Source organism: Phragmites australis, chromosome 7 (assembly GCF_958298935.1).
Source record: "Phragmites australis chromosome 7, lpPhrAust1.1, whole genome shotgun sequence".
NCBI classification, from domain to species: Eukaryota; Viridiplantae; Streptophyta; class Magnoliopsida; order Poales; family Poaceae; genus Phragmites; species Phragmites australis.
Genome location: NC_084927.1, coordinates 750,658 through 822,746, shown reverse-complemented (window position 1 = coordinate 822,746; position 72,089 = coordinate 750,658). Strand labels below are relative to the sequence as shown.

The 72,089-nt window shown below is 42.6% G+C and overlaps 3 protein-coding genes and 1 non-coding gene across 4 annotated transcripts; 1 reads left to right on the top strand and 3 right to left on the bottom strand.

The window, feature by feature from the left end:
• Nucleotides 1–7,301: 7,301 nt before the first annotated feature.
• Nucleotides 7,302–9,437, bottom strand: LOC133923389 (transcription factor GHD7-like). Its single transcript, XM_062368701.1, has 2 exons — nucleotides 8,876–9,437; nucleotides 7,302–7,666 (listed from the first exon to the last, which is right to left on the bottom strand). The coding sequence occupies exons 1-2, from the start codon at nucleotides 9,290–9,292 to the stop codon at nucleotides 7,397–7,399; spliced, it is 687 nt and encodes a 228-aa protein (XP_062224685.1). The 5' UTR covers nucleotides 9,293–9,437; the 3' UTR covers nucleotides 7,302–7,396.
• A 19,380-nt stretch (nucleotides 9,438–28,817) lies between these two features.
• Nucleotides 28,818–29,560, top strand: LOC133923388 (21 kDa protein-like). The gene has a single exon (XM_062368700.1). The coding sequence runs from the start codon at nucleotides 28,867–28,869 to the stop codon at nucleotides 29,467–29,469; it is 603 nt and encodes a 200-aa protein (XP_062224684.1). The 5' UTR covers nucleotides 28,818–28,866; the 3' UTR covers nucleotides 29,470–29,560.
• A 14,121-nt stretch (nucleotides 29,561–43,681) lies between these two features.
• LOC133925664 (small nucleolar RNA Z247) lies at nucleotides 43,682–43,820 on the bottom strand. Its single transcript, XR_009910941.1, has one exon. It is a non-coding gene; the product is annotated as a small nucleolar RNA Z247 (small nucleolar RNA).
• A 21,366-nt stretch (nucleotides 43,821–65,186) lies between these two features.
• On the bottom strand, nucleotides 65,187–66,458 carry LOC133923742 (UPF0481 protein At3g47200-like). The gene has a single exon (XM_062369015.1). It carries the CDS (start codon nucleotides 66,456–66,458, stop codon nucleotides 65,187–65,189), a length of 1,272 nt encoding a protein of 423 aa, XP_062224999.1.
• Nucleotides 66,459–72,089: the final 5,631 nt, after the last annotated feature.

Sequence of the window (72,089 nt, the reverse complement as noted above, 5' to 3'; positions counted from 1 at the left end):
GAAGCCCATTTGTCATAGTTAGGGTTCTTCAGCTCCAACGTCACGGGAACGTGGGACTTGATGGCAATCGTGGCGAAGGGGTTGAGGCGACTAGTTCAGAGAACACCGCCGAAGCAGTGCCAGCCGAAGTAGCTGAGGACGTCGTGGAGTCAGTCGACATGGTTGCGGCGTCGGGAAGGCACACGTTGTACGTTGCACGTCAGGGTGGCGTTGGGTTAGGGAGGGGCAGAGAGAGAGAGCGTAGGGAGGGAGCACCGTGAGGGATGGCGTTGGGAGAGAGACAGACTTGGAAAGAGAGTAGCAAAAGGAAGATGATCAAACTGATACCATATAGAGAATATTGGGATTAGACAATCACCACACCACAATCAAGAGGTGATCATATGTATTTATATAGCCGGTTAAGTTAGGATTAGGATGGTACAACCGTCGTCAAATGGAGGAACTAATCTAGATATATACAGCTACACAGAATATCTAATAGTGGAGTAGGGAGAAAGGACAAGGCGAACTCACCTATGCGGTTCTCGTTCGTCACGGCGGCCTCCGGTGGCGTGGCGACGGCGCTTGAAGACTAGGACCCGCAGCCGGCGTCGGGGATGACGCTCCGGCAACGAATGGACGACGAGATCTCCTCTAGAAGCTTCTCTGTGCTCGCGCGACTACACGGGGCCACTTGGCGGCTTCGCTTGAGCTCTGGCAGCGCAGATCGAGTGCGGGGGCGCTCGTCGCCGGAGTTGAAGGAGAGGGGCTCTCGGGTGGCAATTTCGTTGGCGCAAAAACCTAAGGAAGAAGGGCCGCGTGCTCTGGGTAGGCCTGGGGTGCCCATATGTAGATCGGGGGCGCGGGTGAGGCCACAGCGGACTCGGCTAGAGTTTGGGATAAATGGCGGCGGTGAGATTTTATCCCGATTCGGTTGCACATTCGAACTCAATTCGGTTGGGGATTTGGGTGCAGAGATAGGTCCGACTCCGTTTGAACGCTCCTGAGTGGAGAGGAGGTGGAAGACGATACTGAGGGCACGGGCCAGTCTGTCAGTGGGACAGCGAGGAGAGTGAGGGGCTGCGAATGGCGTAAGGGAGGTGGGCGGGGTGAGCGAAGAAGGCCGGGCGTGGGGAAGAATGGGCCGAAATCGCCGGGCGGAGGAAGAATGGGCTGAGCCCGTGGGTGAGAAAGGCAGGAGGTCGGGATAGAAAATGGCTCCGGCCCAAGAGGGAAATAGAATTGTTTTCTCTCTTTTCCAATCCTTTTTTTTTATTTCTACTCCTTTACTCTTACATATATGTATGCCCATGCACACGTACAATATACATACATATATTACCATAAACATACAACCAAGCAAGTCAAGCAAATATGGTTCAGACACATTAGCAAGCAAAAATTTAAAACTTTTGTATATACATATGTATATATATGTGTGTGTGTGTGTGTGTGTGTACTCATTAGGTTTCATTTATTCTTTTCTTTTTTTCTCTTGTATAAAAAATACTTTCCTAGCACCATTAAATTTAGAGAGTTTACTCATTCATCATTTTATGTGATTAGATTAAAGATCACTCGAAGGAACTCAAACATAACTACAGAGTAGCACAAGCAGTAAACGGGAAACATGCACCAAAATTTTAAAACTAAGCAAAATTTATTAGTTTTATCGTAATTAATTTACTTGTGTTATAAATTTTTGAAAAAAGAATTTTTGGGCTGTTACAATGAATGAGCAGGTTGTGTCATCTCCGAGCTGTGGAGGAGGCCAGCGTTGGGATGGATGAGGATCCGAGGCATCAATATGGTGGCTCCAAAGTGGCTAAGTGTCGAAGAAGTACAGAGAAGGAAAGTTATATAGATCAGAGATATTATCACTGCCAGATAAAGGAAACAACCAACAATAATATACTATCACTGCCGACTCACAATTACAATTGACTATAATAGTATAAATGTGCGGGGCATGGGAACCAAGGCATTATGTTACTACAGGATAGCAAAGGTAGAATGCACTGATAGTATCAATGCTGGTTGTTAATTACTAGAAGCAACAGTGATACTATCTTCATAAAATACAACTAAAAAATGAGAAGATAAGTAACTTAATGTAAAAAATTACGAAGATAAAAAACCAGAATGTATGTAACATAATATTAATTATTACATACAAGTTCATTACATATAATTTAATATATAATACATACATAAAAGTTCCTTACAACAGTTTTAAAAAACCCTACTAATGTTTAAATTGGTTGTCAAATCATCTTCCTCCTCCACCAGGCTAATGTGACTCACACTGGTGAAGTTGACACTATCGTCATCAATAGTGCAAATATGAGTTTGTAGAAACAACACAGTTCCACGTAATGGGCAGAGAACATAGCAATAATTGTTGTGGGGATCAAAGGCAATCCGAGAGGTGTCGTTTGGTCCCATAGTGTACTGAAGAATAGCATAAACGGTCATGCAACGGCTTTGGGTTGAATGAACCTGGCTTCCCCAACTAGAAGCAAACATTCCTAGGGGCCTAGAACAAGACCTAGGTGACGACTGACAAGCTGGTAGACCCTAACCCTCTGAGGATTCAAATGAGTCATCATGGTGAAAGAAGAAGTAGATCTGCACAAACATAAAACAATGAACTAGAACTTAAGACAAGAAGAATAAAGATCTAATTAAGGAATAACAAAACACTAGATGATGATGAAAAGAAACCATACTTTTCTTCACAAACCTCTCATGATCAAAGAACAAAGATCTAAGTCATAAGATTAAGGAAGAACAAAGAACTTTGCTCTCATTAGTGTCAGAGGGAATTCTCACTTGTGGCGTCGAGAAAATGACAAAGGCAGGAGGATTAAATAGAGCTTGTACTTGTGCTTGTTCAACTTTGCAACAAACAGTGATAGACCGACGTGTCGATTCTAGCCCCCCACGCAATGATATCACTGCCGGTTGTAGTTGTGAACCACAGGTGATAGACCGATGCCACGGCTCCCATGCCGCCGATAATTACTATTATAGTCTATCATTGTTAGTTGGTAACTCCAACCGATAGTGATAGCTTAAATGTCCCCATCACAACTCTCATGCACCACTTCATTTTTTGCGCCATTAAAACTGCTTGGCATCCCTTCATCTTCTGTGACTGGATATTACAATTGCTCACCTGCCCGACCTCCTTATTCCATCCACGAACCATCTTGCCTCCTTCTTCACCTCACACGGTTCCTAACTAGATACACCATAATCATCATGGACTCTCCTCCATGGCCACCACCCATCGTTCCTCCTCAACCGCCAACACCTCCAACCTCTCCTCTATCACCACCACCATGATCTCTAGAGGTGGAGGCAATGTCAACCTTCTTTGATGACCTATCATCCTCTCCACATGATGATGAGAACCAGTAGCACTTCATGGAGGGCACTCAACCCCAGTGCTGCCCAACGATGAACTAGGAGAATGAGGATGACACAGAGGATGGTGCATCCTCCTCTCCAAGGAGGAGGAAGATGCGGTCGGCTCCAAGGACTCCTCCACTGAGGAGATGGAGGAGGACATGATAACCCTTGAGGGCTTCACTGACGAGGAGGCTAGTGTCAAGGAGGAGGAGGAGGCCAGACCGGTGAAAAAGCGTAGATGTTGGTTTTTGTGTAATCCGGACTTGATTTGTAATCACAACCTTATATATTTACAATTGATTAGAATCATATTTTTTATGAAATCATATATTTCTTAGTGTAATTATATTTTCACAAACGGTTCTTTAAGTGATCTGTATATAAAAATTTATTTTTATAGGCGGTTCTTTAAATAAACTATCTGTGGTAATATATTTTCATATACAATCTCTTTTACGGTCTTCAAGCAGAGACAGATAGACTAAACACTTTTAAAAATAAATTATCATGTATCTTTAAAATTAGTTTTATAGTAGTGTGGCTGCTGGCTACAAACGGCGTCGAGTTTCCGAGCAGACCTCCGCGCTGGTCTCGTGGCGACAACTTCGCCAACCGCCTCGGGGCTGCGGTTCTGCGAGTTTCGCCATCGTTTTCGCGTTCGCGAGGTCGTGAGCCTCCGCGTCGATCTAAAGCCAACGAATTCGACGACACCCTCTCGCAGGTGGGGTTCCGCGAATTTTGATGCTGCTTGGGTTGGTCAGTGACAATTCCCTTTTCGTCTACAACGACCACCTCAAACACGCCACGGAGGTGATCAATCTCTCGGCACTGCGTAAGAATGGCTTTGCACTTGGACCTCTCGGCTAGCGCCTTTCCATGTGGACTGCATCCCTTATGTGAAAAAGTCTATATAAATGATGGATGGTAATCATTAGCTGTCCCTCTAAATATGTTACTAACAACTAGTTTTAAACGTCACCAATAAGATCATACTTTACGGGTTATAATTTTGACCCGTCACTTATAATTTGTCTTTGATGAATAATTTTTTTATATTTTTTAGATATGAAAAAAATCAAAAAAATTCACCTGAGCCATCAACACTCGTCACGTATCACTTGCTATTTTAATACTTTTTTTTATACTATGCATTCCATGAGGATCGAACCAGCAACCTACCCTCATACGTATAATCACCTTACCCTCGTACGTGTTCTAAAAGAAGTTGGATATTTTATCTTTTTAACCTTTTTTTACTAAGGATGATCAATGTCATGTCATAACTATGACCCATCATATATAACCCATCACTGATGACAGTTTTTGTCGAATTTTTTATTACTAAATTGTTTGATACTAAATTTAAAATTGTTGATTCCTGAATTGTTTGATACTGAATTCAGAATTATTGATTATTGAATTGCTGATTTACATATAAAAATTTTCTTCATCTAAATTTGTATAAATATTTTATAAATTTCAGAATTCGATTTGACGTTTTTTGACTCTACGAATATCAAAAAAGTTACATCTATTTTTCTCCTACTTTGTCGGGTTCAGCAAATTTTTTGAGGCTTAAAATCGCTTGGAAGATTAAGTTCTTGCCTCCTAAAATATCTACATCATTTTTGAAACACGCGTTTATGTCCATAGCTGTCACCATTTACATCAAACTTTAGCAGAAATGTACAATCCAACTAGTCCATCTATTTGTGAATGGCCTATTGCATTCCATCTATTTTTAAATGAAAGGCTATGTAAATCCAACTAGTCCAACCTTCTTTCTTCGGATGTAGGTAGTCTTCATTAATTCATAGTTGGTGATTTTCTGTTATTGGATAAAACCAGGAAAAAATATTGAAAAATCCTTAGAACAGAAGGAAAAAATCCTATTAATAACAGAACTAAGTTACAAATGACGCGTCATAACAATACCCATCGCTTAGGACTTATTATAAGTGACGGGTCGTAATATGACTTGTCACTTATGACTTGTCTAGAAAGACCTGTTACTAATATGCTATATATTAGTGACGGGTGTATTTATAATATATCATCAATGACAGGTAACTTTATATCTTATAACTGATGACGTGTCATAAGTGATAAGTCATGATTTGATTATAATCTGAGACTATAGATGACGAATTGTAATATAACTCGGCACTAAAAAGTTCTTTAACGACCAGTTCAAACGACTCGTGACTTGACATCTCCATTTTCACTAGTAGTGATCAAAGCACCCACCAAGCAAACTTCGCCGCGCTCCACCCACCACAGTTTTCACATCCACAGGCCTCCGTGCCCCTACACAGGGCCACACGAAGATGCGGTTTCCGGGCAGGCAGGCCGGAGTGGAAGCGTCCTTGCAAAGTTCACGTCTTCCACTACAACGGGCCACGCCCAACTTCGCCGACACCGGTCCTCATCACGACGGTGGCCTCGGCTCCAGTGGCGAACAACGCAGGCACACGGCTTTGTCGGCTCGTCGCAGAGCGGCATCCTCTGCTCCGTCATCGGATGCGACGTATCGCTTGAAGACTTGCTCCTCTCACGAAGACCGACGGAGAAGCTTGCTGCGAAACTGCACGGACTACGATCCCATCGATGGGGAGCATCCCGCGGACCAACCACCCCTATGGACAGAACACATAGTTACGTGTGGAATGATTAAGTGCATCACGCCTTTCTAAAGTTGAGCAATAGCTACAGCATGGGTGAATGGCATGCCTCGCGTACCAGTTAGACATGATGCTACGGAGTTTTTGTTCCTACTTCTCATATACATGCACTGGGTTAATCGTATCGAAACGTTTACTTGCTCATGCAGACGTTACATAAATATTTCGGAATATCTACTTTTGGCATGCACACGTTACATAAATGTTTCTCAACATCTACTTTTTGCCTGCATAGATTGCATAAATGCTTCGGAATATTTACTTTTCGTATACATATATTGTATAAGCGTTTCGAAATGTTTACCTTACACATGCATACATTGCATAAGCGCTTTGGAATACTTTTCGCATGCATATGTTGTATAAGCCCTTCGAAATATTCACCTGTCACATGCAAGCATAGCATAAACACACTGAAGTATTAATTTTTCCTGTGTGTGCATTACAACACGTCAAAGTGTTTATTTTCTACCCACATGCATGACATGAAGACGGCCGAAGCCTAAGGGCTCTCGGCCAAGAAGTCTAGGAACTCCCGAAGCCTGATATCTGAGGACTCGTCTATGATGACGCATGGGTGACGTACAGCTTCTCAGACACCTTGTGCACGCATATGTAGACTTGCATTTTGATAGTCCACATCGTGTAGTTGCTCCTCATGAGCATCCAGGTGCGGATTCAACGGTGCAGTATGGAGCTCGAGCTCCCTACTACCCGTTGCATCATGGAGCCCCTCCTTCAGCCCCCTCCATTTTTTTTACAAGAAAAGAAGGAAAAGAGGAAGGAGATGACATAGAGAAGAAAGAGGAGGAGGAAGGAGGCTAGAGGAGGAAGAAGGCGATGAGACCCTTGCGTTGCTTTGCTGGCTCCACCAATGTGAGCATCGGATACTGGATGGAAATCATCCCTCCTTTGCCGGCATCGTTCGTCATGATCTTGGACATACAAGACGAAACCATCTCTTATATATGCCAAATGATATACGCAAGATCACGCACACTCACACTATGTGGACACACGAACGCATAGGTTGAAGATGAACACAAGTACACACAGTTCCGTGGGGCAATTTTCTTCCCGGTTTTCTTGATGACTTGATGCAGTAGTATTCTAGCTGCTATATATACAGGATAAGATGCAGGAACTCTAACCCGCCGAGCCAGTAACAGACTCGATCCACTTTACATGACATGCTTCCTATACGTGCGCCACGCTTTGACTACGTACATGCAAATCCATGCACCACACTAGGACTACATCCTGACGTACGTATCTAATACGCCGTCGAACATCAAACAAACAAAGGCAATGTGCAAGGTTCAACCGACAACAAGTTTAACATTAACATCGGGTACCTTGGCGAAGCGGCCTTTCACTCGAGGCCTCATCTCCGCGTAGGCTTTCCTGGACGCGTACCGGATCTGTTTTTCATAGCGCCTCCTCTTCTTCTTCTCCTTGTACCTCATCACCTTTGCCTCCCTCTCTACCGCTGCTGGATCTACTGGCCTTTGCAGCAGACTATCGATCAGGATCGGCTCCTTTGGCCTCGAGCTCGCAGAGTCCGTGAATGTGCTCCCACAGAATGACATCTGCATGCAGCAAGGAAAAACGGTCGGGGATAAGATAAATCAATGTTACAAAAGAGTGGTACTGCTTAATGTCTTGCTGTGTGTATATGTGCATGTGATGTACTGTATAAATTTAGAAGAGGCGCTAACTAACTGCCTCCGTGCAGCTCGTCTCTAACTCTCTGTTTCATTATTTAGTAGCTTAGTAGTTAGTACAGCTGATACGCAGACAGATATGTGGCTTTTTTATTGACTCTTATTTGATCACCTGTATACAACTCGACGCCAGATATTGTCATGTGTTTTGATTTTTGACTCTTATTATTCGATCACTGTACAGAACATTACACATATAAGAATGCTTGATATGTTCCTAGTCTGAATTAATCTTTGGACATGCAACTGCATTTGGCTGTTCAATGGGCATCAGATATTGCCCATTCGATCTTAAGCCCATTGCGGTTATTAATCACCGTCGCTGCCTTTGAGTGATGCAAGTGATTAAGTTATTTCTATATGCCTACAGGGTGCATAAATTAATCAGCTATTAGCTTTCTAAAGCCAAGTGTAGCAAAAAGAGAAAAAACAAATAGCAAATCCGTTAATTTACCACATAAAATGAGACGACACATTTCATATTTCACCAACTTTGGCATCGATGTAGACGCCAGATGTATTTTGTTGGAGTTTTCAGTACTAGAACCAAACATACTGAACATGCATGCATATCGGTATGGTTGATTTGACGCATACAAACCTGCAGTACCCAAAAGAACTACATATATCCTGACGCTAGCAAAGCTTTTCAAGAAGAAAAATGAACCATAGAGTAGTGCAAAACATGGAAGAGGAAGGCCTTTGTTTTCTCCTTTTGAAAAAAAATTCCTGAGTGCCTAGAGACATATATAGAGATCTGATGACAAGACTAATCGATAAAATTGATAATCATTAATATTAGCCCTTTTCCATATTTCCCCTCGATCCACAAGGCAACATCTCTACAGGTGATTTACTTGGACTTCATTTCTGTCTCCGTCTTCACACGCACACTATATATTTTAGATTGGAAACATCAGATTGATTGAGAAGAAGGAACGAAGACTGAAAGAAAGAATTGTAATCAAGCACAGAGGCGAAGCAACAACTGCTATGCACATGCAAGGAAGGCAAAGAAAACTCCGGCCCGGCCAGGGGCCAAGTGATCCGGAGATTCTATGAACCAGTACTCACGATGGTGGCGCTTGCCGCCGTCACCATGTGCCGGGCACCGCTGCCGAGGCCCAGGCCAGCGTCCACCTCTCCTTGGCCAAGCGACACCTCGAAGGTGAGCCCGTTCCCAGGTTGGTATTGCGGCCTAAACGGGTCAAACGTCGATGGCCTCTGGTGACGGTGGTTCTCAACTGGGGACCGGTCATTACCACCGACGGCCAGCGGCGGGTCGTCGTCGAAGAGCCAGGCAACGCTTTCATGGTCCTCGTGGCCAAAGAACTCGAACTCGTGCAGGCTCCCCGGCGGCTGCATACCGGCCTGATCATGAACGACGATGGGGAAGATGGAGAAGGCTCGGCTGTTGAGGTCTGCGCCGGCGTGCAAGTGGTGCGGGCAGCAGGCAGCCGTGCCGCACACGCCGCACGTTGGCCCCGACATGGATGATCGCCTCAGCTTGTGAGATCAGCTGTGTGGAGGAGAGGCGATCGAAGGGACTTGTCAATTGGAATGGAGGAGGTGGAACAAGCTGCTAGCAGCTCTTGATTTGTTGCTTTGCTAGGGTTCGTTGTAATGTGGAGTAGTACGTATAGTACATGCCATGGGATGATGGGAATGGGATAGCTAAATAAGAGAAAAGCAAAATAAAGGCAAAGTAAAGCGACGAAAAAGCAGATAGTGATCGATGGAGGCCAATGCGCGGGGCGGAATATATATGATCGAGCGATCCCTGCATTTCTTACGAGGACGATTCCGGGATATCTTTTTCGTCTGTCGGGAGGGAGATAAGTTGGCGCCTCCCCATTTGTCCCCCTTGCTGCCACCAGCATCACATATTTCTTGTACTGCGTCTCACATGGTATAGCAGCTATTATCTCACAATAGACAATATCCCCAATAGACTAGCTTATATATATATATATATGTGTGTGTGTGTGTGTGTGTGAGAGAGAGAGAGAGAGGAGACTATCTACTCATTAGTAATCTATTTTTATCTCTCCTATATCCTCTCTCTGCAACGTAAGCTCAAATATATATAATGTAAACGACCTATATGGCTAGTTGATGTCGCGCTGTTGTGGATGTTTAGCATTATCAGAATAGAAGTTTATAGCAAGTTAATGTAAACGACCTATAGCCCTGTTCGTGTTCTCACATAATCTCACATATGCGCGATCCTACGAACCTAAACGAACCTATACTCAATATCATAACTCTATGAAAATTATGATACTAGCTATGCCGAGACAGTAGTACAATGTATCTAAGCTGGCTAGCTCCTTAATTTTGTGACCAGCTTGCCATCAACAAATCTAGCAGCAGGTCGTCGTCGGGATCATGTGAACCACATCAAAAGGAACTAAAGAAGAGTGGACCAAGGAAACAAAAGCATTGGAGCTAGCTCGCTAGCTTTAGCACATAAGACCGATGGATGTGACATTTCTTCAAGCTGCGACTCCATCTCCGAACCTTGAGTTGTGTGGATATGCTCTCATTGATATGCAAAAACGGCCAACAGGCACAACACGTATCCTAGCTAGTGTACGTACAGTGTTATATTTGATGGTGGATGCGGAGCCAGAATTTAGATTGTATTGGGGCAAAAGAAGCTATATAAAACCAATCTCTTTATTTTTTTAGAAGAAAATCAAAGTCATTATAGCGAGCATAATTAAGAGGATTAATTACGGATCACTCCACAACTTTTTCATAAATAACCTTTTATTTATTAGCTTTTAAGTTAAATTGTGTTGTCGTTTCTACTAGTTTGCCCCCACGATTACGTCGTAGTAAGTGTTGACTCTGCCAACGAGGAGGAAGAAGATGCAAGGATGGTGAATAAGAAGGGAAGTTTCCTTTTTGAGTTTCACCTCTGTGGGTTCCGGACCGAACTTTTTAACCATTCTAGGCTCAAGACACTGTTGATCGACAATACAGAAAGAGAATCATAACTTTGGGTAGCTGAGTCCCCTGGTGGCCATAGAGACAGGTGGTGGCACTCCACCGGATAGGCACACATATTCCAGGCCTTGATGGCTATATCGATGGTGACACAAAAGTGAGGCAAAGTGGAACATACAATGAGGAGAGGCCCGGCCGGAATCGATGGCCCTGCCCCGTGCCTACCTTTGAATTTTTGCTTTCCACAAAAGCTGTTGATATATCTATATATCTATCTCGATCCTCAGCTGAATATCTATATTTGATTGGATCAGGAAGGGAGGGGGGCACGCGCGCACACAAGATCAAGCAGAGCCTCACCAGGCGGTTCGACTCGATCAGATCGAGAATCCAAAGGATACAGGTGCACGTGGGGTGTATCAGTTACATGGCCCCTGTGATTCCACTCGTACCGCGGGGCATGGCCACATATCTTCTTTTGTTTTTTTTTCCTTTCCTGTGGCCCAAAGCCGCTCCATCCATCTGTCCACAATTATTCATTCATTCATCATACTGATATCGTATGATGACTGTATATATTTTTCTCTATCTACCAACTATATATCTTTCTGTATATATCTACTCCCTTCAGTCCAAAATAAGTGTTGGTTTCAAACTTTGACTACAAATTATTTTTTATGTATTGAGTTCAGATATTTAAAAATGATACGGGTATGTCTCGAAAAGTACTTTTATAATAGTATATTTGCTATGTTTTATTAATATATTACAACAAAAACTAATAGTCAAAGTTATATTCTATGGACTTGTTGATGTCTAAAATGACACTTATTTTAGACTGGAGAGAATATCTACTCAAGTTCTGGCTCCTACGGCGCATGTATCCCCTTTCTATCTTTGCACCCTTTCATGTTGCGCTCTTAATTAGGGAATACATCTCCCAACCTTTGTATCTCAAGTTGTATCCAAGAGGACGAGATGCAGTGCTAGCTCCACCATATCTACAGATACAATCATACAAGCACTCAAATAAATGCCTTTTTGTTAAGTTCGATCAAAGTGACAAGCATATTTCAATTATTCGCATGAAAATCTCAAACATCTAACACAACATGCATATTTAGACATTGTTGCTCGCTCAAATGCCGATTGACGAACTCATACTCGATGTTGGATGGCCGGCATGCATGCATGTTTAAATGTGTTAGGAAATTGGCCATCATCATAAGCAACGGATTGATCTATCGAGATGATGCACACGATCACAAACGACACCAGAGGCACGATATTGGTTAATGAGGTTCAGCTGAAGTCTATACCCCGTGGCATGACTACAGACGCTCCTCCCTAACTAGCAATACTAGCTGCTTCCTGGGGTACCCAGCAAACTCGCTGCCCCTCTGCGAACTATTGTTATATCGTCATGGTTATAAACAATGGTCCTCCTCTCATATTTATAAGGTGGCCTGGTTACAACAATCCTACTTGAATTCTACCTAGAGTCCTACTAGAATTCTACCATATACCGCTAATATAACTCAAAGTCCTATACGTAACCAACTCCGTACAATTATTTGACATATATCCAATAAACTCCACCTTGACGAATAATTTGCCACCATGAAGCTGTCATGCGTGAACCTCCATCTACACTGGACTTCAGTTGTCGCCTTTGCCGCACAACGAGAGCTACCAGATGAGTTTCACTCAAATCCACTGCCTTCCAGAGACACTATTATCCCTGCAACTTCAGACTCTATGACTCTACCTGCAACTGAGCACCTTTCTGTTCTATCAACATAGCATCTTTGAGCGAAATCAGATTCGTTCTTAGCTTCGACACATGCCTGACTCCCCGAAGCATACAATTCCATTATAGATCTTGATTTTGGTAGTACCTTACTCTAATAGCACGATAGCACGCGTCGTCATATAAGTAGATACAACCAGAATCACCAAACTTCATGAAGAAAAACTTCTCCATGTTGGGTGTCACATGAAAAAGCAAATTGCATGCTCCCAATTGACTACTTCTTGATACTGAGAATTTCATTGTTGCTTTCCGAGTCACACATAGAAATTGTTACACCAGCATTGCTCTTTCACCTGACTGTTTAGGTTACGATTCTCGGACGCCTTACACCATAGCCTCTTGTAGTTCCAAACCAACCAGATTACTCTAGTTGTATCCAAGAGGATGAGACGCAGTGCTAGCTCCACCTTAAGATACAATCATACAACCACTCAAATAAATGCCTTTTTCTTAAGTTCGATCCAAGTGACAAGCATATTTCAATTATTCGCATGATAATCTCAAACATCTGACACAACATGCATATTTAGATATTGTTGCTTGCTCAAATGCCGATTAACGAGCTCATACTTGATGTTGGACGGCCGGCATGCATGCATGTTTAAATGCAACAAATGCAAGCTTCACCATGCGGCAACAACGAAGAAACAAGACGATGGTACGGTGGTTCAAGACTCCAAAGGCGAAAGCAAGGGCCATGGCAACTGCCGTGGCCACAGCAACAGTGACGATAAGCTCATGAACATAGTGGTCCAAGACTCCGAGGGCGAGAACGATGGCCACTGGACAGCGATGACGACATGGTGGTTCATGACTCTAATTTGCATCTATATATATGTGGGGCCATGCATGGCGAGTGTTATTCTAATTTGCATGTCTACTCTTGTTGTACCCGGCTGACCGTTGGTGACTCTCTTCTCCCGGCCAGTTCATATCTGCTATTAGTCTTGTCCGACCAGCAATTAGTAGTAGTAAATTTTTGCCGTGCAGTGCATGAATTTATGAAAAAAAGAAGAAAACCCAGGATTGAAGGTTCTCCTCAGCTCTCTTTTATCCTTTTCTCTTTCTTTTTTGCGGGGAACGAAAGGCACGGTACCAAAGTTGTGATGTGACATGTACTACATCCTGTGCTTCACAAAAGTTGAGAGCTACAATTTTCGGCGTGCCCTTGAGCTCCAGGTCCTTATTACTGAATTAGTGCTGATTTTTAGCCAATACTGATAATGAGTATTAGTGATGGCTCTTTGTTATAAACCAGCACTGATAATTAGTATCAGTGTCGGTTTTTTTATATACATTACTACAGAAATGATCATTAGTGCCGGCTCAAAAACGTCATCAGTGGCAGTTTTTGAACCAACACTGATTATTGACGCTAATAATCACAGACTATCATTGCTGGTTTATTAACCAGCACTGATAATTAGTATTAGTAGCAGCTTATGAAAAAACCCAACACTAATACTGAGACTATCAGTGCCGGTTCATAACAAGTAACAGGCATTAATGATCAACAATCAGTGCCGATTTTTGGTACAAGCCGGCACTGATAATCTCAGTATCAGTGTCGGTTTTTTGTCATGAGCCGGCACTAATGGCCCCTTCCTCTGTACAGAATCTAGTCGTTGCTGACAACCGCACAAATAATGTTACAGATAGCACATATAATATCACACACATACACAATTCATTCATATCTCATCTCATTCATGCATATGTAACCATGTTATTTCACATATCATTGACTAGAGATCATAACTAATAAAAGTTTACAACAAAAGATCATAATTAACAGAAGTATGCAACAAAATGGTAAGAAATGATGTCATTCAATTGTTCTTGTTGACCGAAGACCCCTAAAGAACGCTTTTTGCCTTGAGAAAAATCAGGTAACGAACTCCACAGGCTAATTGAAGGGACGGTTTATGAACAACACCATTTGGAAACATAGTACCACACGGACTCTGGAATGACTTGGTCATTGATGAACCCGCAGAGTTGTTCCTGAATTGCATTGATTCTCTGCGGCATAAGGATACTTGTTTCTAGCTCAAGGTCCTGCAATTACCAGAATTGAAGAAATCAATCTATTTGAACACGAGTAGGAACTGAAAATTAATCATCAATATGTATACACTTACCTCAGCTTTGGTAATAGTATTATAATTGTCTTCGGTCCATTCATGCTTGGAATCACACACATAGTAGCCACATAAATTGTTGCCCTAGGCCTGAAGCCTACGAGGAAAGCCTGTTATGATTTTTCATTCCTTCCGGAATGGAAAGTGGCGTCCTTTCCTCTTGACGTAGTGCATGCACACCCTATATGTCTGTGATTATTGACCGTAACTAGACTTAGATTCAATCAATTCAAAGTTTACAAAGTGATAATGAAATGATTAGTTTACCTTTGTAGCAAGTCTATGACGGGTTGGTATTCGGCTACTAGATTTCTTTTCCCATCATGGACAATGATACCACTATAGTCAATCTGGATGGCAAAGAGGGCCCAGTGAAATCTGAATATATGTCACTGTAGGTAATTAGTCATAAGTCCTAACGTTGTGATGCTAAAAAAGAGGAGTACAAATATGGAGGGAAATACGTACCCAAAGTTATAAGGTAAAAATATGTATTTCTTTAATTGGTACGTTTGAATAAATTTTAGTGCATAATTCTCGGTTGCCTGTGGTAGGGTGGTGACCATCGTCTTGTTTATTTTTATTGGATCGAGAAATCCTACTTTAGTGATACCCTTTTGACCGCATGTATGTATCTCTATTCTACATACACAAGAAGTTAAGACATTCAATCTAATGATACAAGAATTTATACTGTGAATTATACATGTAAGACACCTACAGAGTCCACAAACTTATGAGTTGAACATCGAGGGCGTCTAGGTGGTAGAGTTGATACATTTCGTCGAAATGAATCGAGACTTCGCCATCCCCGTGGAGGAAATCGCAATGCCTGTATTGGAACGCGAATATCTCTCTACCGGCCTTCGACTGTTCCAAGTACCAAGCATAGAATCTCCGTATTTGGGTTGTTAGCTCCGACAAGGACTCGATCAGTGGTTCACCAAGCTTAAATTGTTATTTAGTTTATGCCTTTTTAACCTTGGACTCGTCATAAAGTGCTTCTTTTGTCATTTCGGCATCAATTAGAAAATTTCTTTCTAATTCTTCATGTTGTTCTAGCGCTCTTTATTTTTCTACCTTCTCGATTGACACCTTCCTCAATTGTTTCTTACCCATGATGCGCGCATAGTTAGATTTTAGCGGTGAGTCCACAGGTCTTATCAAAGTCTGAAGAAACTTGGCGGCCATTGCTAGATCAATAGCACTCTTTTCTGGCTCAGTACGTTTGAACTGTGTAGTGACATCAGCGCTCACTTTTCTTCTGGTTTCGTCATTAGTTAAATCATAAGGCAGAGGAGATGCTGGCTTCTTAGATGTTGACTGCCACTTCTTAGCTGCTGCTTGTTGCTGTGATGAAGTCGATTTCTAAAATGACATCGACTTCTGAGCTTGTGCAGGTGCTATTGGCTTCTACAGCAGGATAGGCAGTGGCGGTGAAAGGGTTGGAGATCTTTTTGGTGGCTATGGAGGTAGCGGTGGAGTTGGAGATCTTCTGGGTGGCTATGGAGGCGGCGACGAAGGAGGTGGAGAGCTTTTGGGTGGCTGTGGAGGCGCTGATGGAGGAGGCGGAGATCCTCTGGGTGCGTCCGATGACTCCTAACTAGAACCAGGCTCGTCTGTGTCTTCACCAAATAATATATCACGTTTGCGCCATAGGATGTAATGGCCTACGTTTTTTGAGAGCCTCATTTCCCCCTCCTCTCAAGGGTAAGCTAGCTTGCTTTTATGGTACTTATGTATTACACTGTCCACGTGTACCCTGGCGTATCCCTGTAGTATCGAACGACCATTGAAAAGGGTCTCTTCCATCCATTGCTCAGCCAGACCCCTAGCCACCATGGTGGGAACACCCAAGACTGGCACGACAAGCTTGCATGGTGTGCTTTCTATGATGTTGTCCACAGGGTGACGGATTAAGGCTTCCCCTGGAAGCCCCATGGACGCGCAGCTGCTTTGGGGACCACCAAGGCTTGGCACCAAAGCATTATCTATTACAGCTAACAGCTCCTGCCTTGCTTGCTATCTAGCTTACTCCATAGAGGCTTCTTAAAAATTTACCCTTAAAATTCTTAAATTCTGCCCATTATGACTAGGGCCTAATGTTTCTCTAGGGCCATGTTGCATCCTTCAGGGTACTCAAACTTCTGCGATAACTTGCAACACATGAAATCCTTGATGCTATCGGGAACCGTCACTTGTCACCTCGTTTGCCTCTCCATGTTCTGTAAGTGATTGTGATATGGTCCCTTATGAGACACCCGCATGTTGTGTTGAACGGCTCGAGTACGTGTAGAGGTTGTAAGGGCTCTCCGGCTGAATCAACCTTCATGATGACAAAACGTCCCTCAGGCATCTTGCTGGGACCTCGGCCGTGCCTCGATCCTTTGGACGACTAACCATCCGGCGCAGCATCAGTGGTAGGAGACGAGAGTGCATCATCAGTGATCGGACCTTACGGAGCATCAGTGTCAGGTTGATTCAGGTTGAGGTATGCACTCGGGCTTCACTCTTGAGCATCATTCGAGACTAGATCCTGGTCAGAGGGAGGGGACTTGTATCGGGGGACACGTCCGTGAGCGGCGACTTGATTTTGTACGTGCCATTCCTACATAAAAATTCCATCTATTCAAATTTGTTGCAACATCGATATTAGCATATATGACAGCTCATGGATACATCAAGAAATAGCAACTAGCAGAAGAGGTGATAGGTCCAAATCTTCTATAACATGTTCATCATGTCTCTAACTATATGTATTGTACCCATGATTCATGAATTAGGAACAAGTGATGTTCATCATAATGCTCATATCTTAAGTCTACATCACCTACTTTCAACAAAACATAGAAAAAATGATCCTCCACCCAAATAGATGAACCAAAACTAAAAGGTTATGCTTAATCACACTAAGGGATAACATAACTTTACTTCTGAAACAACAATGCAACAGATTCTTTTGTTGCTTAATTAATAGGCTTGAGAAAATGCTGCTGAATTAGCAATGAAAAGGGAAATGAACTGCAATTGATTGACATCTATGTCATGTAGCATGTTTACGATAGAAACATAGCAATGTCACAACCAATTCATATAAGGAACATAAATGAGAGCATGAAAGTAAAATATTTAATTAACTATATCCTAACAGAGTACAAAACACATATTGATCAGGTCCATACAAGCATTATACATTCAAATTACGCATCAGATTCACTTGGCCTCAAGGTGGCCAACATCTTGACAGTCCAGGAACTCGGCCAATTGAATGGCCAACTTCTGAAGACTGCTCTTTCTTAGGTCTACAACTACATCATCAATCTTTTCGATGGCAGTCATTATTCTACAACCATCCAAAAGAAGCATGTTTTGTCTGAATCTTATAGGAAAACAACAATTTTTTCAGTTAACAAGGAAAGGATAACAATTAACAAGTATTGACAATGCAAGAATCACACAATTCCATATATCTCTCTAATTTGAAAGACACATAAACATAATAGGTTGAGTATGCATAGATGATTGCCTTGATCACACAATTCGTCAATGACCAGCTCGGATTCAATCACGTGCATGGGATCTACATGGCATAGCAAAACTTTAGTCCAAATTTGATAATTTTTTGGAGTCCTCATCAGAAAAAACTATTGTAGACGCTATCTGGCATATCTCATCCTACTTATTCATAAGACTATCAGTAAAATATCTCCTGAAAGTACATTTTAAAGTACTACAATCCCACACATCAGCTACTGATCTAGTTTTCTCGTCGACTAGTACATACAAATCCCAAAAAACTATAGCTAGACTAGCAGCACCTATACAATTGTCCTCCCAAAACCTTACTTTCCTACCATTACCTATATGCCAACTATACCCAACCTTTACCACTTAAGCTGCCAACATAACACCTTTTCAAAAATGTAAAGCATTATAAGTAGGACAAGTAAATAAATTTGGATTGTTAGTATTATATTTAAGTCAATGATCTATCTCCATGTTAGTACATATAAAGATGTGTTCATGTTTAACTATTTAGCTATTTGCATCGCCTGTTAAGATTGCAGAGTACTATATCTCATACCCATCCAAACAATAGCATTGCAAAATGCTCGGACTAATCAGATGCACAATGCGGTGGACAACCTGGGCACCGACAATGACGACGTCCCTCTGTCAGGTTGAAGCTGCCGGTAAGACGGGGACAAGGATGACATGGAGGCAGCATTGGTGATGGGGATGGTTGGGAGGCAGCGTCGGCGATGGGGACATGGATGGCGAGGAGGTGGCGTTGGCGACATGGACAGGGACGACAAGGACGGGGACGACAGGGCTCTGGGAATGGCGGCGTTAGGGAGACAACAGGAATTGGTGGGCACACAAAGGAGGAATGGAGAGGCGACGACTAAGTCTGGCTTATAAAGGGATAGAGTATCTGTGCCGGCTGTGGTATACAATCAGCACTGATACTAGTATCAGTGCCGGTTGTAGACCATAGCTGGCACTGATACTTGGACTATCAGTGATGGTTGTAGACCACAACCGGCACTGATATTATTTTACTTTTTTTGACAAAATATTTTGTTGTATATCTAGGTCTTCAACTTATCTAATATTAGGGTTTATATTAGATCTATAATTTATGTAGTACTTAATCATTATTTTTTTGCAGGAACTTATTTATTGTATATTTAGATTTGTAATTTATTGTATACTAGGTAATTTATTTTATATTAGGTTTATAATTTGTGTAGTACATCTTCATTACTTAAGGCAATGTATATGTTTATAAAAAAATTAAAGCTTTTTACTTAATAGAAATTAAGGTATATTCTTAATAAGTACGAATTAGATCTATAAGTATCATACAATAGCTTTATTTGTACTAATTAAAACATAAATTGTAGCTGTAAACTTTTTACTTAATATAAAATAAAGCATATTCTTACTTAATACATGTCGGTTGTGCAGAACTCAATGTTGATGATTCAAGGGCCCCGATCCAAATAGATCGATCCCATTTTAATCATTATACCACAAATATGTTGGTTATCAATCATGCACGAACATGATTGACATTGCCAATAAGGCTAATTCCCTACAAGTGCACCGAGAACACGAGCAAGAATGTAGAAGAACAAATCTAAAAATTATGAAATGGTTGAAGCACTCAAAGTTGGGTTTCCACAAGCCAAAACAGTAGCCTAGTTGGTCCAGTACAGAGGAAAAAATCTCACAAGCAATGAATGGTAAAACCCAAAGTGTCTAAAGTGGTAGCTACTAAATATATAAGAGGGAGGGATGTGAGAGGATCATGCTAGGGTTGTATGTAGCCAGAGGGGGCACACAAAATTTGAGCTTGGTCCTCCGCACGCTTACAAGGCCCGTCGTGGCCCAAAATCGTGATGCAACACATTTCTTTGATGATTCTGACTAATCCACAATGAATATTGATAAGGAACTAGAGCCATTGGAAAGGGATGGTGCTAAGCTTACTAACGAGTAGAACAACACCTCCATTGGACTCCGCATGAGGAAGATATGGCCATGTTATTGTGGTGTTTTATCTTCTGACTTTGAACCAAACTCTGTGTATGAGTTGAGGGAGACTTGGAGTCCAGGTTGACTTGGCACAGGTGGGGTGGTGTCCAGGTGGAGTTGTGGTCATGTGGAGATGGTGTCGCCCTTTGGAAAGTGTGCCAACTTGGTGTGGAGGCAGCCGGTGGGACTAGGTGCGAATAAGAGATCTGTCAATAAGCAACGGCGGACTGGCGATAGTGTTGTGGGTGCTGCTCCCATATTTCTAAGTAACAAAATATCACAATAATTTAGTAGCATACCACTCTCATAAATATTAAAAGAACAGCTCACCTCATGTCATAGACCTTATAATGGTATAAGTGCAGCAACTGGAGGAATATCTTTAGGGATTGTATCCAAAGAAGTGACATCCTCATCACCCTTCCCTTCTTTAACTAATGTCGTCCTCGACTCAAGCTCACCTTCTACTCCCACGTTCGGCTTTAAATTTGAAACATTAAACGTGGGACTAACCCTAAATCTGCCAGCAACTCAAGCTTATATTTATTATCATTAATCTTCTTCAAGAACATCCCCATCTTCATCGATAGACTCTTCTCCATGGATGTCATTGCACTGCTCAACTTTTTGGGCTCCATTAAGTGGTTTTGCATCTCAAGGTCGTTCACTCTTGTGACAAGGTTGGTGATATTCCCCCTTATCCCCTCCAACAGTCGCCTATTATCAGTACTCTGTTGTGCCAGAAGGTTCGTGAGCTCATCCTTCGAAACACACTGATTAAATTAGTCAGCTCACTTGCCATGATTAGTAGATAATAAAAGACAACACAATATTATCCTTATCAACAGCTAAGTGGTGAAAGGTGGAGTCACACAATCTCAAGTGTCTTACTACACCCTGTTAAGTGTTCTTACTAACATAACAGGGTGGAAGTATCAATGTTAAGATGGACAGCATCAATGTTTTGTAGGATTGAAGTGGTTGATAATGGGAGACCAAACCTTAACAATAAATTAAGTATACTTGATGCAAAGTTATGCTTACACTACATTGTATATGTGTCAATAGGTTGGTGCAAATATTTTTAATAGCATGGCTTGGATGAATATTTGCTACATATGTAGATGAATTATAATTCACATTATATATAAAATGAGAAAACCAATAAACAATAAAAAGATCTTATTCTACCTTTTGTATTCTTGAAGAATCCATTGTCAAAGGAGAGAATTTTTGGATCTTTCTTTGTCTTTATTCTTCTTTTCCTTCTCTTAAGGGGAGGTTTTTTTTTTGAGAAAGGGAGAGAAGTATTGAATCTTTTGTGATGATCTTTGTTTTTCACTTTGCTTCTTGACAAAATACATTTTGTGAACAGTTCAAATGTTCAAAAGGGGTTATTAATGTTTTAATTAAGGGGGAGCTTGTGAGATCATTAGTGATGAAAAATTAGTTTAGTGATGAACTTGGCGTAGCAATGTGATTTAGCATAATTTTTGCTCGTTGTGGTAGCCCAATTTTAACTTTCCAAATTAATTGAGCTCGAATAAATTAATGAGAAACAAAAACAGAGAAATAATCAAATTATTCAAAAACGTCCTAGAATAATTGAGAGAAATCACCTTAGGCTAAAACAATTTTATTAGATTCTTAAGTGCTGCGTTACTCCTTGGCTAGCTCCTCTGTAGTGTTTGCCCTTTTTCCTAAGCTTTTATTGTGTTTCCTAATTAATTAAAGCAACAAAAGATTCAAAGGAAAGCGAATAAGTAAAGGAGAAATTGAGAAAAAAACAATCATGGACTCAGCCATCTCCACCCTCTCTTCTTCAGCTGTGGCCGGTCATCCTCCTTGCCGCATGGGCCAGCTTTTCTTCCTTCTCCCCGGACCACACTCTCTTTCCCTTCTGGGTTATGCCCGAATTTCCTTTTTTATCAATGGTCAGACCGACGCACGCGCCTCCTTTCACTTCTTGGCTGCACCTATCAATGGAGTTATCAATGGAGCCCAGTGCGCCCACGCTCTTTCTCTCCCCGTTGTCTCTGCGCGTGGTCGTTGGAGCCTCCTTCCTCCTCGCGCGGGACCCATTGAGCAGAGTCATCTTCTACCTTAAGCCGGACTCCTCTCTCTCTCCACGGTACAAACCTATGCTGAGTTTCCCACGCCCAAATTGGAGATGGGTAAGGGAAGAAGATCATCTAGGAGGCATCAAACGGAACCCTAGTCGATGGCGCAACTGAACCACGGACTTATCTCCAAAATTCGATCATTTAAACTCGGCAGCAAACCCAGATAAGCTGCACCGCCTTGAAACCCTAGGCCAACCTTAACTGACTCCTCTGCGGCCCTCCCTCTCACCCTCGGCCTATATATAGCTCCTAGCTTTTCCCTAGAACCTCACCGCCTCCTCCCAGGCTTCTGCGCCAGAATTCCGCCACCGGTGCTGCTCCACTGCTCGCCGAAACACTCCGCCAAGCTCGTCGTCATCCACGCATCGCAGAAGCTCTCGGTGTCCAGTTTCTCATCAAACGAGCTCGCTGTCGCTACCTGGTCGAATTCCGCCGCTCGCCGTGGTCGGCCATGCCTTGTAGCGCTGAATCCAAGCCCCTCCGAATGAGTGCCGCCGCGAGGATCATCACCGTCGTCGCCTGTATGCCGGAACTGAACCAGATATCGACCTGTGCCACCTCATCGGTCACATCACCGATTAATCCGATGTGACAACCTAATCAGCATGTCGAGTCAGCAGTTCTTTCCCTTTTTAATTATAAATCGGTTGCTGGGATCACAATGAAGTCATGATGGCACAATAAGTCAGTTTTTCCATTGAAATAACTTCTGATAAATCCACTTTTACTCTGTTTTTATTGTTTGTCTCACCAAAATTCACAGAAAATTATAATCAATCTAATTAAGCCAAATTGAGTTTTATTTTGTTATTTTTTGTTCTTGGTGTTTATTTTACCTTGTGTTATTTCGTATTTAGACGCCGACTTTCTATAGGAGCTAAGAGGATTCCAAGATCAAGAGTTCAAAGACCTCACTAAGCGTCAGGAAGATAAATTGTCCTTGAACATCTTATATATATGTTGTCAAATGCCTTTGTTTACAAACATGCATGCTAATAATATTACCAAAAATCCCAAATTAAGTTATACCTTAGTTTTCTCTGTTTTTCCTTATCACCATGGTTTTGGTGGAAATAATGGATTGGTAGATTTAGCTTAGCCTACTTTGAGATTTGGTGATCATAATTATCCAACTGAATATGGTAATAGTCTTATGCAACTGTGATAAAAACTTGTGGTTATTTTTTGTTAGCAACATGGAACTTAGGATTCTAGAAAGGTATGATGGAGACTGGTGCGGTTGCACGGATCGCGTTGGTGGTAGTCTTGCTCAAGTGACTTAAAAGACTAGTTCATAATACAACCGGACTGAGCTTAATAGTACAACCACAAGTTAAGTATGGGACTAGTCTAGCCGAGTAATCAGTATTACTCCCAATATAGAGTAGATTGGATGATGGTATAGGAATGAATGGGTGTACTTCTTAGAACTATATGGTACAAGAGGGGGCTTTTAGAGTGGAGGGTGCACTCCAACAGCGGTGAAACTTTAGTAGGTAGATATATGTTGGGAGGGGCTTTGTAAAGCATACAATGTATTCATAGTCGCACACCATAGAAAGTGTGTAAGTGTCGACGAACACAAGCAAAGCAGAAAAATATGACTTTTGAATAAAGTGTACAATCTCCGCTGAGTGTGAAACCGATTAATAAGTCATGATCATGATCAAGAGCGGCGAGGAATGCCATGCATGATTAGAACTTGATGTTAAATAGTTTTGGTTAACCATGGTGGTAGGAACTGTGGTTAGGGTGGTTGGAACCTTGGTTAGAGAAAGGTGGCTGGAACCTTTGGTTATGATTGGGTGGTTGGAACTCATGATTTGGTCAAGATGGTTGGAATCTTGGCTTCAGTTATTTACTTGAAATTTAATTAATTACTCACTTATAAATTGTTATTCTTAAATAAATTATGTCTTTCTGCAAACAACAAACCTCTATTAGATTTGTCCTTGATTTATGCCTACAAATGTCTATTTACCACAACTTGCGGAGTACAACATGTGCTTACACTTGCCATAAAAACCATAATGCTCAATCGGAGAAGATTTTGAGGACTTCGTAGATGATGGTGTGTTCTTCGTCTAATGTTTGTGGAGTCGCCTAGAATATCTTGAAGACTTTGCATAGTTTCTATTAGTATTTAAGTTGTTTCTTGACCCTCAAAGGTCCCTTTTGTAAGGCGCTTGTAGTCGATTAAATAATGGATATTATTTTATTATCATTTATGAAGTCACTATGTATTGAGGTTGATTCCTCAATCAATACATAGTACAAATTGGACTGTTTTTTGGTCCGGTCTTGACACTCGTACGTGGTTTCGTGGTTTCTCATGTGTAGGTGTGTCTTGAGGGAGGGCGTGGTCGATGATGGAATCAAAACTAGGTTTAGGGAGGAACTGAGATTCTAGCAATTGAGGATGCCATGTGGAACATTCAGGCTAGAGTACAATGCATGTGAAGATGAGGTTGCATGTGTGCGACTAGGAACATCACGAGAAGAGTGAACACATGTGAGGTCGTGGGCAACCAGACGTGGTGTGGATGTTATGGTAGTGCATGGCTAGACATGATGGCGTCATGAGGGAGACATGGAGTCTAGTCCCATGAGAAGTCACGTGTGAGGCAGAGTTGTGCACAAGCACAAGACAGACTCGGTTGTGGGAGTTGTACGTGGTTTTTGGTATGGATTGTGTCCGTGTAGGACATGACAAGGTTGTTGCTTGATAGGTTAAAATAATATGGCTAAATGTTGCATATGTATGCATACGTGATCGTATAGGAAATGTAGTGTCCAGCTAGTGTTTGTAACCAAGTAGGAAAAGGCCCCCTGGTGTTGGTGCTGAGTAGTATAAAAGAAGATAGGGGCTGTTGGGTAGCATAGCAAGAATGAGAGAGAGCGTGCAACAGAAGAGCGGATGATAATGATTTTTGCAGAAGAAATAAAAGAGAGAAGCAAAAATTCATCTAGGTTTTTTGGAAGTTATGGACAATTCTTGTAGGATGCTTGTCAGAGGCATCTTGTGAGTAATTAAGATCAGGATTTACATGTTGATGTGTTGGCAATCTTGTTCCTCTTTCACGTTTCAACGAGTTTCATCTTGGCTTGATCCATCGTTTGCTAGGGGAACAAGTGATTAATTTGAAAAGTTTCATTTGTTAATTCCTTATAGCTTATGTTTAATCACGAAATTAGGACTTGATCAATTTTCATCATGATTCGATACGGTCTGCTTGCAAAGGCCATAATTCTTGATCCACAAATCAGATTGACTTGATTCTTCTTGGGAACATTGCCAAATTGTGTTAGTTTATTGTTTTTTTCCAAATTTCAGTCTATCGGAGTTACGGATTGAGATCTACATTTTTTTTTGACATGTCTACAGTCTATATCGAGTGAAATATTGAGATTAGGTTAGATTTTTTTGTTAGGGTGAATATTAAACATCAAAATTTAATTTTAGCTTATGTAATCATTCATCCCCTCCACTCTGTTTGCCTTCTTAGTGTGTAACGGATCCTACAAGTGGTATCAGAGCCTAACCCTTTCTAGTTGATCTTAACCGATAATTAAAAACAAGGTGTTGGATAGGTATTCCACCTAACCTTGTGTTTTCAATTGTGTTTATTTTCTATTTTAGAAGACGGAGATGGAAGCTTATATTCAAGCTTAGGGTTTTATAATTTGAGAGAATGTCTACTAGATTTATGGGAGTAACGGAGAATGTCTACAAGCTTATGGGGTACCGGAGAATAATCAAGTGATGGCGCAAAACATGCTAGCCATGGAGGCAAACAACAAGGTAAGGAATTTGATCATTTAAGGATTGGAAATAAGTGATTTTGATTGAGTTGTACATGTCAAGTTAGCATATGAGATATGGAAAGCACTTTTTGACTACCATGAGAGTTCATCCACCATAAAATAGGTACATCAAGATTTATACAAGAAAGAATATATGCGATTTGAGATGAAGCCTAGTGACTCTTGATGACTTCCTTGCTTGTTTTAATAATATTCTTAATAATTTACGTGCAGTTAATATTACATACACAGATGCAAAAGAAATGCCCATTAATTAATAGGAGCATTATACATGTTAATTTGGTTGGAAACGACCACCTCTTGGTTGGCACAAGCTCAACGTTGATGGTTCGTTTGCTGCTTTGGATGGGGGTGCTGGCATAGGAATGGTACTACGCAACATCAATGGAAAAGGGATCATCACCTCATGTCGATCACTTTTGCATTGCATAGAACCTCTGGAAGCTAAGCATTGACTTAGCGTTACAATTTACATCATCGCCTATCATTGTGGAGACTGATTGTGCTACTGTTATTAAGCTGGCCACATCTCATGAGGATGACCGCTCAACCCTTGCCCATGTGGTTAGGAAGATGAAGCACCTGCTCACTGGACAAAGGAAATTGGAGATCAGGAAAGTTGACCAAAATCAGAATAGAGTTAGTCATGAGTTAGCGAATTATGCTCGTATCCATGGTACTAATGGTATGTGGATAGCGCAAGAAGAAAGTGTTGTAGTAAATCTAATTTATGACGATTGTATGACTTATGGCTCTGCTTAATATATCCTTTACCCTTGCAAAAATAAAAGTGATGCTACATGTGAACGACGGTGACAAATAGAGTGATCAACGGTGACAAATACTCCTGAACTCAAGGAATAGACGAGAGAGGGATGAGCTTTCATCATATACCTGAGTGGGCTTCTCGTGTTCAGGTAAGCCCGTTAGCCTAGCATTGGCCCATCCCATCCTCTTCACTGTGGATCAAGCTCTCCTAAATGCAAGCGGCTAAGGGCCTTCTCTGCAAGTTGCAAACGTTTTGTTTTGTTTTCCTTTTGGGTTCTACGCAAGAAACGCCTGGCATTTTCTTTTCTTTTCTTTTTCTCTCCCTCAAAGAAAGAAAAGAAAAATGGAGTGTTCTTGTGCACTATGCAGCAGTGCAGCATAAACGATACCGAAGGAGTAATCGAAAAATCATACTCCTTTCCGCGATTCACTACTTTTCACCTCAAGTATTTTGCACTTCCAATTCCAGTACTTGATTCAATCGCATGAACATACTATATTACGAATTTGGCAAGTGAGTTTTCTATTTCAAAATGCATATATATTCTCGGTTGGTGCTGTCATGCCTAAGAAATTAACACGCTGGTCACTGTTTTGGTCGTCCCTAGCTTAGCAAAAAGATGTCTTAAATGCTTTGACCAGCCATAGAGCCGTAGTGGCATGTAACCCAACGTTAGGCACGCCTAACATTAGGCATCCAAGCATCGAATTTATATAGATTACTCTCAGAATCAAGAGAAAAGACTAGATTAGGTACTACTACGTCCAATCAAAAAGAGGAGATGTGTCATAATGTACACAAAAAAAAAAAATAAAAGAAAAAACTTTGTCCTACAATATCTTCTTCGTAAGTTTTAAGATTACTCAAGTAATAGTAGTATATGTGCATATTTGTCACCTTAAATTAAATACTTTCATTGTATCATGATTTTATTTGTATTCAATTAACTTTTAAACATATTTGCATTAGTAAATCAGTGGTTAAAATGTGTTTTGAATAATGAACTGATGTTCATGGCGTCGCTCTTTTTTTTCCTTCCTTTTGTTTTACTAGGAAGGTGCATTATATAACTAGCTATATACACACACACACTATACATGCAGTTTCCATGCGATAGAAAAGTGCATGCACACTGATAATCAGTTGTAGTACAAAATCGTTAGCAGCAGATACCACCCATTTATTTGAGCTTCAATCATGGAGCGGTACTAGATTTGGCTGTTAAGTTGCTCGTTTATATTCAAACTGTGCTGGACTTGCAGAAAGAATTTAAGCTTCTTTTTTGTGACCTTTTTGGGTAGAAGAATCGTTTCTCATGTTCTCAGAGGCGACAAGAAATAAATCCTTGATGGAACAGAGAGTTTTCTTGAAACGAAATTGTCAAGCAAAAGATCTGAACGTGGCCGTAGTCTGGTCACTTCGATTCTCGTGGAGCCACACGGCTGGAGAGCCTCACAACTTAAGGAGGACCAAAGTTATCTTTTACTTTCTGTCTAAATTATACAAAGAAATTTTATAAGATCACTTAAAACACTCATGTGAGATTCATATCCACGTTGTGTGTATGAGATTTATATGAAGATCAGATCTTATAAAAATTTCTTCTCTAAATTATCGTGTATATCTCTCTCTCACTCTGGGTTTGGCTAAGCTAGAATATCACTTCCCGTGTTGTCATTTAAGCATCTTTATTTCAGTCATGTATTTATGTTAAAAGATTAAGTGAAAAAATAATATAAGATAGTGAAAGAATTAATAGATAGATAAGAGAAATAGATAATTAAACTTAAAAATATGTATATATCACGTTCCCTTTAGCCTGGTTACCTTAACTTTAAAGCTTCCACGAAGGCATCCAAAGAGAGAGTCCACGACAAGAATCATCAAGAGAGAGAAACAAGATGAGGCACCACCACCTTCTCCTGCTCCCCTGCCTCATCCTCCTCCTGACCGCCGGCACCGCCGCCGGGTCAAAGGCCAAACCCAAGGCGGTCAGCCCGGGCGTCGCGGCCGATTTCGTGCGCCGCTCCTGCCGCTCCACGAGCTACCCGCGCGTCTGCGAGAGCACCCTGGTCCCCTGCGCACCCGCCGTGGGCCGCAGCCCGCGGCGCCTGGCGCGGGCCGCGCTCGTCGTGGGCGCCGACGGCGCGCGCAACTGCTCCGCCTACCTGCACGGTGGTGGCGCCACCTCCTTGGCCGGCGGCGCGATGAAGGACTGCGCGGAGCTGGCGCGCGACACGGAGGAGCGGCTGCGGCAGTCGGCGGCCGAGATGGACCGGATGGGCCGCGCCGGGAGCCCGCGGTTCGCGTGGTGCCTGAGCAACGTCCAGACGTGGGCCAGCGCCGCGCTCACCGACACCTCCACCTGCCTCGACTCCCTCGGCCAGACCCATGGTGGCAAGGACAAGGACGCCGTCAAGCAGAGGGTGGTGGCCGTGGCGCAGCTCACCAGCAACGCGCTCGCGCTCGTCAACAAGCTCCACCCGGCGCCGCACCGCCTGTAGCCTCTACTGTTAATTCCTCCATGCCCCCTCCATCTCCATCGCCATGTATGGATCGCTGCTACTAAGTAATAACAAGTGCTTGCCCAATTTCGACCCTGCTTGTGTTCTTGTCTGCGACTGACTCTGCAATTAGGATCAATCATACACGGTTGCTAATTACAATAATTAACCTAAATAGATAGCTAATTTTAAGCTAGCTTAGGGTACAAATTACAGCGGTGCAGGACCATGAACAATTAATGGCCTTGCAGGCAGGGAATAGGACCGACAGCAGCAAAGTAGGCGGTGGTTGGTCTCTTGATTGAAATCTCTACGCCGTGAGATCAATTCTCAACCCAGTCCGGATCTGCATCAGATGTGCAGACGCTGGGTGTGCTCTGCTTCTAGCAATTGTTACTCGCTCTGTTTTAAATACTTGTCGATTTTAACCCAACACGGTTAACTAACTTTTGTCAATTTTAACCCAACACGGTTAACTAACACGGTTACCCAATAAGGCAATCATTAGTTTTATCCCAAATATTATTAGAATGGCCATCATAACTAACTTTTGTCTTATGTACAATTGAGAAAGTTGTATTAAATAATTTGTCTTGGGCCCACAATTAAAGGTGGAGAGTAAAGCTGGTCAACTGAACTATGTCTATTGGATCGGCTCGAGACCCATTACTGTAGGCACAGTTCAAGCACGGCACGTCTCGAACCTAGGTGAGCTAGGCCGATATAGCACACCTTGTCGGGTCATGCCTAGGTTGAGGCCGTGGCACGCCGTGCCAGCACGGCACGGCCCAACCCAGCTGCGACCCCACCACGCCACCCTGCCTGGTCGCCCCCGCCCCGCCGGTCGGTCGCTCGGTCCCTCCGTCGTGCCGCTCCGCCCCGCTACACCGCCGTCAGTCACTCACGGGCCGGCCTGACACGGCACAATAGCTCACGGATTGTGCCATGGGCTATGCCTCCGGCACGAGGGCTGACACAGCACAACCCATTAACCTTACTGGGCCTGTCGGACCATGCCTTAGCCGGGTCGTGCCTAGCTAGCCTCGTGCCAAGCTGGCTCGACAGGCTCATTTGGATAGGTCTAGTGGAGAGGGTGGGGATAAGGAGATATTTTGTAAGGGGAAAATGGAAAACTCCGCTACGAAAATGTGGATTGACAAATATTTGTAAACAAATAAAGTAGTCAAATTGACAAATATTTGAAAACAGATAAGAGTATTTTATTTTTTTTAAGAATTAGCCACTGTTATTTTGTTTTTCAAGAGCTAGGTGTACCACCCGCGTGCTATTGTGGGTCTGTGCACTTATGTAGCTTTTGGATTATTTATCGAATTATTTTATTATTGTAATTTAGGGAGAATAAAACTAAATTATTTTATTGTAATTTCTATATTTTAGTTATAATGTTATTATAAGGACTGAACTACTGAACCAATAGTATGGATAAATGTAAGGTGATGTTTTTAACCATCATAACATAAACAAATTGCATTATTAATAGATCCTTAAATTGCATTGTATATAAATTCACTACAGGCAGAAAGTAACATATTCAAATGTGTATAATGTGAGAACCATCAAAACCACACTCGATTTAATCAAGTATGTCGGCTGTCCATAAAGATGAGCGCTAGCACGCACCCATTATTCGATGTGCAACGTACTAACACACATCTAAAAGACACCCTTCGTAGCCACATTTCGATTAAAACAAGAGTAATCCCGATAGTTCCGATATATGCATTAAGACAATACCTAAGATCAATGTATATATCATTTACAACAAGCACATCACACCAAGACACAATAGAGTGAAAATATCAAACTTAGATTATATATCTTTATAATTTTACAAGTTCACATGGCAAGCGTTAAAATCTAAAAATTTAAGATAAAGCACATGACAATCTTTAGGAACATTAACATCTAAATTGCAGTGGAAGTATCATTGAAAGAACAAAAGACCGGTGGCACAATTGCCTATAAGGTACTACCTGGGTTAGCACAAGTGGACAACCACTACTCTTGCCCGTTACCGGTATTACCGGGGTAAAAGTAGCTGAGCACGGCCCTATCCTCACTTGCAAAAACTTAAAAATAACACTATGAGTATGAACGTACTCATAAAACTTATATATTATGGATATTTACTAGTCCCGACTCCAAGGAGAGTGTGTGTATGGTTTAATCAATGAAAGGATATAGTCCATACCACAAACCCAATAAAGCTCTACGATAATGTCAAATGGAACATTAAGCGTGATCATGACTGAGAGCGCGACTATTCGAATAGTTTTTTACACCTTGCAGGAGAATACATCTTTACCCACACGACACGAGTCTTACCTCTTAGCCATCGTGACAACATTTTTCTCACCCATCCGCACATACTTGTACTGTTCATGAAAACATATTGCTAACTTCTCATTTTGTCACCACCCAACATGTCAAGACATGGTTCCTTTGTGTATCTTTGAAATCACTATGTGAAAAAGAGTCATTAGTGATGAGTGATAACTAGCATTAGTGACGGGTCCCGTACCCATCACTTTTATCGCATCACTAGTGATAGATCATTAGTGATGGGTGATGACCCGTCACTAATAAGGTCATCAGCGACGGGTCATAACCGTGACCCGTCACTAATATTCAGTCATTAGTGACGGGTTGTAACCGTGACCCGTTACTATTGACTGAACATTAGTGACAGATTGTAATCTTGATCCGTCACTAATGACCGATGAATATTTTCATATTTTTTAGACACAAAAAAGTCCAATTTTTTTTTTCACCCGAGTCACCCCAACACAGGTCCATCCTATACCTCACAAGCCACGCTTTTTTTCACATTATTTTCAAGTTTACATTCTGTTGGGGGAAAATAGACCAGCCTGAGGATACTGGTTGACAATTGCTATCAAAGGTCCCTCTGGAGCCTTCGGCCTCCGGACTCTCAGCAGGAGGCCTAGCCTCTAAAGGCTGCGGATCCCTTCGGGCCACCCCTCCGACACGTACGTGGCTTTACGAAGACTCGAAGCTATAGTAAGTCCCTCCAGAGCCTTCGGCCTCCGGACTCCCAGCAGGAGGCCAGGCCCCTGGGGGTTGCAGACCCCTTCAGGCCACCCCTCTGGTGCTCATACGGCCTTCCAAAGCCTAAAGATGCAGCTGGTCTTTGGAGATAATATCAGGGAAGAAAGGACACCCATTGCAGCCGACCTGACGCGAGGTGATGGGCGATTAATGCCGGTGCAAGTGGTGCTTATCTTGACACCCCAGCGCTATGAAAATTGTCCTGACACCCCCGGCAGAGCGGCACCAGGCCGCAACTGGCAACCAGCTCATCCCTCAGGGGGCAGGCACCACAATAGTTACCACGGTAGATATTTATCTTCTATGTAGGGTAAAAAGTAGTTATCCAGGATAAGGTTCGGTAATTCGGTCAGGTCCTAGATATTTGTACATCGTGATAACTTGTACACTAAGCTACGTACATCCTATAAATAGGAGGCCGTGATCATCTGGGAAAAGGGAACCCCCGGGGAAGGATTTTTCTCCTCTGATCAGATGTAGAAACTCCCCTTCTAACCAGTTGATACATGCCATAAGCAAAAGCACAGGACGTAGGGCTGTTATCCGACCAGGAGGCCCGAACCTGGTAAAATCTCTTGTGTTATTAGGTCCATCACAGACACACCCCTTCTCTCGCTCTCTCCTCTCAGCTCACTGCTGTCCTTAAGCTTGAGCTTCCTCGTTAGAAGATGTTCTCGCCGTACTCTGTTTACGCAAGACATCCTCTTGCGCCAACACGTTCCATGGGAATCGAACCTACGACCTCCTTCTCACGTGTGTAACCACCTTACCACCTCTTTCCCTTCAATGCATATAATAGGAACAAGGTACATTTACAAGTGGCCTAACACTAACATAGAAAAATGTAATTCTATGGGGTTGTGACAGTTTGTAAGCACTATATATTAGATTGTGATTTTTTTCTTAAATATGAATATAATACATATTTACCTACGCAATTTATCTTCCCTGTAACCTTAACTGTTCCAGTGGTACCTATGTATCTCATAGTTGGAAAATTGAGTATCATAGTAAGAGCTTGCTAACAAAACTTTCAAAGAACAAATTAGAACCATTTCATTAACCTAAACTGATGGCTGCCAAACAAAAAGAAAAACTAATGTTAAGTGCCTGATAAGCATGCATGAGTGTTTCAGGCATAGCCCTTTAATAATAACACCGTCTTACATTCAGAGAAGAATAAATCGACAACCACCAATCGATTGTAGTCTTACACATTCATGGATTTGGGAATACTCTCTCTGTCTCTCTTCATGCATGCTTTCATCATGCCATTCAATTCACTAACAAGTTGTAGTACATGCATGTTGCTAGGGTATTGGCCTGGCTGGACAGGGGCGATTGTCCGGAGCACGACAAATGAAACTGCATGCCGACTATCGCCATTCTGGCGGCCGCTACTGCTTGTTTCTCCAAGGTACAACGTGGTGCTCAAATAGAAATCTTCCGTCCACCATTGGCGGCTTATATTATGTGTTGTCGTAGTCTCACTCAAATGGCATGCGCATTGGCAGCGACGCATCGTGCTTGTTAGAGATAAAAGCACACTTTGATGAAGATCAGAGGTTGGGGTTTAAACAAGCAAAGATCCAATTGTAGTCGATGTTAAAGGAACGAAGGATTAGCGACTGTTATTTTGTAAATAAAAGATTGGCGTCGAGATGTACTAGAATTCAAGCTAGGTTACTATATGTTCAGACTAAAAAAGCCATAAATCATCTAAAGAGGGGGAAAAAAAAAGAAGAGAAACGATTCGGTATAATCGAGCTAGCTGATGCCTGCTTATAGCTTTTGTGCCCATGCTTATCCGATGCTTAGTCATCTCAACCTCCTTTAAGTCCCCTCTTTTTTGTTGCCAAACTGTTATGACGGCAGGCCAAGATCCACGCATGAATGCATGATCCATCCATTCGTGGAATAATACATCACCCATACTCATCCATCACTCACCATGTAAAAAACAAACAAAAAGAAACAACATATATGACAAATCATAATATGATCTACCACTTATCATAAAAATAATAAATTATAGTTATGACCTGTTACTAATGACGACTCATTAGTGATGGGTCATCCTAGACGAGTAATTAGTGATGTTGAAAACCTGATCCGTCACCAATGACGATTCATCAGTGACGGGTCATCCTAAACCAATCATTAATGACGGGTCAAATTTTGATCTGTCACCAATAACAAACTCATCAGTAACGAGTCTCTTAGGCTAGTCATTAGTGATGAGTCAAGTTATAACCCGTCATTAATGACAGTATTTACAAATACTTAGCTCAGTTTTGGTAGTAGGAAAGTTGTGATCTATCACTTATATACTTTACAGTCCTATACAACATAACTTGACACAACACTAGCTTACTACCGTACTAATGCCAGAATAATGTAAGGGCTACAAACTCTATTATCGAGTCAGAAGATCCATATTTCAAATTGAAAGTGTATTAAAAAAAAGCAAGTCAAAAATGTTTGATCTTCAATTAGATGCGTGTTCAGTATCAAATTAAAAAATGTTTAATGGACAACTTTGAAAGTGTTTCGAATTCCTCTAGAAGAAATAAATCTTGAGTTAAAAGTGTTAATTCTGAAGAGAAAAATAGCCCTATTAGACTATGATTGTGATTTTGGTAATTAATAATAACATAGTCATTAGGACTGACATGTTTGTCAAGAATATATGTTAATAAATCTCATAGATGCAATACATCAAGAAGTTACCGTAGTCGGGACAAAGCTTGGTTGAATTAGAGAAGTCTCAGAAAAAATGTATTCACCGGATAGTCTGGTGCTGGAAGAATTGAGCGCACCAGAGCTTTGTGTCCAAAGGCAGCTTTACCTCACCGGATTATCCGATGTTAAATGGGCAGAAGTAGCGGAGCATTGTTGACAAATGGGATGATGCAGATGGCTTCACCGGATGGTCCAGTTATCACCGGAGAATCACATTGGACTAATTCTTGCAGAGAAGAATCCAAGCATAGAAGAACGAAGATCAACTCATCAGAAGGTTTGGTGCTTGTGTTGAATACACTGGATACTTCACACCAGAGTATTTCCTGCAGAAGCATTTTCAAGAGTTGAAGATCGAATAATACCTCACCGGATGATCCAATGATAGGTGTTTTGTACACCAGACGTTTACACCAGAGCAATTTACATAGAAAGGGTGCAGAGGCTCGGATGGCTCAAATGTACTCACCGGATAATTCGGTGATAGAGATAATATATACACCAGAGTGTCTAGTATTCAGGATGACTTTGAGTGGGTTCCAATGACTAGTTTCTGAGGTTGTACTCACCGGCTGATCCAGTTTTAGTACTTCTGTTCTTACCGGATTATTCGGTGTTAACAACTTTTCTAAGCTGTTAGGTTAATGACTAGTGCGCGAGTTTGAGGCTATAAATACTCCTCCACTCAGTCATTTGAAGGTGTGGTTGTCTAGAGAAACCCATATACACTTGAGAAGACATTTAAGCGACCAAAGTTCTTAAAATGATCATCCAAGGTAATAAGCACAAGATTAGTAAGTGATTAGTACTTATAGGCCTAGAGTAAGTTGTAGCTAGGCGCTGCAGCTTGAAGAAGGGATCAAAGAGTGATCCTACCTTGTATCAAGTGGTACGTCGGTGCTTTAAAGTCTCGGTGACTCACCGGCAACTTGAGCCGGAGTTGCTCAAGCTTGTTGAACCTCCGACTTGATGTAGAGCGGCGGCAAGACACGTGTACGGGGACGCGGAGACCCTTGCCTTGATGGCTTAAGCTCCGAAGTGATCACAACGGCAAGTGATCGAAAGAGAGGCTTGTAATGATGTCTTTCCTTGGTGGTTTGATGGCTCATCCGGCTTGAGGTCTGGTGGCTTAAGAGCCGTGACCGGGTGCCGTCCGGTAGCATATCCTTGGTGGAGATCTAACGTGGACTAGGGTGGTATTTATGCCATCGATACTATAGGATAAAAATACCTTATGCCGAGTTTACTTTCTCTACCATCTTTACGCTTCTACATTTACATTCTTGCAATCTAACTTTGTGCATTTACTTTACTAAAGTAGTTTGCTAGGATTGACTATATGTTGCAAACTTTTTAAATGGTAGAATAGATACACTAAATAAATCTAGAGCATATTTAGATGAAAATTGGTATAGGTTTATCTTATGAAGTTTTTGGAGTCAGTTAGATTAGGTTTTTAAGTGTTCTAATTCAGCTCCCACCTCTTAGGATGTCATGGATCCTTACAAGTGATATTAGAGCTAAGACTCACATTTGCTCTACAAATTCTCTGTTGGATTTGCTTTTCATATCTTGCTTGAAGTGAAATATCCTAAATTCAAAGTGAAATATTTTTTATTTATTTTCTCTTATTTTTTCTCCCTTACGTACCATTAGAATAGGAACCATTACATATTTATGCTTAAGTTTGATATAAGAGGTGGTGGCTATGGATACAAACGCGTGTTCCGAAAATGGTGCCGAAACTTCTGAGGACGAGAACCCAATCTTTTAGGCCATTTTTGACCTTAATAAATTCGCCGAGCCCATAACTTTTTCTGTATATGTCCGTAGAGTAAAAAAAACGTCGATTCAGAGTCCGTATGCAAAATTACGCATGTTTTACCGAATCTTTTTTTGATTTTTTTCATGTTCAAAAAGCACGAAAACAGTTCATTAGTCATAGGTGACGGGTTATAATTGTGACCCGTTCTTATAACTTGTAAAAAAAGTGCCAGATCATAGTTATGGCGTATCACTTATGAGCTTTATTAGTGATGGGTCATGTTTTGACCCATCACTAATAATCTAATTGGTGATGGATTTTTATCAATCATTTATAACTAGTTATTAGTAACATATTTAGAGTGATAAATACAAAACTTGTCACCTGTAACGATTATCCGTCACTTATAGCATTTTTTCGCATAGTGACTTTACCAGAAAGAAACGAGCCAAAACAATCAACATCACTTTACCTGAAAGAAACAATACTCAGATTCTGAGCTAGTACGTATACTCATCCAGAGGAAAACAATACTCTTCAGGGAACAGACAAGAGATCTGAGGGGCTGCATCACTCGTCGTCTCATTTATGCATTGTTGCTTCTGAGTTGTAACACTATACTGTTCATCGTGGACGTCTAGGTTTACGCTTCAAGCACCATATGTCACCATCCATCTCATCTGTTACATGTCTCTTTCGTTGGTTCACTGGCAAATCGTCATCGTAGTAGCAGTGCTATTTATTTATCAGAAAGGCTAAATGTCATGCGGATGAAAATTGGGGGATAAATCAATCAAATTTATAGCCGCATGATTTATTAGGAGATTTGTTCTCACCCGCGAGTGGTTGCATGTCTTCTCCGACAATGCCATCATCTTCTTCGATAAGATTAGGGCTCGGAATTTTGAGGGCACCGGACTTTAGAGGGATAGCTAGGGAGGTCGGTCGGCCCAACGGTGGTAGCGGGCGATAGGCGGAATAGCAAAGCAGTAGGGGCAATTCTCGCTGCAATAGCGGAGGATCACCGGTGAGCGGTAATTGTGGCAGGAGCATCGAGCTCACAGTAGTTATGGGAAGAGGCAGTCAAGGGTGGTAGATTTGGTGATTATACCACCATTGAAGCTAGTTGGGGTGGCGATGGAGGCGGAAGAGCATGGATCCATGGCCACCGAAGTGGAAGAAGATGTGCATGGAGGCTAAGTTGGATGAGATCGAGCAGTAGAGGTGGTCACCGGCTGGCTACGCCAGTGCTAAGGGATTGGTGACGGTGAGGCAATGGGAGGTGCAACAGAGACCGGAGGGTGTGGACGGAGATGATGGTTGTGGGGCAGTCGAGAAGGATCCATGGGGATCAAACCCCAGGAAGGAAACGAAGAGTAATATCTGCAGGATGGTTGGATGGATCTGAGCCGTTGGATTTCTAATGTAGGGTGCAAAAATCGAATGTTTTTAGGGTGAAAAAACGTGCGACGGTTAATTAGACAGATCCTTTATTTATTGGTGTCAGTCAGTGTGTACAAATGATTCTGACGATACGTCTTTTTCCTTTTGTGGACCAGCTGCCACAATTAGCCGGTCAATGGATCCAACACGCCATCGATCAATCCTCAATGCTAGCTATTCATCTCCCATGCTCCCAGGCAAATTTCAAGGCAATTGCGTCTATATATATCATCAACAGCATCACTAGTGCAGGTTACCAATGTTAGCAGGAATCTGAAGAAATATTCTTGCTACTGTATCAATTTGCTACAAATGTTGGTTTGTCAGTGCCCATGTATGGATTTTAGACACAAACGTCGTAGCCATTGATAGCCCTGTGCTCATCTAAAATTCAAAGATCCGTATTCACCGTCGACGAAGTCACATACTCTTCTGATATTTTCTGAATCCACGTCACGCCATTCTTGTTCTTAACAAATCAAGTAGTTGTGTGTGTGTGTCTTTTTTAACATATAACAGCATAATACTGTAGCTTTATCCAGATCACCATTTCAGATCGGACAGTTCAAATTCATCCAAAGGCAAACCACTGCTGCTAATCAGTGAATAGATTGCTCGTTGAGGAAAATCAATTAATTCTAGACCAGCGGATCCACATGTCAAAATTTTCTCTATTCGCAAAAATACATTTTTCTTACCTATCAAAGAAATCTATTCATAAAAAGTTTTTTTGTCTTTTTTATAAAAAAAAATCTTCTAGCTAGATCCCGTATCTCAGCCGTTGCATTAAAAAGATTTGATTAGAAAGATTAATGACTTATGTTGTGCTTAGCAACAGTATTAGTCACCTAATTAACTCCTTACACCGACTGACCTGTTGGGCCACCCTTCAGTGGGCACTCTGGCGGCGCGGCTCACCGGCGAACAACCGTGGCTAGAGTTGAGCTGGGCCTCAGGGCGGCTAGAGGTGGTGGGGCAAAGCTACGAGTGCCAGCAAGGTGACCGGAGGTTGCTGGAGGCATGGCAGCATCGGGCCAAGCCACTGGAGGTGCGAACTCCTAAAGCAATTTTGCTTAAGTTAATCTGGCAATTTTTTTCAATTTGTGTTCTGTGTAGCCAATTTATGCTAACTTTCTCTAGAAATTTTATTCAAGTCGACCTGGGCTATTTTCTCACACTAGAAGAACAAATGCCTGGGTTGCCAAAGCCGATGAATCTCCATCTTCAACCACGGCTGACATCAGCAAATTCATCTGATCTCATATGCCTGTTAATCATTACATTAAAAAGTTTAATTAGACCCACTAATGACATGCCATTGTTTGCTTATTATTTGTAGGGTGATGCTTGTGAGAATTAGGTTAGGCGAGGTACCTCGTCCGTACTCACATTCGTGTTAATATAGGGTTGGCAACAGCCGTCGGCGTGGCTCATACACGAATTAGAGATTGAGTACAAGATATACAACTTCCATATTTGAGATATACAGAAAATCTAGCTTTCCTGACTAACGTATCTTGCTATATGTTCAACAATCTCCCTCAATCTTAACTTCCCAAGTTGAGATTGTGCCTGAACTCCATTAACCGGCAAACTGACAAGGGTTTGATGAAACCATCGGCAACTTGATCTCCTGTTGGCACAAACTGAACATCCAGTAATTTGCGAGCAACTCGCTCTCTCACAAAATGATAATCAACTTCTATATGTTTAGTTCTTGCATGAAAAACAGGATTAGCCGATAAATAGGTAGCACAATTATTATCACACCAAAGACGAGCTGCTGAAGGATGAACTATACCAAGTTCATTCAATAATGTTTGTACCCACATTACCTCAGCTGTTGCATTAGCTAATGATTTGTACTCTGCTTGTGTACTAGATCTTGACACGGTCGCTTGTTTTCTCGCACTCCAAGATATCAAATTGGATTCGAAAAATACAGCAAAGCCCCCAGTGGATCTCCTATCATCCAGGCAACCAGCCCAGTCTGCATATGAAAAAACACTTACCAACATGGAAGATGACTTACTTATCCTGAGTCCAACACCCAAGGTTCCTTTAACATATCTCAAAATTCTTTTAACTGCAGTAAGATGTGATGAAGTGGGAGAATGAAGGAACTGACACACCTTATTTACCGAAAAAGATATATCTGGCCGTGTCAAGGTTAGATACTGAAGAGCACCAACTATACTCCTATAATGTGTTGAGTCCTTTGGCCCCAACATCTCTCCTTCTGATATTGACATTTTTTCTAAAACAGACATGGGTGTACTTACTTCCTTGCATGTATGCATACCTACTTGCTTGAGGAACTCCATAGTATACTTTTCTTGTGTCATCAGAATCCCATCTTCTGTCTTCTTTACTTCTATACTAAGAAAGTAATGTAAATCACCCAAGTCTTTGAGTGCAAAGTCCTTCTCTAGATCTCGAAGTAATGCTGAGGTTGCATCTGAAGAAGAGCTGGCAACAATAATGTCATCCACATAAACTAGAACAAAATAGTGAGTTTTTCCTTACTGTAAAAGAACAAGGATGTATCTACCTTAGATGGAGTAAAACCAAATTCTTGTAACCTTGTACTCAACCTGGAATACCAAGCTCTTGGCGCTTGTTTAAGGCCATACAAAGCCTTATTCAACTTACATACATAATGAGGCATAGACTTGCTTTCATAGCCTGGCGGTTGTCGCATGTACACTTCTTCCTCCAGAACACCATGAAGAAATGCGTTCTGCACATCTAATTAGCGTAGACTCCATCCCCTTGAGACTACAACTGATAATACAAGACGAATAGTAGCAGCCTTCACAACAGGACTGAAAGTATCCTCATAATCAACACCATAGCGTTGTTTAAAACCTTTTGCAACTAGACGTGCCTTATATTTATCAATAGTTCCATCTGCTTTCTTTTTAACCTTGTAAACCCACTTGCAATCAATAATATTTTTCCCTTTAGCTAGTGGAACTAAGTGCCAAGTTTCATTTTTCATAAGAGCCAAAAATTCATTATCCATATATGTTTTCCATCTACTATCTCCTAGTGCTTCTTGAAGATCACTCGGTTCACCAGTGATAGTAAAATTCTCATACCTCAATGTGCCATCAGTATATACTTTTGGCTTTTGAATGCCTTGTTGAAGCCTTATTGTGGGCCAGTTTGGTGCAGGCGCCGGTGCTACTGAAGCCTAAACAGGGACGCCAAGTGCAGAGTTTGCCACCGGTGCAGACTCGGTTAAGATGCCTGCTGCTCGGTGTGCTGTTCGGTTGCCTCCCTGTCCTGGACGTGTCCTCCTTGTTGTTGCTGGTCAGACATGACGGAGGAGCCTGGAGTTGCTGCTACTGGTCCAAGTGCACCCTCGAGTTGCTGCTGGTCAAATGCATGTTCATCAGAATTTTGCCCCTGTTCAACATTGTTTTCTCCAGAATGCTCATAAGTGGAATTAGCTGGATTTAAAGGGAAATTCATCATGGATTGATCATCTACTTGTATCTATTCATCATGGATTGATCATCTACTTGTACACCCCCATGATCAAAAGATGATGCAGCAAAATTTCAGAGGTCAATCGAGCACCAGCATTCGGATTGAGGCGAGCAAAAGGGAAGACATTTTCATCAAAGACAATGTCACGAGAAATATAAACACGACCCATAGAGATGTCGAGACACTTAAATCCCTTGTGAAGAGGACTATATCCAAGAAAAGTGCATTGTTTAGATCGAAATTGAAGCTTATGGGGATTATAGGGGCGAAGGTTTGGCCAACAAGCACAACCAAAAGTGCGAAGCAGAGTATAGTCAAGTTTGTCATGAAACAAGAGTTACAAAGGAGTAGTGTTGTGAATGACTTTACTAGGAAGACGATTAATAAGATAGGTGGCAGTGAGAAAGGCTTCATCCCAGAATTTCAAAGGCATTGATGCATGAGCAAGGAGAGGCAAACCTACTTCAACAATGTGACAATGTTTACGTTTGGCCGAACCATTTTGTTGGTGGGCATAAGGGCAAGAGACATGATGAGTAATACCAATGCGCTGGGAGAAGGAATTCAACTTCTGATATTCGCCTCCCCAATCTGTTTGCACAGTAATAATTTTCCGATCAAAGAGTCTCTCAACAAGATTTTGAAATTCATGAAAGCGCTGAAAAACCTTAGATTTATGTTTGAGCAAATAAATCCAAGTAAATTTATTGTAGTCATCAATAAAGCTAACATAGTATTGCTTTCTTCCAATAGATTCTAAAGCAGGACCCCAGACATCAGAAAAAACAAGTTCTAAAGGAACTTTGGAAATACTAGAAGACTTGGGATATGGTAATTGATGACTTTTTGCTTGTTGACAAGCATCACACACAGAATCTTTATTTGACTCACAAGAAAAAGGAAGATTATTTTGGCTAAGCACTTGATGAACAATAGATAAAGATGGATGACCCAAACGACTATGCCATCTTTTAGTAGATGGTTTGACGACTCCATAAGCTTGCTTGCTTGAACTGGATGGGAAGGTTGGCAAAGGGTAGAGACCACCCTTACATTGACTGTGAAGAAGGGTTTTCTTCGTAACCTGATCCTTAACAAAAAAAGAAATCAGGTGAAATTCCAAGAAAGCATTATTATTAGTAGCAAGGTGATGAACAGAAACTAAATTTTTGCTTGCTTTAGGAACATGGAGAACATTATTTAGATAAAGATCACGACTAGGGGTACGAATAGTAGTATGACCAATATGATTAATTTCCATACCTGCACCGCTAGCGGTGTGGACTTGATCACTGCCATTGTACTTATCTCTCACCGTTAATTTGTCTAGATCACTTGTAATATGATCAGTGGCTCCCGTCTCGGTATACCAATTTGTGTCAATACCGTACGAGATGGTAGCAGATCTGGCACTCTTCTCCTCTCCTATGAAGGATGTGTCGAATCTCTTGTAGCACTTGATGATAGTGTGCCCAAACTTACCACAAAGTTGATATTGTGGTCTTGTGTCAGAATTGTTGGAGTAGCTGACATTGGATCTGCCTTCGCCACGGCTGCGGGAACCATTGCCGTGACCCTGGCCTCTGTTGCCACGGCCGCGGCCACCATTGCCATGACCACGTGAGGACGCATTGACCGAGTGATTCTGCTAAAATCCTTGATGAAGTTCAAGGCGAATCTCAAAGCCCACCAGCTGGGCAAAGAGCTCGTCCATGGTGATGGGCTCAACACGAGTTGCTATGGCCGAGACCAAGGGATTGAACTCAAGGTCCAGGCCGGAGAGGATGTAGGAGACCAACTCCTCATCGTCAAGGCGCTTCCGAGCTGACGCCATCTGATTAGCTAGAGCCTTCATCTTGTTGACGTACTCCGCAATGGACATGCCGCCTTTCTGGGTCGTAGCCAGCGCCATCCGTGTGTTGATCACACGTGCGCGGGATTAGGATGCAAACATCCCGTCGATTGCCTTCCACACCGTGGAGACGCTCATGAGCGACGCCACCTGGGTGAGGACCTCCCTGGACAGCGAGGAGAGCAGGTACCCCAGGACCTGTTGGTCTTGCGCCAGCCACACAGCATATGTCGGGTTTGGAATCTTCTCCTTGTCATCCTTGCCTCCATCGATCTCCACAGGCGGATAGACCGTCGTACCGTCAAGAAATCCCATGAGCTACGCACCACGCAGAGCAGGAAAAACCTACGCCTTCCAGAGGACGTGATTAGTCCTTGTAAGCTTCTCCGTGATAGGATGGCCGAGAGGAGATACGACCAGGGAAGGAGAACAAGAGGAGCTCGCCATAGATGAGTTTGGAGGAAGCAGGGGCTCTGATTACCATGTGAGAATTAGGTTAAGCGAGGTACCTCGTCCGTACTCACGTTCATGTTAATATAGGGCTGGCAACAGCTGCTGGCATGGCTCATACATGAATTAGAGATTGAGTACACGATATACAACTTCCATATTTGAGATATACAGAAAATCTAGCTTTCCTAACGAATGTATCTTGCTACATCTTCAACAATGCTATTCTACATGCGCCTGAAATTAACATTTGCCTCAGTCGATGCCCAAGGATTATGCATTGAGCCATTATCAAGGAAAAGCCACATGGTTAAGTTAAACATAAACGGTAAGCAATCTAGACATATGTGTGAGCAACTGACTTAACCAACAAAACATAAATCTATCCTGCCATAACCAGCAAAACATAAAAAACTGGAACCATTATGAACATATGAGTAACAAAGACCAACTCAACCATCTCCCACATATCCAACCACGACCCACAAACGAAAACTCTATAACCGATACAGATGGACAGAAGCATGCTCATGACCGAGAGCGTGGCATTTTGAAATGTTTTTACACCCTGCAGGGGATACTCCTGGACCCACACGACTTAAGAACCATACGACTTGCATGACCACACAGATCCATACAAGGGGATACTCATGTCAACCTTTCCCAATAATCCCCAACCATTTAGATCATGCATCGCTCGGCGCGGAGGTACTAGAACTACTCCCGGAGCAAACTAGCACCTCTTACAAGCCCGCCCGCTCACATCATCGATGTTCATGCCCAAATGATCACAGCTACAGAGGTATTCGGCTCGCCTTACAATTAGATCGGCATGTGGTGAGTAAGGTAAGTGCTAAAGCCGACTATTGATCGGTGCTTAAACGATGCAAGCGGTCTACAGTGCCCGGGATCCTCTCCCGGCCGGCCCCCAGGACTTTCCTCCAGAGCAGATAACACCTCTAGCACCGCCCACATCTCATGTCATACTCACCACTCGTCTAACATCATCAACCCATAACCAACATTGTGATCATTATGAAAGTAAATAACGCCTATGCCCGTGAACGATGAAACAATTCACCACTCGACTTCTACCAAATGACCTATGCATTGCTAAGCATTTCGATTTAACCTTTAATCTAGACACCAACAACAACTCAAGGTAGGAGTAATGCATTGAACATAGGATCTACCCATTTGTACCCGATCTTGAATCGACACATGAAAACATATATAAGCATAATTTATCAATTTTAAATTTCATTCAATTGAATAAGGGTGCAATATGCTTAGTTGCTTACCTGGCTGCTCAGGTGGCTGTCTATAGTTACTCACGCAACACTCGCAGAAATCCAGAAGATTGGAATCGTCTTCGGCCACAGTCGCCTCCCGCTCCGGCTCCTTGTTCGCTAAACAGGAATGCTTGCAATGATGAACATGAAAGAATGCAACAAGGTATGCCACAATGCTTAATAACATGCCGGAAGCATAAGACATGCGAATCAATGCAATACTAAACGATCTAAACGAAACCTGAAAAATATCAGCCATCCGGAGTATCCGGACTGGTTCAGAGTGTTCGGGTTTGGACCCTTCGGGTGAACCTCCAGAAGAGGTGCTCGGTTACTGCCTATTTGCTTGTCTAACCCGAAGTATCCGGGTGAATCCAGAATATCCAGGCTCCGGAGCCTCCAGGCCATCCTCCGATGAAGTCTCTTTGTTAGCCACTATTCTAATTTAACCCGGAACCTCTGGGCTAGTCCGGACTATCCGGGATGTCTAGGATACTCCGAGTGAGGCTCCGGAAGAGGCTCTCGGTTATTTGTTAACGCAGCTATCCGGAATCTCTGGGCTTACCCAGATTATCCGGGTGACATATACTTGGGTTCTTCCACAACTTCTCCCCTCGGTGATTCGACTCACTTTACAAATCTTTGCTACACAAATGGGTATATGACCTATCCAAAGGATTCTAAACCCATCTTGCACTCTAAACCCTAACCAATTTTGAACACAATTCGACGGACGATTCTGTTGAACCCGGAGTATCTGGGTGAGGCCGGAATATCTGGGTCAGCCTAGAAAACTGCTCTCGAGTGGATTTTTGGGTCAATTCGAGTTGCGATCTTTTCCAAGTCTAAAGGGAACATGTTAGGGATAGTCCAAGAATCCTGGAACTTACTCATCAACTATCAACATGATTCTAGAGCTCATATTCGTCCAAAACTCCATTTTTGCTCCAAAAAGCTCAAGAACGCCAAGAACTTCAAGAACTACTCGATTCTTCCACGAAAATAAAAATGAATTGGATAGATGAGCAGCTAATGAGCTAGAGAATGCAATGGTACCACATGCATACCTTGGCCTTGCTCCTAGAAAGAGAAATCCAAGGGAGAGTGAGATAGCTTGAGAGGGGAGTGAGAGGGAGGGGGTGAGCTGCAGCTGCAAGGTGGGGGCGTGGGGAGTGAGGGAGGAGAGAGAGAGAGAGAGAGAGAGAGAGAGAGAGAGCAGGTGGGGCTATCCACTTGAGTGGTTGGGATGGTGGGGCCACTTGTGGGGCCCACATTTTAGAGAAAAGGGGTATTTTCAATGCGATTTCTATTCTTTTCTCTCCCAAATTTCCTTCTCTTATCCAAATGACCCAAAACGAATTGCTCTAATGTGCCAAAATAATTCCCCTCCAATTTAATTATGATGCTAATGACATATGATTAAGCTTAATCTCACGATTATGGAATTGGAATGTGACAAACCTCCCCCCCCCCCTTAAGAAGAATCTCGTCTTGAGATTTGGTACGAGTCGGGGAGAGGACGATGAGTCTAGGAACCACGCTATGAGAGATATCACACGGTGAGATATGGAACCTAATGCAGTACTTTCATTCAACATAGTGATGAGTAAAGACATGCAAGAGATTCCAATTATGCAAAATTTACACAATGCTTACAAGGTCTCAAAAAGCTTGGGATACTCGGAGCGGATTTCATCCTCACGCTCCCAAGTTGCCTCATCTTCGGTGTGGTTGCTTCATTGGACTTTGATAAATTTTATGGAATGACGCCGAGTTTCGCATTCCACTACATCCAATATCCGGATCAGTCACTCACAATATGTAAGATCCAGCTACAACTCTTGAGGTGCAACATCAATGATCTCGGTTGGAACTCGGAGACACTTCTTCAACTGCGAGACATCAAACATGTCATGCACGACGGAGAGAGACGGTGGCAAGTACAATTGATAGGCTACCTCTCCACGCTGGCCAACAATTTGAAAAGGCCCCACATAGTGAGGCGCCAGCTTGCCTCGCACTTGAAAACGTTGGACACCTTTGATAGGCGAAACCTTGAGATACACATAATCTCCAATTGCGAACTTGAGGTCTTGGCGGCAGTGATTTGCATAGCTCTTCTGCCGTGACTGTGCCATGAGAAGACACTTTCGAATAGCTAGAACATGCTCTTCGGCCTTTTTGACCAAATCCGGGCCTATAAAAGCCCTTCCGCCGGATTCGGACCAATTCAACAGCGTTCAACATCGTCGACCATATAGAGCTTCAAATGGAAACATGCCAATGCTCATTTGGAAGCTATTGTTATATGTGAACTTGGCAAATGGCAAGCAAATATCCCACCTCTTCCCATAAGTGAGAACACAAGCCCGGAGCATGTCCTCTAGAATCTGATTCACCCTCTCAATTTGACCATCGGTTTAAGGATGATACGCGGTGCTATGGAAATGCTCGGTCTCCATAGCTTCATGAAGGCTCCTCCAGAAATGAGAAGTGAACTGAGTGCCTTGATCAGAAATGATCTTCTTTGGAATCCTGAACTTTTGCGACAACTTGCCTAACATGACAACCTTGATGGTATCAAGAACGGCCCACTTGTCACCTTGTTTACCTCTTCAAGTTATATAAGTGATTATAACATGGGTCCCTTACGAGACACCCACATGCTGTCTTGAACGGCCCGAGCACATCTAAAGGTTTTTTGGGCTCCCCAGCTGAATCGACCTTCGTGATGACAAAATGTCCCTCAGGCATCTTCTGGGACCTCGACCACACCTCGTTCCTTCGGACGACTGACCATCCGACATAGCATCAGTGGTCAGAGATGAGAGCACATCATCACTGATTGGACCCTCCGGAGCATAAGTGCCAGGTTTATTCAGGTTGAGGTATGCACTCAGGCTTCGCTTCTGAGCATCATCCGAAACTGGATCCTGGTCAGAGGAGGGTCTTTGTATCGGGGGGCACATCCGTGGGCAGTGACTTGATTTTGTACGAGCCATTCCTACATAAAAATTTTATCTATTCAAATTTCTTGCAACATCAACATTAGCATATGTAACACCCATCACATTGATAGAATTCATGACAAAGCTTATAAAGGTGAACTTAGAGCATCAGAAAGTGGCGTCGGGTGTCCATGGGGGATATGCAATGGTTTACATTTTCTACATCGTTCACTTGAACCTCAAACCAAGCAATATATTGTTGGGTGACAACATGGTGAAGAAAACACCTACTGTAATTTCAATAATGGGGATAAACGATGAGGCTTGGTTGCACACATGGAATAACTTACAAGGATCAGGTTGAACAATTTCAACATATGAACATCTAGTTGTATAATTTAAACCCATGAAAATCTAGCAGATAATTGAAACCAGAATAACATCATTGTTGTCTTACAAACATAGACTTTAAGTTGTTAAACTAAATAAGACATGGATAACAATAGTTACAAGACCAAGCAATTGATCTAATCTGGACCTCATTCAAATCTCCAAAAGTAACAGATGAGATTTTCCTTTTCTGATAACTAAAATAGAAAAGGGATAAATTGCAGTAACACCAATGCAAAGTTCAGTTTGAACTTTCAAATTAGATCAGAATTGATCATTCATTCAACATGAGTATTAGAAAAAAAGTGAACTAGAAAAGGAAAGCAACCAGTTACATAGCTTGTTGTAAACTGCTGGCTTGTTGTCAATCTTGAAATTGAATAGAAGTTCCTATATGGATGTATGGACATATACAATTTTACACACATTAGCTTATAATCATCAAGATGATATCTCTTTATCTAAGAACCTAATAAACACATATTAAGATCTCTCAGATCTAACTAGCTAGGCTAAAATGTCACCCAAAACACGCTTCCTAAATAATCATAAGACAATAGTCGTGCAACATTCCTTGATGTTAACAACCTAGCCACATCCTACATATGATCATACCTACTGAATTTGGGAGGAAATCCAACGTGAATTTGTTGGAGCAACATAAGAAATCTGAGTAAACCAAGAACTAATGAGCAGAAGTAGCTTTGAAATAGCATACCAGTTACCATATTTGTTCCATACAGACTAGACTAATCAACTGAACATGTCATTGTAGCACTAGCACTTGCGAAGTATGATTCATGGGCTACACCCTACCAGATAATACTGAGTAGTAACAGTGGCAAACACACCTCGTTTGCCATCCACAGATTGCAAGTACAAAGATGCTATCCACAGATGGAATCACTCGCTCGTCATTGAGAAAGCTAATCCAATTCCTGAAACTAACCTGCAGATCATTAGACAAGCTAATTAATCCACTCCCAATATATAAACCAGAAGCCATTGGACAAGCCAATCCACTCTAAATACTTACTTCAAATGCCATAAGCCAATACACACTCTCTAACCCTAAATCACAGCCCACTGAAGCCAAGATCCACCAACCACACCGCGTGACTACATGAATCGTGCTTTGGAAACCATAACCATAGATTCAATGATTACACAAATCTTGCCTTGGAAACTCGACCCTACAGGGATGGTGGGGAGGTGACGTCGTCTCCGAGGACGGTGACAGGGATGGCATCGGCTCCGTGGGCGATGGGGATGACGTCGGCTCTATGGGCGGCGTCGACTCCAGGGACGACAGTGTTGGGGAGGCAACGGGCCTCCGAGGATGATGGCGTCGGGGATGGGGACAGGGACGACGGGGAGGTGGCATCGGTGATGGGGACAAGGACATGGACGGGGACGGCGGGGCTCCGGGAACGGTGGTGTTGGTGAGACAGCTGGAATAGGTGGGCGTGCAAAGGATGAATGGAGAGGCAGCAGCTAAGTCCGGCTTATATAGGGATAGAGTATCAGTGCGGTTCCGGCGAGGTTGTTTTGCACGGTTCAAGGAAGAAGGAAGGCTGCTTCACTGGGTCTTGGAGGTGTGATCTTGAGCCGCTGCATCCGAACAATTTCGATTGTTTGTTCCTTAGTAAGTGCTCTGAGTGAATTCCTCAGTTTACTTGGTGCATGTGTGTGTGCTTGGTGATGACAGTAGGTACACCCTTGGCCTTTTTTATGTAGCGAAAGAGCAATGATAATGGGTGACTAACAAATGTACAATTACTCGTAAAACTTGTACTATACACAAAAAAGAAAAAGCAGCACAAATTGATGAGAAATTTGATGCAGGATCAAGAAAATCGAGAAGGGAACTACTTCGAGAGATCCATCACAAATTGAGTTATTCTATATGAAAAGGAGTTTAAGAGAGAACAACATGTTCACAGACTTAAAGCAAATAAAAAATATCCCGTTGACACAAGTACCATATAATAAATACAGTTCAACAAAACTCTAAAATGATTTCTCAAAGAGCGAAAAACCATAATATCAACAACAACTGATTACAACATCCAAGTTTATGAACAGTACCAACAACGTAAAGCAAGTCTCATGCATATGAAGCTCATTAGTATAGCAGTAGGCCAGTACAAACTTCACTTGCTCGAGATTTCCATCAATAGCCAATCATTTCTCAATTACATTGGAAGTGACAGAAGTGATCTCAACTCAAAATTAGCGCGTCTAAGAAAATTATAAGCTCTAAGAAAAACTTCACGGGCCAAGTCAGGATCGAATCTTTATGAGAGCTGTGTAGACGTCCTCAGGATAAGCTTTCTGTCGTATTTCTTGATCGGCTCAGGTGGTTTTCGAAAACTTGCATCTTGAGAAACCTAGATAGCAAAAAAGTATATGATAACTTTCCTCAAAATGGAATGCTATTGAGTAATCTAGCAAATCTAGTTGGTTACACAGCTAAATATTGGTATTTCTTCACTGTGCAAAAGAAAAACGAAAACATTGAAATGATTGTTCTACAAGTAGTGCACATGTGAGGCACAACTTCTTTCTCATCTATTTGTACCAATACCTAAGATATGAAAGCTAGGAAGAAATGTTTGCACATTGTAATCAGCATCAAGTGGCTTAATCAGCTCTTGTCTTTGCCTTTTATCTCTTGCTTGCATGACGGCTCTTTTGTCGACATACCTCCTGTTTGCACCCCATTATAGCTCTCAGGTTGAAAAATTCCAGTCGCATATACAATATTCCCTGTATGTGGAAGAGCATCCACACTTTTGGCTGCCACCTTTTCCTTACAAATTACATTGTTATCTTTCTTAGGAGCACGACGGCCTGGCTTAGCAATTCTTCCTGTGCTTGAATTCGGTGAAATCTCCTTAGCTAAAAATGGGTTATCCATGACACTTGGGACAAACAATTGAGTGATATGCTAGTTGTTTTAGTTTTATCATTTGTACCTGTTGATTCAATTCATTGCTACATTGACATACCAGCTATATTATGTAATATACTTGTTTTCTTTTTGTATATGTCGATGTTGTATGCACTGGATTGTTTGATTATTTTTGTACTAAATGGAATTTTCTGGAAATACTTGCTCATGCTAATATTAATTTTAGGTTTCAAATTTGTAATATTAAGTGTTTGCTGTTCTCCTCTTAAAGTAGTAATATTTCATACAGAAGGTAAGGTTAGTTTGGTAATGAAATCTCTCTTTGATATATCATGTCTTTGATATACCATTGTCTATCTTTGATAAACGTATCATGCACCATAATCTACATGATAGTTCTTCAACAATTGGATTTAGTCACCAAAATTATATTGCACTTGATCAAAGAAAAAATCCTTTGAATCTACACTGTTCTTAACCTTGATTCCTTTTCTTTCCTCTAAGAAACCATAGGGCAGAAGAGGACTTTCACCCTTAAGAAACCACAAGAATAGAGGATGCTCACACTAGAGGCCACCCCGGCACAAGATGAGGCGGATAGGAGCCAAAACCCGCACTCGTCATCCTCCTCCGGCAGCAGCAAAAGCTAGCGCTCGTATCACAGCCTGAGCCCTGTTCCGTGCAAACGGGAGAGCTGATGTCGGGCAAGTGCTCCAAATATGATCCCACCGAAGAGGTATTGATATGAATCAATGCATTTTATACTTCATAAAGGGAGGAATATTTTTTATTTATGTCAACTCCCCTTGTTTTCTCTCTAGATAGAGGAAGCGCACTCTCCAAGACAGACAACTGGTAGTGGTGCACGAGTCCGAAAGCTAAGGACACAAACACAGTGGCCAACGGACAAGGTTACCATCATGGGAATTGATGCTGATAGGCTTCCTATGATGAAAAGGCCTTGAATAGATTCTGAAGGGTTGCAGGGCTCATTGCTCGAGAGAGGGTGCCAATAACGACTAAGTTCGATGACCTCAGTGACGAAGTGAAGAGGGACTTGTTCGATAATGTTGTCAAGGAGTACTGGAGTACCCTGAAAACATGAGTGAGCATCAAACGATAGCCACGGTCAATGCAACAATGAAAGCGATCGCAAAACTTCATCGAAGCATTAAGAGTAAGCTTGTTAATCGATACTTGGAAAAAGGGGTGGTGCCCTTTGAGAGCTAGAAGCACTTGAAAGAGGAAGATTAGGATGCTTTTGTGCAGATGAAGAACTCAGAGCAGTTCAAAAAGGAGAGTGAGGGGAAGAAGCAGCTTCATGCTAGGAACAAACACAACCACTGGACCGGCGCAACTGGATACGTGGGGAAAAGGGCGAAATGGTAGGCAAAGGATGAAAAGTTAGGCAAAGAAGCCGCGAGAATCCTTGGTTGCAATTCCCAGGAAGATCACGGTCATATTTGGGTGGAAGGGGTGCACTTTCCAAAAGTAGAGAAATCACATTTAGAAACAGCGAAACCCAATCAGTTGCAGAAAAAGTAAAAGAAAAGGCAGTTGAAGCTAGCCAATGTTCTTTCAGCGAGGTCAGGGAACATGATGTTCTCTCAGCGGCGCTGGGAAACTTGGAGCACCTAGGTCGAGTGTGAGGTGTATCCAGTTCCCAAGGCTGGAAATACGGCTTTCCCGAAGACCTCGGAATCTACAAGAAGAGAAAAGGTTGGGTGTAGTGGACGTGGATGCATTGACACAGAACATCACCTAGAAAGTTTATGCAAACATCATGCAAATTCTTGCAGCACAGGGAATCGAGATTTCCATCCCAAACAAAGCTAGCCCCGAAACTGCACAGAAGAGTAGCTGCACCTCTAAGAAGGTCGATCAACCAGTAGCCGCCGTGACTGAGCTGGATACGATTGACCTGCTAGAAGGGCCCACACCCTGGAGCCTTGTAATCAGGCCTGGTGGGTATTACATCGAGGTTGCAAGGGGCCAGGTGCTTCCAAATGTCCATATCTTACATACGATCCCAATACATACTGGCTATGCTATGGTTACGTTGGACATGGTACATAGAAATGCCACCGATCACGTGTTGGAGTTCACCCCCAATGATGAAGTCACAACTCTGGGTGAAGCTCTTCGTCAAAGGATGCAGTGGAAGAGGGGTTACATCGTGATCTCCAGTGCATCCCAGTCTGGATGAGCTTCAAGTGCACTATCGCCGTGCCTCTCACTTCCAGAGCAGCTAGCTTTACTGCCTTCTCCTCCGCATCTGGTGGCCTCGCTTCCAGATCCAATTCCTTCTCCCCCAAAGAGCCCAAAGAAGAAGTAAAAGGGAGCCAGGAAGAAAGGCTCTAAGAAGCACCTGCTGAAGAGGTCGAAGGCCATTGTACCAGCGAATAAGTCCACAGACATTGGAGCAGCGTGGACTAGTGCCAACATGGAATTCCAATATGCGAAGCCCTTGACGACGGTAGATGACCTAACAAGGGTGGGGCAAGCATGTGTCGACCTGCATAATTACTACATGTATAATTACGACGCACGTCAATGACGGGTCACGGTTACGACTCGTCACATATGACCTCATTAATGATGGTCCTTACCCATCACTTTTGACTAGTCACCCATGACGGATATCACCTGTCACCCATGGCCTTTTTTCATGTAGTGCATTTGCATCTGTCGAGCCAGCCTGGAACAGGGCATGTGTGTAACCAAACATGCTTCTCCCTCAGAGTATACGCATCCTCCGAGCCAGGTTGCTCTCATGTGGGAAACCAATCATACGCTCAATTGCACGAGCACAGCACCAGACCATATCTATTATGCTCAACAACTGTAACACCCTAAATTTTCAATTTTTGCAATAGTTTAAAATTCTGCTAAAATTTAAATAGGAGTTGTAAATTTTATTCAATTTAGATGGAAAATTACTTTCTAAATTTAAATTGCCATAGGTTATATTCATGTTTGATGCATTCATGATATAGTAGTTGCAATAGGCTTTTATGCATGAAAAATGTTTGCAAAATTCACTAGAAGGTGCTCGTTTAAATCTCTTTTGTAAATGGTTCAAAAATAAAAGAAAAGCAATTCCTAAAATCCACCTCGAGCCGAATCCTTTCAAAACCCAGCCCAAATCTCCTCTCCTCTCTCTATTTTTCCAGCTGGGCCTTTTTCTTTTCTTTCTTTTCCGTCGGCCTGCCCACCTCTCCATGGGCCAAAGTTGTTTCCTTTTTCCTTCCCATTTGGGCCGAAGCCCACCTGGCCAAGCTGCTCACTCAACCGCCTCCTCTCTCTATTGCGTGGGCCCGCTATCGAGCCAACCGAGTGACTGAGCATTCCAGCTCTTCTCCCACCTCCGACGATTTCCCCTTCCGCGCCCCTTCCTTTACTCCGGTCAATGATGCGATGTCATCCCATTCGCTCCCCCACTCCCGTGAGCATGCAGAAGCGTCGATCATCTACCCTGTCCACTCCTCCCTCTCCCTGGATGCGAATCGACACCTGTTACACCTCATTCAAGTCGTGGATTAGAGCTCAGCATTGTTGCCGGCCACAAGCTTTGGAGTCCTCTGTTCGAATCCCTCTGTAATCCTCTATAAAAATCGGATGCTGAGTTTCCCTTCCCCTTTCCAATTCCGAAAACACGCTCAAACTCTCGTCTCATGCCCCAAACACCGTCACCTAGGTCTTCTTCTTCATCAACGGTACCCCAGGATGAGTACCCGGACCTCCTCAGCGTCGATCCGGTGCCGTAATACCCTCGCCGACGCGCCTACTCTCTCTCCACCTCCCATCCTCGTCGCCGGCCATCTCTGTCCATCTCCGGCCATCACGAAGGTGTAGGAGGTGAGCAGTTCATGAGCCTGCAAGATCGACCTTTTGAAGACTTCGAGCAATCCTTAGCTGAAGGCAAGTGTCCTTGAACATCTTGCTCCTGTTTTAGGATTCATGGGTAGATATTCATTCCTTCATTGCATGCTTGTCTAAACTGGAATCCCATGTTAGGGTTTACTAGCTTTTGATGATTATTCCTTATCGTCGTTGATGAGTCATGGTTAATGAATGGTATATATGCTAGTTGCTGTCATGGTCGGCTTATGAGTTAAAAACTTGACTAATGTCTATGCAACATGATCGGGAGTGGTAATCCTTTGTAGCAACATGGTATACGGATCCTAACCGGATGGTTGGTTTGAGGTGGTGCTGCACAGCAGGTTTGTGGTTGTTCCTATGTGAGATCCTAAGGACCGATTCTTGAAGCATGTAACCAGGCTAAATCGCAACCATCCACAGGGCCTATATGGGTACGGCCCAGCCAATTAATTAGCCACCCCTCTGATTCTGAGAGCACCATTGGACGTTTGAGTGGCACAAGAGGGGGCTTCCGCGGCGATGTAATCATCTGGGAAGGGTGAAACCTCAGTAGGTGCTTGCGGGTCAGTGGGAGCTTTGTAAAGGCCTTGTAGTGATCTCCTGGCGCACACCTTGGAGTGTGTAATTGCCTGATCAGCATGGCAATATGGTGACTGTCACTTGGTAATGCGGGTGATGAAATCACAACCCCTGGGAAAAGATGGGCAAACTTTGCAGAGTATCAAACTGATCGATCAACTGTGCTCATGGACAAGAGCGGCTTGGACTTCTTCTTGATTAGTTGGGATTAGGGTTTTGGTATGGATAGTCGGGTAGCCGGGTATGGAATTACATGGTGAGTCTTGGTAGTCAGATGGAAATCGATGAGTCATCCCTTTTGTTACAGATGTGTCTTCACACTTAGTAAATAGGATGCATGTTGTTGAAGTCATAGGTCATAGTTGCTTAGAGCAGTTAACCAGTGTCTAATCTTTCCTTGACTTAGCCCCATAGCATGTTTTCCCACACTTGTGAAGTACATTTTGTACTCACACCCATTGTCCCTTTCTTGCATCCCTCTGCTGTTCTGAAACCGTCAATGAAGCTGGTTCCTTTGATGAAGACGACTTCAACCCGAAGCTCCTGGTCTAGACTGGTGTGCCCCCGGTTGACGCCTGTGGAAGATGGAAGATCCTCTGGCGCTGAAGCTCTCTTTTTCCGCTATGTTTTTTTTAGACCATCGGGTCTTTTTGTAATAAGTTAATATCGTTATTGTAATAATAGCACATGTGTTACATCATCAGTGTATTATTGCAATAATAGCACAAGTTAGCTGAGCTTCAGATGTGGAACACAAGTTTATTAGGATGGAAGATAACAAGAAGATGGAGATGTTTTCCCATATCAGCAATCAGGAAGCAATTCTAGTCTTCAGACTATAAACCCCCTGCAGTGTCAAGTTCAACCCCAACACATTAATGATCAAGGACGCAACCCCAAGGATCAACAGAACACCCTGGCACAAGGTAGTTTGTAGGATCTCAACCTCAGTGATTGGGTAATTACCTATACCAAATTTCAACCGAACAGGGCGAAACGTTTCAAGAAGTGCAAAAATCAAGAAGGCAATCCTATCAGTCAAGCTCCAAAGAAACCGAAGAAGAGGAGGATGTCATTCCAAGGACAGAATCAGCGGCAAAGGCCACCGCAGAGGATGCCCAATCAGGCTGCATGTGCATACAAGCAACCAGTACAGTAGCAGTCATGCCCTAACTACCAACCGCAGCGACCCAATAGCAACAACCACCAACAGGTACCACCCCAAATTAACATAGAGCGACTTCTGATGAGACCGAACCTAAATCTTCAAGGCTTCTCTCAGAATACAAAAAGTCACATACGTATCAATGAAGCTTTGGGAAGTGAGTATCGTCCATAGGGCAATGATAAGAAGAAAACTTCCCAAGAACAACAAGCAACCAACAATTCTCAACAATGTTCCACTCCAGAAGAAGCACTACATGTTGCCAACCAGGAAGGCTCTCAGGTCAGCAAACCCCAGAATGCCCCTACAAGAGATACTTGTTTTGTTGTGGAGAAGAAGGATACAATGCAAATTGGTGTCCTCTGAGGTGTCTAGCTCCAAGGAATAAGAGGATGTGTTTACACTGTGGAGAAGAAGGACACTTCATTAATAAGTGCTTTAAGAGGTACCGTGCTCCTCCCAATGAGAGGGCGTGTTTCCACTATGGAGGACCCCTACACCAGATCTACAGGTGTCCGACAATGTATCCTACCTTGGACCAACCTGACCTCAAAATTCGGAAGAAGTTCCCAATTCAGTCTCAAAACCACAACAACTTCGGGAGGTTCGGATCAACCAGAGAACAGTAATGGTCAAATTAACAACATAAAAACCAAAGAAGCTTAGTAGGCATAAGAATATCCCTTGTGATGGATTCATTGATCAACTCTGTAACAAAGTTTCCAAAATGGATTATATTGTCTTTCGTAGAATTAAACTCTATTGTAAGTAACACCTTATCAATGTTAATGATAAAGTTTTTGGAAAGAAACAATAGTAAGATGTGTATGCTTTAGATCAAACCTTTTTAAGGGGTTAGACATTCTAGCCAGTCTATTGGCTCTGGAATCTAAAGACCTAGATGTTGTTCTTGGAAGGGGCTAGTCAGCAAGAGTAAGGGAGTAATATTGTGTGCCAAAGAAAGGACAATACTCAGAGGCTACACTCCTTCAAGGTCTTCATGTATCTGATGTACAAGGTCTTCATGGAGTATTGCGACAAGTTTGTCATCATATTTATTGATGATATCCTGGTTTACTCCCAGAACGAGGAAGAGCACGAGGAATATCTAAGGATGGTATTGCAGAAGTTCAGAGAGAACCAGTTGTATGCTAAATTGAGCAAATGTGAGTTCTGGTTGAAGGAAGTTCCTTTCCTTGGCCACATTATATCAGTAGGACGTGTGTCTATGGACCCATCCAAAGTGAAGGATGTTGTAATCTGGAAACCACCACAGAGCGTTTCGGCGATCCGCAGTTTCTTGGGTCTAGCAGGATATTATCGTCGGTTCATAGAAGGTTTCTCCAAGATAACGAAGTCAATGACAGAACTGTTAGAGAAAGGAGTAGAGTTCAAGTGGATAACCACTCGAGAAGCTAGTTTCAAAGAGTTGAAGAAAAGATTAACCTCAGCTCTGGTACTGAGAAGTTGTTCGCAGTGTATTGTGATGCATCTCGTCAAGGTTTGGGTTGTGTGCTCATGCAAGAGGGTCATGCGGTAGCATATGCTTCCAGGCAGTTAAGGAAACATGAAGAGAACTACCCGACGCATCACTTGGAGGTAGCCGTAGTAGTTCATGCACTCAAGACCTAGAGACATTATCTGATAGGTCAAAGGTGTGAAATCAACACAGATCATAAGAGCTTGAAGTATATCTTCACTCAACCATATCTTAATCTCAGACAACGCAGATGATTAGAACTTATCAAGGATTACAACATGGGAATCAACTATCACCCAGAAAAGACAAATGTAGTAGCTGATGCCTTGAGCAGGAAATCTCAAGTCAACGTTATAACTCTTCAAGAGATGAGTCCCGAGCTATGAAAGGAATTCGAGAAGTTGAATTTGAGAATGGTGTGTAACACTGAGATAATTGCAATGGAAATAGACTCACGCTTGAACGAGATAAAAGGAAGGGTCAGCTTGAGGATGAAAATATTTTGGAAATCAAGCAGCTCATCCAAGTTGGCAAAGCCCTAGATTTCACAGAAGATGAGCAAGGTACAGTGTGGTACAAGCACATGATATGTGTTCTAGACATGAAGGCTATTCGGGATACAATTCTAAGGGAAGCTCATGATTCAGCATTCCATTCACCCAGGGAGTACCAAGATGTACCAAAACCTTAAAGATCAAGATTGGTGGTATGGAATGAAACATACAATAGCAAAATATGTGGCTTTGTGTGATATCTGTCAGTGAGTCAAAGCGGAGCATCAAAGACTAGTAGGACTCCACAGTGGGAAGGAAGTGGGAAGAAATTAGCATGGATTTCATAGTGGGTCTACCTCGAACACAGTCAGGACATGATTCCATATGGGTCATAGTTGATCGGTTGACAAAAGTAGCTCACTTCATTCCCGTCAAAGAAAACCTATCAAGGTCCGAAACTAGCTGAGTTGTATATTTCTCAAGATGTCTCCTTTTGAGACCTTATATGGAAGAAAATGTAGAACCCTACTTTTGTAGAACCATACCGGGGAAAGTCAAGTTTTCGGCCTAGAAGTTCTATGAGAAGCAGAAAGACATGTACTGGAGATTAGGGATAATCTGAAAAACTGCTCAGTCAAGGCAAAAGAGCTATGTGGACTATCGACGTCGAGAATTGACCTTCGAAGTAGGAGACTCTGTGTATCTCAAGGTGTCACTGATAAGAGGTCTACATAGATTCAAGGTTAAAGGCAAGCTTTCACCTCGGTTTATTGGTCCATACAAGATATTGGGAAGATGAGGAGAAGTAGCTTACCAGCTTAAGTTACCACCTCAACTCTCAGGAGTACATGATGTTTTCTATATATCACAATTGAAGAAGTGTCTAAGAATTCCTGAAGGGCAGCTACTAGTAGAAGAACCAGATGCGCGAGAAGATCTCTCCTTCTCAGAATATCCGGTCAAGATTCCTGAGATGTTAGGACGGGTTACCCGGAACAGAAGAGTGCATATGTGCAAAGTGCAGTGGAAGCACCATTAAGAAGAAGAAGCTACTTGGGAAAGAGAGGATGATCTGAAGAGAGGGTTTTCCCTATCTCTTCTCCGATCCTTCTGAATCTCGAGGGCAAGATTCAACCTAAGGGGGTAGGTTTGTAACACCCTAAATTTTCAATTTTTGCAATAGTTTAAAATTTTGCTAGAATTTAAATAGGATTTGTAAATTTTATTCAATTTAGATGGAAAATTAATTTCTAAATTTAAATTGCCATAGGTTATATTCATGTTTAATCCATTCATGTTGTAGTAGTTGCAATAGGCTTTTATGCATGAAAAATGTTTGCAAAAATTTCCTAGAAGGTGCTCGTTTAAATCTCTTTTGGAAATGGTTCAAAAATAAAAGAAAAGCAAATCCTAAAATCCATCTCGGGCTGAATCCTTTCAAAACCCAGCCCAAAACTCCTCTCCTCTCTCTCTTTTTCTAGCTAGGCCTTTTTCTTTTCCTTTCTTTTCCGCCAGCCTACCCACCTCTCCATGTGCTGAAGCCATTTTCTTTGTCCTCCCCACTTCTTCGCGTTTGGGCCGAAGCCCACCTGGCGGAGCCGCTCACTCAAGCCGCCTCCTCTCTCTATCGCATGGGCCCGCTGCCGAGCCAAGCTGAGTGGCTGAGCCATCCAGCTCTACTACCACCTTCGAAGGTTTCCCATTCCGCCACCCCATCCTTTACTCCAGTGAGTGATGGGATGTCGTCCCCTTCGCTCCCCCACTCCCATGAGAATGCAGAAGCATCGCTCATCTTCCCTCTCCACTCCTCCCTCTCCCTGGATGTGAATCGACACTTGTTACCCCTCATTCAAGTCATGGATTAGAGCTCGACATTGTTCTCAGCCACCATCTTCGGCGTCCTCCTCTATTCGAATCCCTTCGTAATCCTCTATAAAAATCGGACGCTGAGTTTCCCCTTCCCCTTTCCCATTCTAGCAACACGCTCAAACTCTCATCCCGTGCCCCAAACACCATCACCTAGGTCTTCTTCTTCATCGATGGTACCCCAGGACGAGTTCTCGAGCCTCCTCAGCATCGATCTGGTGCCATAATACCCTCCCCAATGTGCCTAATCTCTCTCCGCCACCCATCCTCGTCGCTGACCTTTCTTTGTCCGTCTCCGACCATCGCGAGGGTGTAGGAGGTAAGTAGTTTGTGAGCCTGCAAGATTGAGCTTTTGAAGACTTCGAGCAACCCTCAGCTAAAGGCAAGTGTCCTTGAACATCTTGCTCCTGTTTTAGGATTCATGTGTAGATATTTATTCCTTTATTGCATGCTTGTCTAAACAAGAATTCCATGTTAGGGTTTACTAGCTTTTGCATGATTATTCCTTGTCGCTGTTGATGAGTCATGGTTAATGAAGGGTAGATATGCTAGTTGTTGTCACGGTCGTATGAGTTAAAAACTTGACTAATGTCTATGCAACATGATCGGGAGTGGTAATCCTTTGTAGCAACATGGTATAGGGATCCTAACTGGATGGTTGGTTTGAGGTGGTGCTGCACAACAAGTTTGTGGTTGTTCCTGTGTGGGATCCTAAGGACCGGTTCTTAAGCATGTAACCAGGATAAACCACAACCATCCACAGGGCCTATATGGGTATGGCCTGGCCAATTAATTAGGCACTGCTCTGACTCTATGAAACCATTGGACGGTTGAGTGGTACAAGAGGGGGCTTCTGCAGCGATATAATCGTTTGTTAGCGTTGAAACCTCAGAGGGTGCTTATGAGTCGGCGGGAGCTTTGTAAAGGTCTTGTAGTGATCTCCTGGCTCACACCTCAGATGTGTGTAAGTGCCTGATTAGAACGACAACACAGAGACTGTCACCTGGTAATGTGGGTCATTAAATCACGACCCGTGTGGAAAGATCGGGAAACTTCGTAGAGTATCAAATTGATCGAGTAGTCGTGCTCGCGGTCAAGAGCAGCTTGAACTTCTTCTTGATTAGTTGGGATCAGGGTTTTGGTATGGATAATCGGGTAGCCGGGTAATGGAATTATCTAGTGAGTCTTGATAGTCGGATGGAATCCGATGAGTCATCCCTTTTGTTATAGATGTGTCTTCACACTTGGTAAATAGGATTTCTGTTGTTGAAGTCATAGGCCATAGTTGCTTAGAGCAGTTAACTAGTGTCTAATCTTCCCTTGACTTAGCCCCATAGCATGTTTTCCCACACTTGCGGAGTACATTTTGTACTCACACCCATTGTCCCCTTTCTTGCATCCCTCTGCTGTTCAGAAACCATCAATGAAGTTGGTTCCTTCGTTGAAGACGACTTCGAGCCAGCTATCATGCAATCACACAAGTTACATGATTTTTCGAACAAAATACGTGCGAGTGTGATTTGTGGGCATCGAACCTGCGACCTCCGGCCTCGCGTGTAGTGTCCTTACCATCTCACCTATACATCATTGTTGATAGTAATAGGATATTTTATCCTTTTCACCTTTGTTGTCTGAAACTTTGGATAATTATTTGGGCATTTAAATGACTTCAAATGAAATGGTTATAACATGCAAAGTTGTAGATCTTGTCGAGAGTTATAATTTCATATAAAATGTATCTTCATTTGATGCAATTTGGAAATTCATAAAATATTTTCCCTACGAACACAGACTATTTTTCTTAATGTTCGTTTGTGTCTTATGACACATCATAGACGTTTTTCTTAATGTTCATCTCTGTCATATGACACATCACAGATGATATTTTTAATGTAGGTCTGCGTCTTATGACATATCACATATAGTTTTTGTTATTGTCCGTCTGTGTCTTATGACACATCATAGGTGGTTTTGTTATTGTCCGTCTGTGTCTTCACACCATAGACGGTTTTTCTTAATGTCTGTCTGGGTCTTCACATCACAGACATTTTTTCTTAATATCCGTATTTATCTTATGATATATCGCAGACAGTTTTTCTTAATGTCTGTCTATGTCTTATGACACATTACAAACAATATTTCTTAATATCCATCTATATCTTATCATAGATGGTTTCTATCAAAAATCGTATGTGACTTCTGCCACACCGAGACGGTCGGTTTTGTTATAGACACATCTATTTCAACAACTATCTCTAGGTACTTTGTCAGTGATGGGTTTTAGGACTAAAGGCAACCAATTGACTACTGCTCACCCGCCATTGACCAGAAGCTCGAGTACCGATCACTGCTCACTCGCTATTTTTTCACACGAGTTCCAGGACTCAAACTCACAACCTCGATAGAAGCTCCACGTGCGTGACCTCTCTAACCATCTCACCTCTGATTCGTTCTTGAGTACAATAGCAAAATCAATCCTTTTGACCTCTTCTGATCAAACGTTTGAACAGCTATTTGCACATCTAAATGATCCTAAATGAAAAGGTTGTAAACTACAAAGTTGTACATCTCGTCGAGTTCTACAATGATAATATAAAGTTTGTCTCAATCTGACTTCATATGAAAAAGTTTGTGTCCAATCTGTGCTGTGTTCAGTAAAACAGCCATAACTTTTGCATACTGAGTCTGATTTCGACGTTCGACCTCTACTTCAAAGCTAACGAGGAGGCGCATCCGAAAAAAATACACGTCTTTGAACCTCTACCTTTCTTGACCCCCCAAAAAGGCTCAGAAGACTCTTAATAGGACCTCTAAAGTTTTTTGTCAAAAATTGACCTTCTTCAATTTGCCTTAATTTTTTTGAGATATAGGGTACGTCTGAAAGTTAGTGCTGCACAGACATTTCATCAATCCGATTTACCAAACTCACGAGAAAAATCTTTAAATTTGTAGTTTTCAACTTTGTAGCCCTATGTATCTTTTTCAACGATTCCTACTAGTGTTTTACACTATATCCAGGCCAAAAGATTGTGCTCAGGTATGTAGCTCCCTCTATACTAGTTTTAGACATTTATTTGTGCATCTATATGGCTTCAAATAAAAAATAATCAACTACAAAGTTGTAGATCTTGTTGAGGGCTATAATTTTCATATAAAGTTTGTCTTTATCCGACTTTATAAGAAAATGTTATGAATTTTTTACGATGAGTTGTATTCGACCACGGCTGAAATTTTGTTATGATTATTTAGGCATTTAAATAATCTCAAATTAAAAAAATTTCAACTACAAAGTTGTAGATCTCGTCGAGAGCTACAATTTTCATGTAAAGTTTTTCGCTCCGACTTCATATGAAAAAGTTATGAATTTTTTAAGATAAGGTATAATCCATTATCACTATCGACTCATCACATGAACCGGTAGTGATACCTATTATCACTGCTAGTTCATAACACGAACCGGTAGTGATACTTGACAAACTATCGCTATCGGGTCGTGGCTAGAACCGGCAGTGATAGTTCAGGTATCACTGCCGGCTGGTGCCCTCATCCGGCAGTGAAGCATCACTTGACAAACTATCGCTATCAGTGCCAGTTCAAGCCATCAACCGGCAACGATGCCTTTCATTACTGTCGGTTCATAAGCCACATTCGCTGATTCTTCTCGCGTGGCTTTTGAACCGGCAATGATGCCTCATCACTGCTGGCCCATTAGCAACCGGCAGTAATAGACTGGCATATAAGCCTAGTTTTGTAGTAGTGACAATAAATCTAATTATGCCAATTGCACAATGACACCAATTTTTCAGTACATAATCTCATATAATTCTTTTGCAAATACAGAAAACAATCGATGTAACATGTATCTGGCTAGTGATACTTCAAGGAGAGTAGTGTTTTGAAGACCCCCACAAGCACACTAACGATTGAGATGAGTGCCACTATGTTTTTCCAGTTGTGGTACAGGAACCTATGGACGACGATCCACACCCGCCTCTTCTGCTTGTAGTCCTCAATCGCTTCTAAGATGATAAAGCAGCGGTTGCCGAGGCGCAGGTGCCGGGCAATGACCTTAAAGAAGTTGAGGGTCTCCTGGTTGCTGAAGTAGCTTTGGACGATATGCTGCGCTCGTAGCTCGTGCACGTCTTCCTCTTTGTCCATGAGCATAGCCAGGATGGACAGGTAGGAGCTCACAACGAAGCCATCTGAGGGATAGCCCGTGGACGTGCACGTCTCAAAGGCCGCCATGTTGATGAGCCAACAAGCTGTGTACTCGTTCAGAAACACCGGTGACAATGAGAGTTCTCCGTAGAGGCAGCCATTCTTGTTCATGATCATGTCCGCAAACATTGTCGCGTCGCTATCCTTCAACTTGACGCTCATCTCTGCTAGCTGGATGGCAGATAGTATGCTCATCACGCCGCATCGCGACTGGTTTTCTTCACCATGAGCCGTGTCGCCAGTCAAATACAATCGGGCAAGACCAAGAAAATGTGGCGCCCTATAGTCTCCATTCACGTAAACTTCTCCTGGACGGTCCTTGACACGCAAAAGGGCCCGAATGTTACCGAGTATGAATTCGGACACGTCCACATGCTTGAAGGTCATGAGGACCTCGAGGACCAGCCAAGGGAGCTGGTTCTCCAGCAGCATGATGTCCCTCAGCATGCATGGCCCCGTGGACAACACCATGGTATTTGCTAAAACAGGAACAAGAACGTCATTGGCACCAATATATTCCAGCAGGAAGCAACCATCCAGGAACATCATATCCGCGAACTCCGTGTCGCTGAAGCGTGCGACCGCGTCCTCGTCGTAGAAGCAGCGGACTTGGATGGCGACGGAGAGGATCTTGGCGTAGACCTCCTCAACTGGGCGGCCCGAGTCCTTGCAGAAGTAGTACGCCGCTACGTGCTTGATCTCCTCCATCTGATGGAGGTGCGGCGAGCCATGGTGGTACGGACCGAGGGCCACGACGCTAGGGACGATGTAGCGGTCGCCGATCCCTCGGAGGCCAGGTGGGATCCTATGGATTTTATTGTCAATCTGTGACAAACCAGCCTCGAGTCTGTTAGCTGTGCTCCTCACCCTCTCTTGGATAGGCCGTAACTCTACTGTTGCTTCTGCACGGCTAGTGTTCATGGCGCCAATACTTGATGTATCTAGGGTTTCTTCAAGTAAGTTATCTAATTGGATTGACTCATCCTACATACCTATATGTGCCAATATATAAGGCCCCAATGCCGTGCACATATTCTTTCCTGACTTCACACGCACTCAATGCTTAAAGAGCCACCTAACTGCAATATATGCATATGCTTGCTTCAACTCTGTACCTGCATTAGTTCCTTTCCAAAACTTCACCCTCAATACTATTCTTTATCTTGCATTCCTTTCCCAAAGTCTATGCAAATGTTTGGTTCCTAGGTAGCTTCAGTGCAAGCCCTCACCTTTTGCAGCTAATTTTGTAGCAATTGCTGGACCACCCAAGCAGCATCAATTTCAGGGAAATATTAAGTGCAAATGACTCAATCTTGCAAAGGTGCAAACGAGAAATTCCGTCCATGGATTTTCAATCTAACAGCCCACGGCCAGACGAGCGGGATCCTATTATCCCACTTTTGTTGTTTCACGGATAATCCCCTGCACTTCCGCAATCTCTCGTAACAGACCCCTGGATGGGTTTTGGACCCCCTCCGCACGTTCCAACCATGGAGCGATTTGGGAACGGAAGCATGTGCCACCCCTAGCTCTCACCTCCCTTTCCTCTGTCGTTTCTCGCTTTGGTGTCGGTCCCCCTCCTCCGTGCTCCTTGGTCTGGTCCTGCACCTGCGCTCAGCCTTTGGACTCGCCTACCCCGCTGCCGGTGTGGAGCTCCTGCCATCATCGTCGCACTGGAAGGGGGTGCTGTGGTCACCTTGGCCGCGCCTCTGCTCGGCCTCAGACCCCTGCACCGCTGTTGTGTGGAACCTCTGCTCGTGCCATGGATTTTGAAGGTTGCAATGCTGCCGTGGCGGGTTGCCCTGCTAATCGGGCATAACAGCATCGTTGTTTGGTTGATGCGGCAGCTTAAATTGAGCACTGTGTTTAGCAATGATATTTTGAGTTGAAAAGTGTTGCTTCAAAGTCCACTTAGAGAGCACTCATTTGTAAATTCAGCTCATACTTGGATTTGTAAATTGTTGTCCAAAGTTCACTGTAGAGTGCACGATCTGTGGAGCTGTTGAAGTGACTCTGATGTTGAGTTGCCGAAGTGTTATCGTTTTTTACCTGAAATCTTTACTACCGACGTAACTGTGGTCATTGTTGTTGTATGGAAGACCAGTAGTGCAATTCTAGTGTTTAGATTTCATACTGTGTATTGCCCAAGTTGATTAGTGTGTAATGAATGTGTCCAGCTGGTTTATCTTTCTGAAATTACCACCATGTTTGAGAAGTCTCAATTATTAAGAATACCTGCTGCATCATTCATCGTTCCAAAAAGAACTGATTACATTGTTCTTGATATATAAACTGAAGATGTGAATGCCAAATTAAAGTACTATTGCTAAAGAAGATGAACTCCTCCCTTTCTCAACATCATTGAGCTCCAATCCCTCTGACAAAAAAGTAAAAAATAAAACAGAGCAAAAGGCATGAAATCAAATCGACTCAAATACAAAAACAGGTTAACAGGAGACGACGGAGACGCGGAGCGTGAACTAGGATAGCAGGCATGATTGTGTTTTCGTCATGCATTTAGATACATTGTTGTCATTTCAATACCGCAAGATGTAAAACAGACATTGTGCTATATAAAATACTAAGAACAGTATACCAAACAGTACTAAAACTAAGTAAAAACGCTATAAAAAAGATTCTACACGAAGCTACGAGAATTTGAACATGAAAATCACCCAAATCGGAGCTACGAATAAAAAATTATAAGCATTTAAAGTTCTAAGGGTTTTTTCTGCAAAATTTACTTAATTCCAGAGAATAAACTGTTTAATTTTATATCAAAAATCTTGATTATTGCACATGCTGACGACATAAGCGAGAAAAGAATTACTTTTGTATAGAAAAAGAGGAAAAAGAAAAGTGGACTAGGTTCATGGCTGTGAACCGAATGGTGGGGGGGGGGGGGGCACTACTACACTATAGGCTTATATACCGGCCCATTGCTGCTAGTTTCTTACGAGCCAGCAGCGATGGAATAACACTGCCGGATCGTATCATGGACTGGCACTAAAAGGCCATTCGAAAAGAATCAATAGTGAAAATCCACTATCACTGCCGGCACGATCCGGCAGTGATACAATCACTGTCGGCTCGTGGCTAGAGACAGCAGTGATAGTGGATGACAGCTTATTTTAAGAAATTCATAATTTTTTTGTACAAAGTCGGATGGGGACAAACTTTATAGCAAAACTATAGCTCTCGACGAGATCTACAACTTTGTAGTTGAAAACTTTTTCCATTTGAGTGGTCGTGTCATGCTGTCTTACCAGATTCGAGTGGTCATGTTGTGCTCCGCGACTAGATGAGTAGGTACGTCGACCAGTTCGTCATGGCCAGCGAGCAATCCCGAACACATCACAATCAATTCACCGAGAAGATCAGCGCATCTACGGTATGCACACGTACTGCGTAGAAACGCCGAGCATCGATGTGCTAGCACCGTACGTGCGGCTAGGGTTTTGAAAGATCTTGTAGAAGGCTGCGGCTAGGGTTTCGGAATGGCTCGACCTCTGCACACCCAACCCACGCCTCTCTTATATAGAGCTCGCCAATAGGCTCCCACATTGGAAGCCCTTCAGGACTCTAACTCCTCATGAATCACAATCCAATCAAAACCCATATACGAATCCAATTCACATGTTTTGTTCCAATCAATTAAGTGTGTAACCCATTAGGTTCATGTACAAACAACTACGACTCGGAAATCCTTTCCAAACCGAAATTAATAGCGGTCACTAGCTGGACATGTTGACTCCCGAGTATACACAAAAGATCATATCTACTGAACCTTGATATACATATGCACTGATCCCTTCGCCTCATGATACCAATCAAGTTCAAGGTGAGGTACGTGCCACCCTTGTGATTGCTCGACCATCACTTGATCAAGTAGTGGATTTATCATGACTAACTCTTTAATCATATTGGCATGATCATGCACTTTTTTAATCCAACTACCTCGAGGGGCCCAGAGATATCTCTTCCGTTATAAGGGAGGGGCAAATTCCATCTTGATCGCTCACACCCCACGACATGTTTCATGACAAATCTGAAAACTAACTTTATGACTACCCAGTTACGGAATAGCGTTTGGCAACCCAAAAGTATGTCACTACCTATTCTGGGAATCAATGACGATCTCAGGTCTAAGAATCTTGCAGGTACACCATTTAAAATAACAACTAATGGTAATCATAATAGTAATCCCATTAGTATCTCAAGGTGGGTCTATCCAATATTATGTTCTTTAACATAAATATCCACATTATTGACCTAATATCTCTATACATATAATCCATGAAATTTGATCATCAATCAATACATGTGCTGGTCTTATGAATCATCACAATGATATGTGACCAGGGATCGACTAAGAATAATATCATGATACAAACAAAGAGCTTCATGAATAAGTGACATACTTGCCAATCAGAGTAAACGATAGTCATTCTTGAAATAACACATTATTCGGTAGTACATGAACATAAATGTGTGATGCAATTCCTACCCTTGGCCATGTTGCCTACCTGAACACATTGGAGATCATGAATCATGATAACTTTAAGTTTTAGTATATGGAAGGCGCATTGCCAACGAGGTTTAGATTGGTATCTACTCGTAACACTTAGAACATAGGAGACATTTGGGCATGTACAAAGCATGGCATATATGATGGACCCGATAGCGGAAGCATACGGGATCGCACTCATCCTCTTGAGCTTATCATTGGTCGAAGGGCATTGACTCTTGCTGAGAGTGATGACATTAACTCCAAGACCTGATCAGGAGCTGGTCGAGGAACTGGTCGAGAAGCATGACCACCTGCTCGGAGTTGGTCGAGGAGCGTGACCACTTGCGCGGGGCTGCTCGCGGATCTGATCGAGAAGCTGCTCGAGGAGTTTGACACGCACAACATTGGATCGGTCTACTCTAACTCTTCTTCTGCTATACTGCGCGTCGAGCGGTAATGATCTATGGTCACCTACTAGCATGGTTTCCTGGGTGAATGCGGTAGAAATTTTTTTTAGGCTAGTGTAGCTTGCCCGTTTCCCAACACTTGCTCCACGTAAAAATTAGTAAATGCTGTTACAAACCAACTTAGAACACAACACAAATATTTGATATACACCACACAAGTAAATTCAGAACAATATCCCATGCTAGCTTCTGAACTAGTTTTTGCTCTCGTCAAGGTCTCAAGTTGCATCCTCATCCACTTTGGCAGTGTCTTCCTGCGCTCACCGAAATCACAAGCACATGCATAAGAAAGAAAGAACCACGCCCGCGTGCTACTAATCAACTTCCACACGTAGCAGGACCTCACGATGTGTACGCACTAGTTGGCTGCGACGCGCATGGTGGACGCCAGCGCCTAGCACCACTCCCCTCCTGCCACCGCGATGCTGCCCTGCTGGCCCGCCATGTTCGCCTCCAGCTGCCTCACCATCTCGAGCACCTGCACTAGAGGGAGAGTGTTGGAGGTGAGGAGAAAGGGATAAGATAGAGAGAGGGAGGGGACCGATGAGAGTTGCGTGTGTGCCTGTGCTCCCATGAAGAAATAAGGTGGATAGAGAGGTGGACTCGAGCCGGTGAGCCAAAACTCGAATTCACAAATATTTCAGGTCTAATTCTTATCAGTAGCAGTTGTAGATGGAACCGGTACTAAAACAGGAATATCAATACATCAGTGCCGGTTCCAGCCACGAAGCGGCATTGATAGTCTGTTTCAGTGCCGGTTCTTAGCAGCTCAATCAGTGTTTGTGCATGGGAGATTAAAAACCGGCACTGATACACTTTCTGTTGCGGTTACTGCTCAATCGACATTAATGGGGTGCTACTTTTGACCTATTCTGTAGTAGTGTAAGCCGATTCGAACTCGGTTTGGTCAAGCCAGACAGACGCAGATTAAAAGTTCCATAAGTCCCACATACAAAGTTAGTTTGGGCTCTAAGTACACATTGGAAATCTTATCTCTTTATCTTTCCAATGGATCTAGCCCCATTATCAGATTCATGGCGAGCTGGTCGTAACCATCGCAACAATGTGTTGGATGTAATTTAGGTTTTCTATTTTGTTTTCTATTCAAGTCCAAGTCGGTCCCAACTGTCCTAGGGACTATATAAACTCATGTACATGACCTTTTAGGTCAAACCATGTTTGTTCTATAGAAAAACTCACATCAATTGCTCTTGTTCTCATCTAGGGTTTAGCCTCTTGCAAACAAAAATCTCGATAAGGAATTGGGAGCTATCGTCGATTGTTCTTGTTGTTGCTTTGGGAATTTAGGGAGCAATTCATCCACTTCTGCATGGTCAAGTCGATTAATTCTTCATAGCATGTGGTTCTGCGAATTTGAGGTGAAAGACGTGTTGCATGGATAGCGTGTTGTTCATCCACTTCATTGGGTTTCACTGTATATTGAGATTCTACGTCAAGAAGGTTGAGCCCCCCATATCATCTTAGTATACAGAGCACAGTTATCTTGGTATGATCTTTTACTCTTAGCTACATATTTGTTTCCTGTCCTATACATGAAAAGCCAAAAAAAATTGC

What these genes read in the sequence shown, in the direction of transcription:
- LOC133923388 (XM_062368700.1), top strand. Translation starts at nt 28,867, where the DNA reads ATGAGGCACCACCACCTTCTCCTGCTCCCCTGCCTCATCCTCCTCCTG.
- LOC133923389 (XM_062368701.1), bottom strand. Translation starts at nt 9,292, where the DNA reads ATGTCGGGGCCAACGTGCGGCGTGTGCGGCACGGCTGCCTGCTGCCCG. An exon ending in CGGCGGCAAGCGCCACCATC is followed by an intron (nt 7,667 to 8,875) that starts GTGAGTACTGGT and finishes TGCTGCATGCAG; the next exon opens with ATGTCATTCTGTGGGAGCAC.
- LOC133923742 (XM_062369015.1), bottom strand. Translation starts at nt 66,458, where the DNA reads ATGAACACTAGCCGTGCAGAAGCAACAGTAGAGTTACGGCCTATCCAA.